Source organism: Capra hircus, chromosome 2 (genome assembly GCF_001704415.2).
Source record: "Capra hircus breed San Clemente chromosome 2, ASM170441v1, whole genome shotgun sequence".
Classification (NCBI taxonomy): domain Eukaryota; kingdom Metazoa; phylum Chordata; class Mammalia; order Artiodactyla; family Bovidae; genus Capra; species Capra hircus.
The window spans coordinates 47,375,134-47,447,222 of NC_030809.1; the positions used below are offsets into that span (position 1 = coordinate 47,375,134).

Consider the following 72,089-nt stretch of genomic DNA (forward strand, 5'->3'; position numbering starts at 1 on the left):
GTATCTGCAAAGACTGGGACAAGTGCAAACTGCAATCAACCGCCTCTGGGGAGGGGTTCCGGTGAAGGGCCACTGCTGGGCAACACCCGCAGGAACAGGAGGCAAACAGGAAGCAGCTAGCTCTTCCTCTTCCTTCCACCTTTCTGTCTCCCTCTGGCGCCCCCTCATGGAGACAAGTGGCTGAGATTGTTTCTCGGTCTCAGGGCATGTGCCTAGCTTTTTAATGAACCTATTTACAGTTTATCGATTAAGCTGTGCTGCAAACTCTGATCCTGGGGGATGAAATAAACAATTCAGCTCTATCATAATCATAGGAATCAGAAATGGCCTCAAAGAGGTTATAAATGGACCCTCTGCTTACACAAAACCAGTTTCCTTGGAGAGGAACATTAGTTTGGTAGAGCACACACAGCTAGGAGCCAACATTTTTTAAATTCTTTTTTTGGCTCTGCTACTGAGTGGGCAGTCTTATATAAACCACATAATCTCTTTAAAAATAACAATAATAAAAATTAATTCCTGAATGGTACTCACCATGTGTCAGGCACTAAGTGTTTTATGTATATTAATTAATTTAATCCTTGCAACAATTCTATGAGAAAAGGGACTTTAGTTACTTCACCCAAGGTCACAAAATAGTGAGGAAAAGACCAGAGACTGAACCCAGCAGCCTGATATACAAATTTTCTCTTTATTACCAAGCATTGCTGCCTCTCAAACATTCATATTACATGCCAGACACAACTCTACATTCTTAAAATAGAGAAAAACCTTCTGAAGTAAGGACTGTCACCCTCAATTTACATATGAGAATAATGAATCCAGGGGGCTCTCTGGCCTCCATTTCTCTGTCTGTCAAATGGGTAGGTTGACAAATGATTAGGGACATTGATCCCAGTTTCTGCAGACACTGGGATTCTATAATTAAAGAGCTCAAGGGTTCTGGCTAAAACCTAACTAGAAAAACTCATTTTTCACATTTGCAGACCCCCTGATCTCACAAGTTTAATAATAGCCCACTCATGTACACACAGAAGTACAAAAATTGCCAACTCAACACAGCTTATTATTCTCCATCATCTATTCTCTAGGAATTAGATGGGAAATAAAAGGGAGGGAATCAAAAATCATTTAGGGTAACACATTGCTTGGTTTCAGCAATTAGCTCCAAAATCACATCCACATTAACTGTGTTAAATTGGGAAAGGGATGACACACACTTTTTATTACTTTTCTTTTCCTCATTTTTAAAAATATTCTGTTTGACTTTTAGACTCTCAGTCCACCACAAGCCTTTGAGAAAGGTTAGTATTTTCACAGCAGAAAGGTTCAAAACCCAGGGAAGCTTGCCTGAGGACACCTACCTGGTTAGAACTGAACTGGGATTTGAACTTGTGATGAGTTTTACCTAAAGTGACAGTATCAGGACTGTTAAGACTGAAATTGACCTTGTCTTCAAAATCCTATTTTTTTTAAAAATAAAAACTTTCCTGTCAGTGTATATAACAAGCCAAGGGATGGACATTGATAAACTCCCAGCTGAGTCAGCTGAGTGACCTGACCTTAGTGAATCCCTGTCAGCATCACTGTAGCAAGTCACAGACCAGCCACGTACCATGCTGACACCATCCAGGGTCCACAGGTATCTAATGTCTCTAGGAACTTCACACCACACTACAGAGCCTGGTATGTAGAATATGGCAAGATCTTTAAGAACCTTGGGAATTCAGTGATTTTTTTAATAAGGGAAGATACCTATCTTCTTAGAAATGTTTCTATGAAAAAAGTTGTGCATGTGGGCAAAATCAAGCCCCCTCTGCTCACCAACAGATGACTTTAGCCAACCCTTGTATGGTGCCACTTTTATCATAAAAAAAAGAAAAAATTCCTAATAGTCTTTTGGACCCTAATCTGGGAAATGAGGGTTTCCTGTCATAAGAAGAGATCTGCCACAGAGAGAGATTTGATTCCTTATTTAAACATCTGTAGAACCCCCTAAAATAGTTTAGATAGAAATGAAAATGATTGGAGAGAAAACCTCCTTGAGGGATGGTCCTGGAATGCAGTTTCCATGTGGTTTACTCCAAGAATAGTTAAGCAAAAAGAGGATGGAGAGCCGCTCCTACTTATCACCTTCCCTCCCCAGGTGGGGCAGAAGTTCCCTGGGAATCCTCTACTCCTGGTTACAGCACACCTCCCACAGCTGGTGCCCCAGGGCTGCCTCCAAACTGACAATGAATGACTGCAGTCAACCATCAAGGTCAACAGCTGATCGAATCCAACGCTACTGGAGGGAGGTTGGGAGGCTTCAGCCCTTTGTTACCTGGGGTTCAAATCCCAAGTCCTCCACTGACTGCAAATCTATGCAAGTATTTTTGAGCTTAAGTTTCTTCATTTGACAAATCAGGGTAACAATACCCATTTCATTGGCTGGTGTGTCAGTTTTCAGCGGCTTTCATAACAAGTACCACAAACTAGGGGGCTCAGAATAACAGATACTTTTTCTCTCATAGTTCTAGAGGTCAGGAGACTGAAATCAAGATATCAAAGAGGTTAAGTTCTCTGTGAAGCATCTAGGGAAGAATCCTTCCTTGCCTCAGCCCCTGACATTTCTTGGTGATGGCAGGATCACTCCAACCCCTGCCATCTCCTCACATCTCTCCGTGTCTCTGTTCTCCCCTCTTCCTATAAGGACATGAGTCATTAGATTTAGGGTCAAGGCTAACCTGGGATGATCTCATCTTGATCCTTAACTAATTACATCTGCAAAAGACCCTATTACCAAGTAAGATCAAATTCTGAAGGCCAGATGGACTTAAATTCTTGTGGGGGCACTACCAACCCATGATAACTGTTTAGGGGATTGAATGAGAAGGGTGCAGTTAAAGCAACTCATTTAATACGTGCATGTTATAGGTCTTCAATAAATACAGGGATGATTTTTATTTTTTGTTATTACTGCTGCAGCTGGTCTTATCATTGCCTTCTAGGCAATAAAGAAAAAGGATTGATTTGGGAATGAAAGGACAGATCTGAGGAGCAGCAAGGAAAGGGGCAGCAGAGAAAAAGTAGGTTTGTAAAGTGGGAGGAGAAAGTGCTGAAGGGACACTCATTACCTGGTTTGTTCCAGTGCCCACAGAGCTTCCCTTGTGGCTCAGCTGGTAAAGAATCCACCTGCAGTGTGGGAGACCTGGGTTCGATCCCTGGGTTGGGAAGATTCCCTGGAGAAGGGAAAGGCTACCCACTCCCGTATTCTGGCCTGGAGAATTCTATGGACTGTATAGTCCACGGGATTGCAAAGAATCAGATACTACTGGGCAACTCTCACTCACTCACTCTAAGGCCAGGGCCTGGATACACTGGGCGTGAGGCAGGAAAATTGGACACCTGAGCCTGACCCAGCCTGGCCATCTCCCCATTGTGGTCTCACTGCTCGGAGGGAAAAGAAACTGGAGAATCTGGGGGAAAAAATTCTCTACATGCTCACTTCTTTTTCTCCTTCTGGTACAGATGCCTGCTTATTCAGATATGTCTGACTCTTGTGAACCCATGGACTATAGCCCACCAGGGTCCTCTGTCCATAGAATTTTCTAGGCAAGAATACTGGAGCAGGTTTGCCATTTCCTACTCCAGGGGATCTTCCTGACCCAAGGAATGAACCCTCATCTCCTGTGTCTCCTGAATTGGCAGGCAGATTATTCTTTGCCACTGAGCCACCTGGGAAGCCCCTCTGGCTCAGGTACTTCAGAATTTTTCCAATGGGAGTAGAATTGACTCTGGAAGCAAGATTCATGAAGCTAGAGGCCTCCTCCCTGAAACATAAGTGGATCTCAGTGCTGAGTGTGGAGAGAAACTCCTGTTATTTCAGAAGATTCCTGAGCCCTGGAAATGAACCAAGCATAACAAACACATGAAGTCAAAGGCAGTTAGAAAAGCTAGGCCCCTTCCTCCCCAAGGCCAGAATGATGGGCATCCTGGATGCTCTAAAATTTAGTCAATGCAATTCTGAAGACACCAAAGTCTCACCCTGATATAAATTATACACTGCCAAGTACTGCAGCTTGGGTCAGATTCCTGGGTCAGGAAGATCCCCTGGAGAAGGAAATGGCGACCCACTCCATATTCTTGCCTGGAGAATTCCATGAACAGAGGAGCCTGGCGGGCTACCATCCATGGGATTGCAAAAGTTGGACACGACTGAGTGACTAAACCACCACCAAGCACTGTAGCTAATGGTTTTGCTAGAACTGTGGTACATGTTTATGTCACTGGAAGAGATCGAAGGGCAAGAGGTGAGTCAGGACCAAAAAATTATTAAGTCTAAAGATTCTCTTGGAGATTAACTTCTTCCCGTCAGAGACAAGCCTTATAGACTTTCCGCCAGGTGTTTGCTTTTTTGTAGCATGAACACTTTGATGATCTGAGTCCATGGGCTACTTCTCAGAATAATGTTTTTAATAAAATAATAAAAAAGTACCAGGCAAACAATGATATCAAAAGATAGTTATTAAAATACCAACAAAGCAATCAATTTATGAAATGTGATTTTTTCTCAATGTGTTAATCACAAGTTCTAGAAACAGGTCTTATAGCTACTGTAATTTTTTGAAGTTAGGAGGAATTTAACCAATATTTCAAGATCTCTGCAGCAACTATAGAGAGTTTGACAAATTTCAGTGGTTTATTGTCTACGTTCATAATTGAAGAAATGCCAACTTTCAGTTGGGGTTAAGGGGAAATATACACATAGTTTTTTTTTTCCTTATCCAAGTTCACAGAATTCTCTTCCTAGGAGTTGGTGGACCCCATATTTCGAACCTCTATTCTGAGCAAACAGAATTCAAAGGTACCCAGATTGTGGTGGGGCTGTGCCAGCAAGCACCAGCACCAATTCTGTTACCTTAGCAAAGGAGGCCCCCTGCTGGCCAAAACGCAGCTGCCATCCATCCTAAAACTCAATTGGCCGTGTTAGAAAACAATACGTCAGTCAATTAATTCACTGACTCACATCAAGAAATGGAGCGCGCAAGGCTACTTGTCAGCCGGGCCCCGGGGTACCTAATCAGTACAGATTTAAAAGTCCCATCTGGCTTAATGGGAAAGTGCTGATGGTTTATGCTGTTGGTCATTAGCAGAAGCGGAGATGCCAGCCTGGACCGCTGTTTCTAAGGCGGCGTCTTTCTCCTCTCCCGGTCAACAACAAACACTGCAGATTGCTTAAAGGCTAGATTTCCCCAGGGGCTTGTCTGACCAGGGTATTTAAAGCCTGGTTTCAGTGCTTGGAGCTAAGGGCAAAGGAAGGAGAGGAGATATGAATGCAGGACTTAGGATGTGCCAGAAACCAGGATAAGAATTTTCACGTGTGCTATTACTGTCAATTCCTAAAGCAAACCTGCATGAACTTACTAGTATTATTTGAATGAATGAATGAATGGCTATGTGGTTTGGGGGGATGGGTAGCCCCTCTGACGCCCAGTTTCTGCAGCCGGAGGCAAGGAGAGTCCCGCCCCGGGGTACCCACTACAGTTAGCACAGAGTTCTGGAGCCTGGTGTTAGGTTTGAGTCCTGGACTTCACACTAGCAGCATGAACTTAGACCATTTTATCAATCATCTGTGCCTCATTTTCCCTATCTGGGAAAGGAGGATAGTAACAGTACCTATTACAAGAGTTGTTGTAAAGATCAAATGTAAAACCCATAGAACAGTGCCCGATATCTGTAGATATTCAATAAATGACAGCTATTATTCCTCCGAGAAAATGTTGCCTCCTGAATACTAAAGCAACAACACAGCCAGCAGCCTAAACCATCATTCCTCAATTAAAGGCAATTTTATTCCCCAAGGAAGTTTTGGCCAAGTCTGTAGACATTTTTAGTTCTCACAACTAGGGACCATCTAATGGATAGAGGCCGGCAATATTGTTAAACATCCTACAATGCACAGGACAGGTCCCTCAACAAAAAAATCAAGTGGCCTCAAATGTTAATATTGTCAAGGCTGAGAAACTCTGCCCTACTCTGAACACCAGGGAAGTGAAGAATAGTTTGCCAGGTATGATGAGGTGCTAGGTGGAAACTGGAAGCCCCCATGCTGCTGGAGGAGGGCCAGGCAATAACCAAGTACATAAACAGGAAACTATTAGATGACAATAAATGCTGTGATAGAAGTAAAACAGTGGCAGAGAGTGATGGGGTTGAGTTCCTTAAAGTGGATGAGAAGAATGTTTTCTTAGAGGCGGTGGCATTTAAACTGGACTTGAATGACAGGAAGTGACCAGACATCGAAGATCTAAGCAAAGAGCCTGGCTGGCAAAGGGACAGTTCTTGCAAAGTTATCAAGGCAGCGACAACCGTGATGTGACTGAGGACAGAAAGAATGGGAAGTCAGAGAGTAGTGGTGGGGAGGGAATTCCAATAAGAGACCACAGATTATTTCCTTTGGATAGTCCTACTTTCTGATATGCTTACTGCCTAGGAAAAAATATTGCCTCAGAGTACATGACAGTAACTAAAATATGTGATTTGCTATGAGATATAAATTTTAAGTAGGTTTTGAAACTGTTGTTCTTTCTTTTAGGAAGAAATAGGGGAGTCTCTTCCCTAGCAACAAAGTAGTTAACAAGGTCAGTTACTGGATTTGGTTACTTCCGGTTTGAGAGAAACCATGTTGTGTCTTCCTGTTCTCTGTCACTCGGGGCTTGTTCAGATGCAATGCCTCAAGAGGAAGTTTCAGAGGAGGGAGACCAGGACACAGTTCCATTCTGCTCCGTTGGAGCTTGTCAGGGGCTCCGAGTAGAATGCAATACTGCAAAGCATAGTTTGAGAATCAATTAGGCCAGGAGAGGAGGCAGGGAGAAGGGCTAGGCATCTTGCCAGCCTTGTCCATAGCTCTTCTGCCCGCACAATATCAGAGGCTAAGGAAAGGCCTGTAAAAGGAGTCAATTATCTAATTCTTCTTCTGGTTCTGGTGGATTTCTCATGTATTGCTGAGCCACAGTTGTGGTTTATTAAGCAAGTAAAGGAAGTAAATTTTGATAGAATGTCTAATAGACTGATTGGTTTATAAAAAGGAAGGGGGAGGAGTAGGCAGGAGAAGGTTTCTAGTTTTGAAGATGGGATAAACTATACCCGGGATCCTCAGGGCAGGAATGTGTGTGTTTGGTGTAAATAGCAGGGATTGAGCCCCCCGAGGTCTGGACTTATTGTTTGGAGCATCCTTAAACAGCTCTTGACTCAAAAGTCTTTTTCTGTGCTCTGTTACATTTAATTTCACAACTTGCTGGCCTTGTTAGGATTTTTTACCAGACCTCAGTTAGAAAGCACACGGGCTCTTAAAGTTGGTTCTCAGTGAAGCTGGCAAAGCAAGCCAGTCAGCTAATTAGCAGAGTCCGCACTGGTTTATGACTCAAGTAACCCAATTTGGACAAATTTCTGAGTGTCTTTTCCTCTTCCTTAATCTTAGGAACCCTAGTTTTATTCAGGGCAATAAATGATACCCATCTAAAAGACTGTATTTCCCAGAAGCCATATGATTTCTGTATGGCCATATGGTTAACTCCTAGCCAATGAAATGAAGTGGCAGTGTTTTGTGTAACCTCTTGGAAAGCATCTTAAAAGACAGGTGATGTATACACTTTGCTCATTCTTTCCCCCTATTCTGCCACCTGGAATGTGGATGTGATGGTTGGAGTTCTACCAGCCATTGTGTGCTATGAGGACAGAGTCATACTCTAAGGAAAGCATGGTGACTAGAAAGAGACTAAATCTCTAAGGACTTTGTGGGGTTGGCATACTAGCCCAAAATATTCTGTCTCTGGACTTCTGTTATGTGTAAGAGAAAGCTGCTTCTATATTACTTATTTTTTTATATGACTTTAAAGTTTTCATTTAATGCAGTCAGAATTAATCCTAAATGGCCCACCAATATTTGCATAATGTACCCACATTGTGAGACTGAATGAACAAGATTAATACTTTCATAAAGTTGTATTTTATCTAAGCATTAAAATTATCATTTTGAAACGATAAGCAATATATAATGAGATTGACATTATATTAACTCTTAGCTGACCAATTTTGATTTAATCTAAGGGGTATTTTAATTCACCTTGGCAGATCTCATCAAATGAAGAGAATTGAATTCAGGTGTTGGTGGCTTTTTCTCATTTAAAACTGGTCTAAGACATCTGAAATCATTGGTGCACAGTAACAGAGAGAGTACCTCGCCTTATGGGTCCTATAGCAGCATATCACTGATTCTCAGTTTATATCATCAAAACATCTGGGATGTCTCTCTATCTCTTGAGCCTCCTGATCTCTCTTATGTAACAGTGTGTGCTGATGGCTTTACAGTAGCCCTCCCTGGGGCTAAAACAAGAGTAGATCCTCAAAGACAATGGTAATTGTTATTGCTTCTCACCAAGTACTTCTCACACTCTTCCTTCCAGCCATGTGATAGAGTTGTACTTCCTGGCTCTCTGTGGTTGAGTATGTCTGAATTCTGGCCAGTGAATTGTATCACTTCCAAGTCTGGCATATACTGCTCATGTGAGACCCTTCGCAGTTGTATTTTTCACTCGCCATAGTATCAGGTAGTGGCTGCCCATCAGCTGTGTCAAGGAGGACAGGTAATGCCAACCGCTGAGCAGTGTCCCCAAGTGTCTCTTGTTGCACATGTAGTTTGAACAAGAAATATACCCTTGTTGTTTCAATCCACTGAGATCTGAAGATTGTTTCTGCAGCATAATCTATATTCTGATTAATGCATTACACCATCCAGAAAAAGATTCTGAGGATGGCAGTAATCACAGAGGAACTGAATGATATTATCTATGGTTCCAGCCATCAGAGAAGACATATGAGCAACAGTTCCTCTGAGTTGATTCATACATTTAACCCTTTTAACAAGTTCAAAAAACTTTTTTGTTGAGAAGTTGCCTTAACATATCTAGCTACAAAAATCCATCAAACCCAAGCAATCCCAAAGAAAGGCAGTGCCAAAGAATGCTCAAACTACTGCACAATTGCACTCATCTCACATGCAAGTAAAGTAATGCTCAAAATTCTCCAAGCTAGGCTTCAGCAGTACGTGAACCGTGAACTTCCAAAGGTTCAGGCTGGTTTTAGAAAAGGCAGAGGAACCAGAGATCAAATTGCTAACATCTGCTGGATTGCTGAAAAAGCAAGAAAGTTCCAGAAAAACATCTATTTCTGCTTTATTGACTATGCCAAAACCTTTGACTGTGTGGATCACAATAAACTGTGGAAAATTGTGAAAGAGGTGGGAATACCAGACCACCTGACCTGCCTCATGAGAAACCTGTATGCAGGTCAGGAAGCAACAGTTAGAACTGGACATGAAACAACAGACTGGTTCCAAATAGGAAAAGGAGTATGTCAAGGCTGTATCGGAGAAGGCAATGGCAACCCACTCCAGTACTCTTGCCTGGAAAATCCCATGGATGGAGATGCCTGGTAGGCTGCAGTCCATGGGGTCACAAAGAGTCTGACATGACTGAGTGACTTCACTTTCATTTATCAGTTTCATGCATTGGAGAAGGAAACGGCAACCCACTTCAGTGTTCTTGCCTGGATAATCCCAGGGATGGCGGAGCCTGGTGGGCTGCCGTCTATGGGGTTGCACAGAGTCAGACACGACTGAAGTGACTTAGCAGCAGCAGCAGCAGCAGCAAGGCTGTATATTGTCACCCTGCTTATTTAGCTTACATGCAGAGTACATCATGAGAAACGCTGGGCTGGATGAAGCACAGGCTGGAATTAAGATTGCCTGGAGAAATTTCAATAACCTCAGATATGTAGATAATAACATCCTTATGGCAGAAAGTGAAGAAAAACTAAAGAGTCTCTTGATAAAAGTGAAAGAGGAGAGTGAGAAATTTGGCTTAAAGCTCAACATTCATAAAACTTAAGATCATGGCATCTGGTCCCATCACTTCATGGCAAATAGATGGGGAAACAGTGGCTGACTTTATTTTTTGGGGTTCCAAAATCACAGCAGGTGGTGACTGCAGCCATGAAATTAAAAGAGGCTTACTCCTTGGAAGGAAAGTTATGACCAACCTAGACAGCATATTGAAAAGCAGAGACATTACTTTGCCAAGAAAGGTCCGTCTAGTCAAGGCTATGTTTTTTCCAGTATTCATGTATGGATGTGAGAGTTGGACTATAAAGAAAGCTGAGCACCGAAGAATTGATGCTTTTGAACTGTGCTGTTGGAGAAGACTTTTGAGAGTCCCCTGGACTGCAAGGAGATCCAACCAGTCCATCCTAAAAGAGATCAGTGCTGGGTGTTCACTGGAAGGACTGATGTTTAAGCTGAAACTCCAATACTTTGGCCACCTGCTGCGAAAAGCTGACTCATTTGAAAAGCCCCTGATGCTGGGAAAGGTTGAAGGTAGGAGGAGAAGGGGACGACAGAGGATGAGATGGTTGATGGCATCACCAACTCGATGGACATGAGTTTGGGTAGACTCTGGGAGTTGGTGATGGACAGGGAGGCCTGGCATGCTGCGGTCCATGGAGTCAAAAAGAGTCAGACACAACTGAGTGACTGAACTGAACTGAACTGAACCCGAGCAATGCTATTTTTCAGTGACTTCAGGCCCTATCAAACTTACTGCAAGTTCTGCATTTACATTCCCCACATAACTGGCTCCACCGTGTGGTGTTCAGAAGAAATAACATTATAGGACTGTAAAAGCAAAGTCACGTATCCAATAATACCATATATGCCTTGAGTGGGGACTGCACATGATAAAAAAAATTACATCTAGCTTACTAGGGCATTAAACCAAAAGTAAGAGGGAAAATGTTTCTGTCTCATGAACCCGGAAATGCAGTAGTAGGGAGTAAGGCTTAATCATTTGTTATTCAATTATGTAAATAATATTTGCTGAGCTCTACTATGTACCATAATTTATTTATGGGCACCGGGGATATAGCGGTGGACAAGATAGAAGTTACTGCCTTAGTTGGAAAGGCAGACAATGGAACAAGTCAACAAAGTAATATTTACCACAATGTTGGATGTGATAAGTGCTATAAACTAAAGTAAATCTGAGTTAGGGCATAGAAAGTGATGCTGAGGGGTTCTTTTAAATAAGGTTGACAGAAATAAAGACAAACAATTCACATTTAGCTCTCCCAAAGTTCATTTAGACCATTTCAGTCACTCAGTCGTGTCCGACTCTTTGTGACCCCATGGACTACAGCATGGCAGGCTTCCCTGTTCATCACCAACTCCCAGAGCTTACTTAAACTCATGTCCATCAAGTCGGTGATGCCATCCACCCATCTCATCCTCTGTCGTCCCCTTCTCCTCCTGCCCCCAATCCCTCCCAGCATCAGGGTCTTTTCCAATGAGTCAGTTCTTCTCATCAAGTGGCCAAAGTATTGGAGTTTCAGCTTTCAGCATCAGTCCTTCCAATGAATACTCAGGACTGATTTCCTTCAGGATTGACTGGTTGGATCTCTTTACAGTCCAAGGGATTCTCAAGAGTCTTCTCCAACATTACAGTTCAAAAGCATCAGTCCTTCAGCGCTCAGCTTTCTTTATAGCCCAACTCTCACATCCATACATGACCACTGGAAAAACCATAGCTTTGACTAGATGGACCTTTGTTGGCAACGTAATGTCTCTGCTTTTGAATATGCTATCTAGGTTGGTCATAGCTTTTCTTCCAAGGAGCAATCGTCTTTTAATTTCATGGCTGCTGTCACCATCTGCAGTGATTTTGGAGCCCCCCAAAATAAAGTCTGTCATCGTTTTCATTGTTTCCCCAACTATTTGCCACAAAAGGATCAGAGCAGATGCCATGATCTTAGTTTTCTGAATGTTGAATTTTAAGTCAACTTTTTCACTCTTTCACTTTCATCAAGAGGCTCTTTAGTTCTTCACTTTCTGCTATAAGGATGGTGTCATCTGCATATCTGAGGTTATTGATATTTCTCCTGGCAATCTTGATTCCAGCTTGTGCTTCTTCCAGCCCAGCGTTTCTCATGATGTACTCTGCATATAAGTTAAGCAGGGTGACAATATACAGCCTTGACATACTCCTTTTCCTACTTGGAACCAGTCTGTTGTTCCATGTCCAGTTCTAACTGTTGCTTCCTGACCTGCATACAGGTTTCTCAGGAGGCAGGTCAGGTGGTCTGGTATTCCCATCTCTTTCAGAATTTTCCAGTTTATTGTGATCCACACAGTCAATGGCTTTGGCACAGTCAATAAAGCAGATGTTTTTCTAGAACTGTCTTGCTTTTTTGATGATCCAACGGATGTTGGCAATTTAATCTCTGGTTCCTCTGCCTTTTCTAAAACCAGATTCAACATCTGGAAAGTTCACCGTTCATGTACTGTTGAAGCCTGGCTTGGAGAATTTTGAGCATTACTTTGCTAGCATATGAGATGAGTGCAATCGTGCAGTACTTTGAACATTCTTTGGCATTGCCTTTCTTTTGGATTGGAATGAAAGCTGACCTTTTCCAGTCCTGTGGCCACTGCTGTTTTCCAATATATATATTATATATGTGTTATATTATGAAGTACAATCACTTATAATATATATGATCACTTATAGACATAAGAATCTAAGTCTTTAGCCCTAATTCCAAGTTATAGAAATGACACTATAATAAATTAATCAAACACATTCGGGATATGGCATATGGTATATGTTTACAATCCTAGACTCCTCAAAATTGAAATGTCATAAAAAGGGTGATTTCCTAAAAATTTTAAATAGACTTAAAAGACATAATAACCAAATACAATGTGTGAATCTTGATTGACTCTCAGTTCAAAAAGATAATTTAAGACAATTGGTAGAATTTTGAATTTTGTTTTAAATATTAGATGATATGGAATTATTGCTAATGTTCCTATTTAGGGGGGAATGCATGCTGAAATATTTAAGAGTAAAGTGTTTGAAGTCTGAAATTTACTTTCAAATGGTTTAGATAAAAACTGTGTATGTGTGTGTGTAAAAGAGAGAAAAGGAAAAAGAGATGACAAAATGTTAACGTTTGATTAATCTAAGGCAAAAGTATATAGTTGTGTATCATAAACTCCTAGAGAAACCATAGGGGGTAATCTCCTTGACATTGGTCTTGGGAAAGATTTTTTTGGATTTGACACTAAAGCAAAGGCAACAAAAGCAAAAATTAAGTGGGACTACAACAAAAATTCTTCTGTGCAGTAAAGGAAACAATCACCAAAGTGCAACTTGTGGAATGGGAGAAAATATTTGTCAACCACACATCTGACAGGGGTTTAATATTCAAAATATACAGAATCCACACAGCTCAACACTGAAAACAAAACAAACCCAAATAACTCAATTTAAAACTGGGCAAAGGATCTGAATAGACATTTTTTTCAAGAAAAGATATATAAATGGCCAACATGTACTAGAAAAAGTGCTCAATGTCACTAATCAGGTAAACTCAAAAATAAAAGCCTGACACCTGTGAGGATGTTTATCACCAGAAAGTCAAAAGGTAAACAAACTGGTGAGAATGTGAAGAAAAGAGAACTCTTGTGTACTGCTGGTGGGAATATAAATTGGTACAGCCATTATGGAAAATAGAGGTTCCTCAAGAAATTAAAAATAGAACTAACATATGATGGAGCAATCCACCTCTGGATACATATATCCAAGGAAGATGAAAATGAAATCCTTATTCAAAATATCTGTACTTCCATGTTCATTGCAGCATTATTCACAGTAATAATCAAGATATGGAAATGAATTAAATGTCTGTTACTAGATGAATGAAGATATGGTGTATATATATGTGTGTAGTATATTTATATAATGGAATATTGTTCAGCCTTAAAAAGAGAAGGAAATCCTGTCATGTGCTACAACCTGAATAAATATTATGCTATGTGAAATAAGCCAAAGAAAGACAAATACTTCCTGATATCAGTGATATGTAGAATTCCATTACACCCACCCCGCTCCCCACCCCCAAACAAAAACACGTTGAACTCACTGGGAACAACTGGATTGTAGCATCTGAAAGGATAAAAGCTAGTAAGATCAAGACAAAAACCTTAGAATCCCTACCGTACAATCTTAAATGACCAAAATCTTTGATTAAACAACCCAACACAATAGGGATAGATCAGCTATATTCAATAACACCGACAGGAGAATTTACTGGGATAGCAGATCTGCCAATTTACTTCATCTGTATCTAACATAGTTTGTAACGAAAAATTTAAAGATTGCTCAGACCAAAAGTGACCCAGTGCATCCAGCCTTCCAAACATCTCCAAGAAGCCAGACACACAAGTAAAGCAATGTTGCATCAACTTGGCCTTCAGCTAAATATCCCCAACTAACTTCAGTCAACACTACATGGAGCAGACAAACCAAGCCAAACCCTGCCCAAGTGTATGAGTAAAGTAACTGCTGTTATTTTTAAGTGACTCAATTTTGGGTTTGTTAAATGGTAATAAATAACTTTTAGCATTACTTCAGTCAGCTTTGAGAGTGTCCTTGCATTCTGCCCCAAGAATGTTTCAGGCTACTCTTGTCTTCTGTATACAATTGGAAGTGCCCCCAACGCCTGGCTCCTTTTATTGAGAAAACATACACAAAGACCATAGTTTAAGTATCAAGATTTTTTTGAAGACATGAAACATTACAGTCACATTTTACTCCCTTCCTCCCCAGACAGTTGCCACTATCATGCATTTAGTGCCTTATTAATCTCTTGCATTTTAGAAAAGTTTTACAATTTATATTTTCATAAATAATAAGTAACACTGTACTTCATTGATTCTAAGTCAAACATTTTTAAAACCATTGGAGATGTATCTTACAACAGATAGTGCAACTGGCAAGTGATACTGTAACTGGTTGCATTTTTCTTTTTCAGTAATATGTGCCTTTAAAAATTATTTTATTTTGCATTGGGATATAGCTGATTAATAATTTTATGATTGTTTCAGGTGAATAGCAAAGGGACTCAGTCATACAAACACATGTATCCATTCTCCCACAAACTCCTCTCCCATCCAGGCTGCCAATTATGTGCCTTATTGATCTTATTTTCTATTTCACCTAACATTAAACATAGATAAGCTGCTTTATACTTTATAAAAATTTAATCATTTGAGTTTATTTTTCTGCAAATTACTCTTGCTAAATATTTTAGCAAGCTTTAAGTATAATTTGCATTAAAATAATTTACATATAAAATGTACCCATTTTAAGTCCACAGTTTGATGAGTCATGATAGCTGTATAAAGCTAATTTTCCATTATTGAGCTATAAGCATTATTTACATATTCCAAATACAGGCCCTCTGTCAAATAATATGTATTAAAAATAGTTTTCCCCAACCTGTGACTTGACTTTTCATTTCCTTGCTGCTGTCTTTCAAAGAGCAGTATTAATTTTAATTAATTTCAATTAATAATTTTCTTTCACAATTCACTGTCTAAAAAATATTTCTCTATCCCAAGACAGTAATTTATGTTTCTTTCCAGAATTTCTAGAGTATTAGCTTTTGTTAAATCTATGATCCATTTCACAATCCAAATTTTGTACTAAAATTATGTATCGTGTAAGGCAAAAGATGAGGTTACTTACTATTTGAATATATTTTTATTCTATGTTAAGACTCTTTTCTCATTAAACAACCATGGCGCCTTTGCTAAAATCAATTGTGCAATATGCATGGGTCCATTTTCAAACTCTATTCTGTCCACTAGCCCCTAACATTTCTTTTAAAACAGGTCTTCTGGCAACAAATTCTATCCTCTTTTCCTTGTCTGAAAGTCTTTTCTCACCTTTTCTGAAGGATATATTTCCTGAATATGGAATTCTAGGTCAACAGGTATATTTCTTTCTTTCAAAGATACCATGCCAAAGAAGTCAAATAAGCAAAGTGACAATAAAAAAAAACAAAAAAAACAAAGATACCATGCCAAGGCCTCTAACTAGCAGAGTTTAAGGAAAGAAATACAGTCACTCTCTGTATGGAATGTGGTTGTTTTTTCCTTCTCCAGCTGCTTTTCTAATTTTCTCTAGTTTTCAACACTTTGATTATGATGTACTTTAGTTTTCTTTATGTGTGTCCCTGATGGTTGAATTTCTTGGATCTCTGGGTTTATAATTTTCATAATTAGGAAAACTTTCAGACATTGTTGTTTACATTGTTTTTGTCTGCCTTATCCCATCTTCTAGGAGTCCAAATACAAGTATGTTAGACAGACTTGATGTTATTTCATAGGGGACTAGGGCACTGTTCTATTTCTCTTTTCTCTTTGTGCTTTAGTAAGGTTCACTGATTTTTAGTTCTGCAGTGACCCATCTGCTGTAATTCCATCTGTTCTTTCTCACCCAGCTAGTGAACAAAGAGGTAATCAAATAGCAGCAGTGATTTTTTAAAAATAAACCTTCCACATACTTGAATTATTGGTGTAAGTGTATTAACCACAAATAAAATATGTCAGGACTATGAATTTAGAAATGTGTAGTTTTTTCAATATTTTCTTTACTGCCTGTAAAATTAGTTTGTGTATATATACATATACATGTAACATGAGAAATGACACGGAATATGACACCAGTGATGGGCTGTTGTAATTTTTTTTACTTTGACTTTTACAGAAAGTGATGACAATCTATGGAAAATGCTTTATTGTATCATGCTTATTTACTACAAGGAACATTTTATAATAATACAAAAGTAATCCACAAACTTGATTAAGTGAAGATCAATTGATCTGAAAATTTTTTCTTCCTTAGTCTTTCACAGTAATTGCCAAAAGTTCAATAAGCTGATTTTTCCAAGAACAATTACTCTAATAACTTCGGGTGTTCAATCCGTGCAATGGTCCAGTCAGGCTTTACTCCTTGTGTAAACTCTCTCTGAAATCTAAGGAAACATTATAAACAATGTGTATCCTGTATCAGTTCAAACACTTCCTGGATCACTATGTAATTTGCAAGTACATAGTTGAGGCAGTTTTTAGCAAAAAGCTAACAGATAATGGTAAATAAAAATCAAAAGTTTAATCTACCAATTTGATCACAAATAATATCCCCCCAAAAATTAGAAGTGCATTCTCAACTGAGTATTTTTAATAGACAGATCTATATACACTCCAATACCTGCCAGTCCGTGAGAGAAACGTGTTATTCTGCTAAGTACTAGCTATAATATATGCCTAATATGAGGAGAAAAAAACTGGACTATGGTGATAAAACAGCACTTCCATGGAAGTTGGTTATGTGATTAGATTTACTCACAGCTGGCACTAAGTTCATTCTTGAAAATAGCAGTCTTTATGACCTGCCTGTGATCTTAGTAGGGACTATCAGAACAACCAAAGGTTAGTGTTGATTATAGTGTTCTAAATGATGTCTTTAAAAAGAGACAATTCAGTAGATTTAAATTAAATAAGTATTTAAATATATAGAATATTTTGGGCAATTAGAAATAAAGCAAAATTCCACATAGGAAAAAGAAATGAAAAAAAAAAAAGGCACATTTCCTTCAAGAAGTGAAAAAATGAAGATATAATTCTCTTTACCTTAGTGAAACAGGATACATTTTCTTTCTTAGGTCATTTGGGGGTTTTGTTCATTGTTTTAAAGCCAATTTGTATAACTTTGATGACATAAAAGTATTCTTTTAAACAGATATTAAAGTATATCTCCACTGACTCTCTTGAACTGTTCACTGTTCCGAATTTTATTCACACAATAATACACTATAGTGTCTCATTTAAATAGGTTGCTAACCTCCCATTAGACAGTACCTCCTTAAGGGCAGGAACCCTTCTGTGTCTAAACTCCCACCAGAGTACCTGGTAAAGAGGAGATGGTCAATAATTATCTAGTGAGTGGATGGTCCATGTGCCAATTACAGCATATTTTATTCTCCAAAGACGGTCATAACCACATTTCACATGCTCTTCTGCAATGTGACCTTGCTGCTGCCCCATGAAGAGGTGGAGTATCTCCATGTCTTTCACTGTGCAGATCCTGTGACTGTTTGGACCAGAAACGATGCAGAAGTGATGCTGTTCCAATCCTGGACATAGGCCTTTACTAGAGGGCTATGTCTAGCATCTTCTGTCTTTTGGAAGCCAACCACCATGTAAAACACGTGACTATCTTAACACCTCCACAAGCCCAAGCTACAAAGAGAGGCCTTGGAGAATGAGACATTATATGGAGAAGCCAAGGAGCATCCTGGTGCTGCCCTGTGAGTGAGGAAGCCCGTTGTGGAAATGAATCCCTGGCTCCTGCCATCCCAGTTGATAGCAGGTAAAGCAGAGAAAACCCCACAGCTGAGCCTTTCCAAAATTCCAGAGCAGTAGAAAAGCAGGCAAAATGAATGGCTGTTTGTTGTCACTGAGTTTTGGAATGGTTTGTAATGTAGCAATAGACAGCTGAAACACTGTTCAATTAAGTTCAGGAATATTACCACTTCCTAATTTCTGAACACTCCTGTTTCGTGGCCAGTGTGTCTTTGTAACTATCTCTCTTCACAGATACTTGTCAAATTTCAATTTTTTCTTCCTAAAGCTCCCTTTAGTTTTCATATCTGCATACTACCTTCCATTTCCTAAAGAGAGGAAACAATAAAATGTGATTAGACTTACTCATAGCTTGCACTAAGAAGTTGTTTAGTTTCCACGGTCTGATCCCCCAACTTAACCTGGAACACACGGGCTCCACTTATGGCTTCACTGGGGATGTTGGCACTGGTTAGATACCAAAAGCACATCAGGATGTTAACAAACTTCCTTCCTTAGAGAAAAAACATACACACATACAGATACAAATCACAATAATCTATCATCCTTATATCCAAAATGAAAGTAGCAATTGGCAGTAATTATAGTCATTACAGATCAAATTTTGTGCTCATTCTAACTTAAGGTACCTATATTGACACCTTTTATTTTTAGAAAATTCTCTTGGGGTTTACGATGTATTTGCTTCCCTCTCTGTAACACAGTCTAAGAGCTACTACTTTCTGAGCAGGCACTTATTTCCCAAGTGTACTATGTGGATTCTTTTCCATTTGTGGAATTTTCTAAAATTATGATAACAGGTATCTATTGTCAAGAAAAAAACCAGTAGAGGGAAAAACGCATTTTTTTGGTGCTAACTTAACCCCAACTGCCAGAAAGAAAAAACACTTCTACTCTAATTCACTTTATACGTCCAGTGATTATGAGAGCGTCCTGTGCAAAAACCAGGCAGTGACCATGATGCTAAGATGCAATTTGAAATACTAGGGAGAAGAAAATATTTATCATTAAAAGTACATTTCTGAATGTTTCAAATTAACATGTATGTGAAAATATTTTCACTATTCAAGAGTTCTCAAGCAGAATTGCATTGGCAACTGTGTGAGCAAAGGCTAGATTTCCTATATGCCTAGCACATAATACATATGTGTATATTTGTAGAAGGAATAAGTAAGTCACTGAGTTTTCAGGAATGCTACTGTGAAAACAGGACAAGGAAAAGAACAAGATAAACGCCACAGTTCCTTTCAATTATCTTCACTGTCTCCAAATAAATCCAATTGGGAGTTCTGAGTTAATGTTACTCTTAGAACAGTCTTTAGCTAACAGTATTTACTTTTTCTTTTACTTTTTACTTCTACTTAACATACAGCTGGACACTTAAAATACTGAATTGTTTCCTTTAAGTCAGGAAATCTGAAACACAAATATTTTCATTTTGACATAGGAGCACATTGTCTTGGGCAATTTTCATTAACAAGTGACAATGTTCTCTTCTATGAATTAAATAGCATTAGGGAAAAGTTCTTTATTATTAAAATTAATCTTTTTATTTTGTAATGGGGTATAGCTGATTAACAAACAATGTTATGACAGTTTCAGGTGAACAGCAAAGGGACTCACCTACACATATACATATATCCATTCTCCCCTAAACCCTCCTCCCATTCAGGCTGCCACATAACACTGAGTAGAGTTCCAGGTGCTATACAGTAGGACGTTGTTGGTTATCCCATTTTAAAAACAGCAATGTGTTCATGACCATCCCAAACTTCTAGATAGAAAGACATTCAAAACTATTACCACAAAAAAAACAAAAAACAAAAAACAAAACTATTACCATACCCCAAGCCTTCCAGAGCAAGGTCTTTAAAGAATGAATAAATTATTTTCTCTGTAGTTCTATAAATATCCACTTGTACCAACAAAATGCCACTATTCCATGATCTTTCACTAGTTTAGCTTACTGGACAACTGTGGGCCACTTAAAATTGACTATGCTCCAGGCTTACCTTTCTCATCATAGTAAATGGAGATGTCTCCTGTTGATGTGTACACAATTTCATCTATGTCAGCAGCAAGCGCATGTTTATGGTTGTCAGGTAGTGAAGTAACCTTTTCTTTCAATACACGTAGAGTCTAAGTATGGAAAAAGCAAACCAGAGTTCACTCGTATTGTCAAAAGCTTTTCAAGAAGCAGAGTGAATTCTTCATGGAATGTATTTTGTAAAACTATTTTTAAATTTACAGCCATACGTATTCACTTAAAGCAAGGCTGAGAGGCATCTGATTCTTCAGTTAGATAACTCCTAATTCTAAGAATTAGGAGAATTAAAAGACATCTATGCAAGAATTAAAAGATATCATATTCACTTATGCCTTAAGTAGCAAGTTATTCTATGCTTTTTAAGACCCCGAGTACTCCAAAGGCAAGATAGAGGGACTCTACTTTGGGTGACGGTACATGTTATTTTAAAGCATAAATAAGAACAATGCATATTACTCTAATGAAAGAAAATAATACACGTTAATATTTATTTTTTATAAGGAAAATTAAAGTATACTTTACCTCTTTCGCCACAAGTTCTTCCAATAGATCAAACTTACACTGTGACAGCAATCTGGACACATGAGCAAAAGCCTTAAAAAGAAAAGTGGGGGAAGGGAAGGGTGGTGATTATTATTTTAAGATACCATGCGAAATACCATACAATGTACAATCCTCATACTTCAATGGCTAAGTATAACAAAGACTATTTTATGATAAAGGCAATAAACATTGTCAACACTAAGATATTGATGGTTAGGCATGACTCCTTCAAAGTTGGTTGACTTTTCTTATATGGCCTTTCCACACGCACAGTAGTAAGTGGGCAGATTGCTAACGATGTATCCACCCCAAGGACCTGAGAAAAGATAGTGTGTGGTGTACATACTAGGTTCTCAATAAAAAAATCTTCTATATAGTTCCTTTTAAAATAACGATGAAGTAATCAGCCATCCTGACTGTCATTTGATCCTCCTCTGAATCCTGAATACATAGTAGCACAACCTAAGTCTGTACCTAAGTACTAAGCAGTACAATCTAAGTACTGGGACTCTGGAGATCTGGGCTGCAGTTGAACCTCAATGAAGTAGAATAGTGAAAGTGAAAGTGTTAGCCGCTCAGTCCTATCCAACTCTTTGTGATTTCATGGACTGTTGACCGCCAGGCTCCTCTGTCTGTAGAATTCTCCAGGCAAGAATACTGGAGTGGACTGCCATTCCTTTCTCCAGGGGATCATCCTGACTAAGGGATTGAATGTGGGTCTCCCGCATTGTGGGCAGATTCTTTACAGTTTGAGCTAACTCTTCAGACAGGTCTAAGACAGATATGGCATTGGTAAAGTGGGAGAAAAGATGATGACTTTGCACAATCTAATGGAGTAGACCTCAACTTTGAAGTACAAGATCCCACTTTAAAGTGGGAGACAGTCAACTGCAATCCTCCGCACTACCAGCAATGAGGAATGGAGCTGTGCATTAAGACTCTACCTGTTTTCAAGGAGCTTCCTGTCTACCTGAGGAGAGAGCCGAAAAAATGGACAAATCCAAGAATTATGATAGGAATAAGAACAAGATGATTTTGGGAGAATACAGGTGAGAACTTACACTATCCGGGCGGACAATAAGGGGGCTTCCTAAAGGAAGAACCATCTAAGAAGAAATCTGAAGAACTAGCGAGAGAAAGAGGATGCAAAGGTGTGTCAGACAGACAACTCTCATAATTGTTACGGGCTGGATTGGGTTTTCCAAATTCATACACTGAAGCCCTAACTCCCAGTACCTCAGAAGGTAACTATATTTGGAGACAGGGCTTTTAAAGAGGTGATAACATCAAATGAGGGTGGGCCCTAGTCCAATTTGACTGGTGCGCTTACAAGAGGAAATATGGACACACATGGAGATACCAGGGCCACACGAGCACAGAGGGGAAAAAAACACGCACGGACACAGAAAGAAAATGATCATCTACAAGCAAAGGACAGAAGCCAAACTCGCCAACACCTTGTTCTTGGACTTTCAGCTTCCAGAAATGCAAGAAAATAGTTTTATGGTTTAAGCAACCCAGAATGAGGTATTTTGTTATGGCAGCCCTAACAACAATGGTCAGGAAAGAACAGTTAGAACTGGACATGGAAAAACAGACTGTTTCCAAATAGGAAAAGGAACACGTCAAGGCTGTATACTGTCACCCTGCTTATTCAACTTACATGCAGAGTACATCATCTGAAATGCTGGGCCGGATGAAGCACAAGCTGGAGTTAAGACTGCCCAGAGAAATTTCAATAGCCTCAGATATGCAGATGACACTACCCTTATAGCAGAAAGTGAAGAAGAACTAAAGAGCCTCTCAATGAAAGTGAAGGAGGAGAGTGAAAAAGTTAAAATTCAACATTCAGAAAACTAAGATCATGGCAACTGGTCCCATCACTTCATGGCAAACAGATGGGGAAACAATGAAAACAGTGAGACTTTACTTTGGGGAGGCTCCAAAATCACTGCAGATGGTGACTGCAGCCATGAAATTAAAAGGCTTGCTCCTCAGAAATAAAGTTATGATCAACTTAGACAGCACATTAAAAAGCAGAGACATTCCTTTGTCAACAAAGGTCCATCTAGTCAAAGCTATGGTTTTTCCACTAGTCATGTATGGATGTGAGAGTTGGACTATAAAGAAAGCTGAGCACCAAAGAACTGATGCTTGTGAACTGCGGTGTTGGAGAAGTCTCTTGAGAGTCCCTTGGACTGCAAGGAGATCCAACCAGTCCATCCTAAAGGACATAAGTCCTAGGTGTTCATTGGAAGGACTGATGCTGAAGCTGAAACTCCAATACTTTGGTCACCTCATGCAAAGAGTTGATCATTGGAAAAGACCCTGATGCTAGGAGGGATTGAGGACAGGAGAAGGGGATGACAGAGTATGAGATGGCTGGATGGCATCACTGAATTGATGGACATGAGTTTGAGTGAACTCTGGGAGTTGGTGATGGACAGCGAGGCCTGGCGTGTTGTGATTCATGGGGTCACAAAGAGTCGGACACGAGTGAGTGACTGAACTGAACTGAACAGACATCACAATCATGTTGAAATCCAGCCACGATACTCTAGTTTCTGTGGCCAATGATCAAACCTGAGCAAATTATCCTGTAAGGTAATACTGTCCCATTAGGAGGCTGCCCTGATAAAGATATAAGATTAAGATATAAAGATAAAGATATAAGATGTAAGATTTCTTAACCTAACAAGGGGCTTTCCTGCTGGCTTAGTGGTAAAGAATCCACCTGTAATGCAGGAGCCACAAGAGGTACGGGTTTGATCCCTGGGTTGGGAAGATTCCTGGAGTAGGGCATGGCAACCCACTCCAGTAATCTTGCCTGTAGAATCCCCATGGACAGAGAAGCCTGGAGAGTTACAGTTCATAGGGTCACAAAGAGTCAAACACAACTGAAGTGACTTAGCACGCATACACGCAACAACAACAGGCTTGTGGGAAATAGTTTTTTCTTTCATAGAAAAGGCCAAAATATATAAAGATATTAGAAAACAAACAGTAAGCGGTTAATGTGGTTTGATGGCAGTAACAGGGATATCATATGTACTTATCAATGGAAGTAAAGTTTGTGGGGCTAATAAAGCTGTTTAAGGACTGTCTATCATTGGACCACCTATTCCTCTGGCTCTCATGATGAATAAAAGCTTGCCTCAGTACAGTTCAGTTCAGTCGCTCAGTCGCGTCTGACTCTCTGCGACCCCATGAATCGCAGCACGCCAGGCCTCCCTGTCCATCACCAACTCCCAGAGTTCACTCAGACTCACGTCCGTCGAGTCAGTGATGCCATCCAGTCATCTCATCCTCTGTCATCCCCTTCTCCTCCTGCCCCCAACCCCTCCCAGCATCAGGGTCTTTTCCAATGAGTCAAATCTTCGCATGAGGTGGCCAAAGTACTGGAGTTTCAGCTTTAGCATCATTCCTTCCAAAGAACACCCAGGACTGATCTTTAGAATGGACTGGTTGGATCTCCTTGCAGTCCAAGGGTCTCTCAAGAGTCTTCTCCAACACTACAGTTCAAAAGCATCAATTCTTCGGCACTTAGCCTTCTTCACAGTCCAACTCTCACATCCATACATGACCACTGGAAAAACCATAGCCTTGACTAGACGGACCTTAGTCGGCTAAGTAATGTCTCTGCTTTTCAATATGCTATCTAGGTTGGTCATAACTTTTCTTCCAAGGAGTAAGCATCCTTTAATTTCATGGCTGAATGAATCACCATCTGCAGTGATTTTGGAGCCCCAAAAAATAGAGTCTGACACTGTTTCTACTGTTTCCCCATCTATTTCCCATGAAGTGATGGGACCAGAGACCATGATCTTCATTTTCTGAATGTTGAGCTTTAAGCCAACTTTTTCGCTCTCCACTTTCACTTTCATCAAGAGGCTTTTTAGTTCCACTTCACTTTCTGCCATAAGGATGGTATCAACTGCATATCTGAGGTTATTGATATTTCTCCTGACAATCTTGATTCCAGCTTGTGTTTCTTCCAGTCCAGTATTCTTCATGATGTACTCTGCATATCAGTTAAATAAGCAGGGTGACAATATACAGCCTTGACGTACTCCTTTTCCTATTTGGAACCAGTCTGTTGTTCCATGTCCAGTTCTGTTGCTTCCTGACCTGCATATAGATTTCTCAAGAGGCAGGTCAGGTTGTCTGGTATTCCCATCTCTCTCAGAATTTTCCAGTTTATTGTGATCCACACAGTCAAAGGCTTTGGCATAGTCAACAAAGCAGAAATAGATGTTTTTCTGGAACTCTCTTGCTTTTTCAATGATCCAGCGGAGGTTGGCAATTTGATCTCTGGTTCCTCTGCCTTTTCTAAAACCAGCTTGAACATCAGGAAGTTCACGGTTCATGTACTGCTGAAGCCTGGCTTGGAGAATTTTGAGCATTACTTTACTAGTATGTGAGATGAGTGCAATTGTGCGGTAGTTAGATTGGTTTAAAATAAGCTACAGGCTCTACTGTATAACACAGGGAATATAGCCAATACTTTTAACTATAAATGGAGTGTAATCTTTAAAACTTGTGAATCACTACACAAGTAACAGTATTATAATCATACTTTGAGGAAAAAACTTTAAATTATAAAAGGTTTTTAAAAAGCTTGCCTCGGTTATACTCAACCATGTCAATTTCTAGTAACTCTGGAGAACCAAGAATGCTTGTAGAATGGGTCACAGAACAATGTACCTGAGCAGTTGCTAGCTATGCATTCTTGAGTTAATAATTTGACCTTTTTAGACTTGATTTTTATCATCTGTAAAAGGGAATTAGACTAGAATAATAAGCATGAATGTGTCTTTCATGTTCCATGACTGAAAAAGAAAAATGTTAATGAACATGATCTAACTGACAGCTTGATATTCACATCCAAGATAATATTCTATAGTTGGGAGGTTAAAGGGCAAGTTGAGCTCATGAGAGTAGAGAATCTAGCCAATGTTTATGCACCAGATTATTCCCAAGCCCTAGAATTACATCTATGCAAAAGAAGGAAGAGTTGCCTTATGAGATCTAGGTAGGAAGAGTTTTCAGCCATGTCCTTTTAAACTGTAGGTGTTAAAAACTGGTTTGTTTGTTCTGAAAGGTTATGTTAAGCAACCACTGGTTTAATGGAATCTCTAAATATTTGCCATGGATGACCTAACATTGTTTTTGGAAATCAGAATGGCTAAACGCACAAAAATTGACTTAGATGAGGCAAGACTGCATACAGACTGGCTGATGAATGGGTACAATACTACTTAATAGCAAGGATGGGGGCTAAAATAGCTCACAGCTGGAGGACCTTCAGGATCAAAGAGTGACTAAAAAGTGTTCCATGCTACTTTGTGGTCAAAGGAAGTAGGGAGTTGGGCTTGATTCCTGTCCTGTCCATGGGGGGATGACTTCCATTCCTTATTGACACATAAATGAGCAGGAGGTAGACAAGCTCACAAGTCATCTGCAGGAATCCTGAAGGACAGTAGCATCATGGTCATTTACCTCTGCACAAACAAAAGATTTTGAGAACTGACAGGAACTGAGGTTTATCCCTTATAATGCTATTAACTATGCTTGCTCTTTGCTTTTAAATTTTTTTGTAAAAACACAGATTAGTCAAGAATTGACTCAGGGAAGCAAAAAGCACGAATTATTATTGATACTGATTATATAAAGTTGAAACATTCAATTTATAACTGACAGATCACATAAATAAGTATAAATGGCTGTTTATATAAATAAACTGAAAAAAAAAAACTAGAAGTAAATATATCAATGCCAGCATATAATCAGTATCGTCTTTTTCATTCTGCAGAAAAATCACATTTCAGAAGAAATAAAGCCATGGAGCTTTTAACTGACAAAAATAGGCTTTGAATCCATTTCTATCTGATTCAAAACCTGCAGAGGGCAGAAAAAGTAATTAAGGGACTTCAAATTGGTGTCTCCATCAATCCCCTATCCCTCGGAGACCGTGCAAACAGAAGCAGCAGCTTAATTTACAGCAAGTGGCCGGAGGGCTCTGTATTTGAGTCACTACCCACATTTGATCATTTGAGACCCAGTTAAAACCTCATCGCTAAACACGTTTGCGTATCTCAACTGCTGAATTCATGAGAGGTGGATAGGTTACTCCTAGAGAAATAAACCAACCTGCTTCGCTCCTTCTGAGAACTCTGTGATGCTGAACTCTTGGTCGAAATAGGCCCAGATAAGGAAGGAGTAAATTCGAGTCCGAACCCAGTTGATGGGGTTGGAGAACCCCAGAATGATCATTTTGGTTTTCTGACGCTGCTGGGGTTGCTCCTCGGTGCTGTAGGTTCGCCGGGGGCAAGAAGGGAAAGTGGGGAGGGTTGCGGCGACTTCCAGGGGGCTGAGCAAGGGACGCTGAGGATCCCGAGCAGACAGGGCCAAGGCCGCGGAGGCCCAAGAGACTCGAGGAAATGGGGCTGCTCCTGAGCCGAAGCGGCGGCGGCAGAAGCAGCAAAGTCCAGACAATGGGCGCTTCATCTCGGCTGAACCGAGAGTCCGGAGCCGGGCAGCGCAGCCCGGTAGAGGCCGAGAAAGTAGCAAGCGGGGTAAAAGACGGACGGCCAGCGCCATCTTTGTGACCTTTCACCCCTGTGCTTGCCTGTGCATCTTGGAAAGTAAGTCGTGTGAAACCACCCCAGCGAGGTTCGGAGAAAGAGACTTTGAGAGTCGAGCTGGCCTGTTGCTGCCACCTCTGGTGAATTCGCCCCTTCTCTGCTCTCCATCATAAGCCTGTCGGCCCCGAGCCCCACTTTAGGAACCGGCAGTTCTCGCGACTCAGCCTGCCTCCCGGACCTTTTCTCTCCGGGTCTTGTTTCCGGGCGATTCGCGCGCTGAGGAACTTGTTAGTGCAGAGGGTCCCAGGACTTGGAAGAGGATTGGCGTGAGCAACCATGGCCGGACACCGCTTCTCAGTACCCCGATTCGAGGGCGTTTCGCAGGAGCAGTTCATAGAGCACCTGTATCCGCAGGTGAGGCCCTCTCCCGGGGCGGAACCACGGGATGTCGGTGGATACCTGTTCCTACCACTCGAGCGGCTCCGAACTGGTTTCTTGGGATCCAGGTTGTGGCGAGAAGGTTGTCAGTTTAAAGTGGCTAGTTGGCCCTGCGGCCAAGGGAGCACTTGGGGGATGTTGACGGTCTCATCTATTAAATTTTTCGGCCAGCACCGTTCCACGTTTCTGGGAAGCAGTTGGACGTCAGAGCGCTGACTACGAGAAATATTTTGCCTAATAAGCCCCGCTAGCTGCCTTGCGGGAGTTCGATCAAGGAGTCTAATACCACTACGATGGCACCCTAGGGAAATATTCACCCACCCCCAACTCCCCTCCCCCGCCTCTCCCAGGTCTTTAAGTTTTTCGTCGAATTTCTTTTTTTTTTTTTTTTCGTCGAATTTCTTAAAGTCTAGGGGCAGTTTCGCGCCCCACCTCCGACCCCTACCCCCCAATAGCTTGAATGGCGCCTGTTAGTCTACACTAATTACTGGATTTGAAGGAGCAGTTTTTCACTGCACTGATCCAAAAGGGGAAGCAATGGGAATCCCACGAGAAACTTCCACTGGATTCTAACTAACGTGGGTTGTAGATCAGACCTTCTTTTGTATCTGTAATTCTAACCTTAGTTCTTTAAAACAAAACTCAGAAAAATGTCAATGGGGGAGAAAGTGTTTTTACTTGCAGTGCTTTTGCAAGGGAATCTAGGCATCAGAAAAACTGAGAATAAAGAGACGAGCAGATACTTAAAAAAAAAAAACAAAACAAAAAACCATAAGATTACAATTAGCCTGCTCATGATAAAGAACCCCCTACCCCAGTAATTTTACTTGATATTTACATCTCTGAGGATGGTTCTAGAGCTACAATTCGGAGTGTTACAAAAGTCAGGGATGAAGTTTTCTTTTAGAAGTTAGAAACCTACGGGGAGGATTCAAGTCTTAATTTATTTGGGAGGCGAGGCTAGATGGGTGGTTGTCCTTCCCCACCACGGGACACATTAGTGTATAGATGCCTTCAGGACAGAATTGTGACCATCAGATGATATATGAATGTGTAAATGCTTTGTAAGATGGCTAGCAAAAAGTGTTTTGTAATTTAGCCTTCCTAGACAAGACATAATATGTTACAAAGAAAGCATCACTAAACACTGTAAAGTGGAAAATTGCAAATAACACTGATCACAGTGTAATAAAACTAGAAATCAGTAACTAATTTGCAAAACAAGACTTTTCTACTTAAGAAACTCTTAAGAAAAGCTGAGAAGGGATATAGTCCTTAAAATGTTTTAATAACCAACAATGTGGTACAGTTGCATGGATAGACCAGATGAATAGAGAAGAAAGCCTGAGTGACTTTATGTATGTATTTCCAGAGTCTGGATAAATTTCCATTCATATAGAAATTTAGCATGTGATGAATATGACATTAAATCACTAGGGCAAAGATGAACTTTAACATAAATGGTGCTTGGACAACTGGATAGTCACAGTCATTTATAAAATGATAAAATTAGATTTATATCTGACACCATACACAAAAGTAATCTCCAAAAGGATTAGAGATCTAAATAAAAAAAGAAATTACATAAGTACTAGAAGAAAACATGGATAAATTTCTTTGTAATCTAGGTCTATGGAAGGGTTTCCTTATTATGACTCAAGTGTAATAAAAGATTAAGATATGAGTACATCAAGTTCAAACTGAAAGGAAAATATTACAATATATATTTCATTAAAGGTCAGCAAAAGCACATGTATGTAAAGAACTTTTAAAAATTAATGAGGAAGCAGGCAAAAATCTGATTAAAAAGTGAACAGTTGACAAAAAGATAAAAATGGTCTCTAAACACATGAAAAGACATTCAGCTTTACTCATAAGAGAATTTAAAGAATAGATACCATTTATGTATCATGTTGGCAAAAATCAAAAGGCTTTAATAATACACTCTTTGTGAGTCTCTGAGGAAGCTGGCACTCACATTTTATGCCAAGTCCTTTCATGCATTGGAGAAAGAAATGGCAACCCACTCCAGTGTTCTTGCTTGGAGAATCCCAGGGGCAGCGGAGCCTGGTGGGCTGCTGTCTATGGGGTCCCACAAAGTCAGACACAACTGAAGGGACTTAGCAGCAGCAGAAGCAGTACAAGCCTAATGGAGGGGAATTTGGCATATCTAACAAAGCTGTTGATGTATTTATGACATAGTAGTTCTTCAGGAGTTTACTCTGGGAATGTACTTAAACAGTATGAAAATATCTAGTATTTATTATGTTTGAGAATGATTACAAATAACCTGAAAAACCTACTATAGGAGACTGATTAAATTGTCCATTTGCACTATAGTGTGCTAAGCTGTAAAAGAACAATGAGAGAAAATCTGAACTGATAACAGTGATTTTCAGGATATAATTTTAAAAAGAAAAAATTACAAAAGACAATGTATAATTTTGTATAAAAAATAAGGAAATTTATATGGTTTTTGATCACTTTGCAAAAAAGAAACATGGGGATGATAAGCCAGACATTAATGAGACTGGTTATCTGTAGGGGTTGAGTGATTACAACATGGGTGAGTATAGATGCGGTGACCTTTTTTGACCTAATTTTGACTTTGGAGATCACATTAATGTTTTATATTCTGAAATAATAGTAATAATAAAATTAACATGGATAAGGAATAATTAAAAAAAACAAACTCTAGTATAGAATATAAACAAGTGAACCTAATTAAGGGAGAGAGAAGTAACCTAAGTCACTTTTGAACACAGTACTTTGATTATGAATTTGGAATGTGTTAGTTGCTCAGTCATGTCCAATTCTGCAACCCCAGGGACTGGAGCCTGCCAGGCTCCTGTGTGGAATTTCCCAGGCAGGAATACTGGAGTGGATTGCCATTTCCTTCTCCAGGGGATCTTCCTAACCCAGGGATCAAACATGGGTCTCTTGCATTGCAGGTAGACACTTTATCATCTGAACCACCAGGGAAGCCCATACTTTGATTCTATGGCAGTCTAAAAACAAAAAGAACTATAAAAAATGCTGAATTCTAGTTTGTATACTTTTTTACAGTGGTATAACTTAGCAATTGTAGAAGTACTTACTGTGAATTCTGGGATTGTGCAACTGATGAAACATTGAGGATGATTGGAACCAGGTTTCTCAGGAAGAGAGCAGGTAGTTTACAAATATATGAACAAGAAATATTGAAATAAATGTTGTGGTATAAGTTTGGACTTAGGTAACCATATTGGAAGTATCATGATTCATGATACATCCATTAAGATTCTGTGTGTGTGTGTGTATAGTACATATTGAGAAAGAGAAAAACAACCATATGCATATGTAGTGTGTGTATGGGTGTATATTGTGGGTGGGGGGAGGGAGTGAGTATATACATACCTTGATGTGTTTCCTCGCTCCTTCCCCTGAGCAGGCCTATATGTAATGACACATCAGTAGTCATGAACACATTTAGCACCCAGATCATTGTTCCTAAACCGCATTCCCCACTAGAAGAAACCAGAGCTACTTGAAGAAATAACTATAGGGCTGGGACAGAGAGGTAAAAGAATACTGGATTATGTTATTTTGCCATAAAGTAAGATGTGCTCAGGCAGAAAGTCACAAGAGCCAGCTTGAAGGTATTCTTACTGGCCAAATCTGGGATAACTTGAGCTTCAAAATTATATTGGTAGATTATAACTCAATTAAAAAAAATGGAGAAGTTAGAGGTAATTCTTACATTAGAATACCAACTAGTACCTGTAGAAGGTGATTTTTTTTTTTAATCACAATTTTTGCACTCAGCAATACTGAGTGGTACATTCTTTGCAGAAACGCATCAGCTGAATCTCATCATGGAGAAGCATCATGTAAATGCCTATTGAAGGACATTCTATAAGATAAATAGCCTGTACTCTTCAGAAAATGTCCAGGGCATAGAAGAACGAGTCTGAGGAGCTGTTCCAGATTAAAAGAGGTGTCGGAGAAGGCAATGGCACCCCACTCCAGTACACTTGCCTGGAAAATCCCATGGGCAGAGGAGCCTGGTAGGCTGCAGTCCATGGGGTCGCGAAGAGTCGGACACGACTGAGCACCTTCACTTTCACTTTTCACTTCCATGCATTGGAGAAGGAAATGGCAACCCACTCCAGTGTTCTTGCCTGGAGAATCCCAGGGACGGGGGAGCCTGGTGGGCTGCCGTCTGTGGGATCACACGTGGGATCACACAGAGTCGGACACGACTGAAACGACTTAGCAGCAGGAATTAAATGCAGTGTGGTATCTCAGAAGTAGGGGAAAAATACAGAGACAATTAGCAAAATTTGGATACAAGCTGGATTAGATAAAAGTACTATAGCTGTTAAATATAATTTTGATAATTATTCTGTGGTTATACAAAAGAATGTCTTTGTTCTCAGAAAATATGCTCAAGTTTTAGAGATAAAGGAGCATGATAGAGACAGTTTGGAAAACTACCCTGAAATAGTTTAGAAAAAATTAAATTACTTTTAATATGTCTCTATACACACTTTGCAAGAGTGAGAGCAGATGGTAAAGTAAGTGGGGCAAAGTGTTAAATTAGCAACTCGTGACTCAGAGTAAATGGTATATGGGAGTTCTTTGTAATGTTCTTGTAACTTTTCCATAAGTTTAGAATGGTTATCAAAATAAAAAGTTTCAAACCATATTTGACTATAAAGTACAAATTTTAATCAGTTGTATTTTTTGTTATATATATAACACTCTTAAAAATGCTTTAAATAGTATTCGGACTTCTCTTGTTTCTGAGCTTATGATAGTATTGCTATTTGGTTTTGTTTTGTTTTCCTAATGTTAAAATTTTATTCTAAGTATATTACATAGTTTCCTCTTCCTGTTTTAGTTACAGCATGAATTGTCAGAAGATCTGATTTTGAGCATCTTGGGATCAATAGTCATTTTTTATTTGTTTTTATCCCTTTATTACCCTTGATATATTGTTGGTTTTCCCTAATTTTTGTTGATTTTTCCCACACAGAGAAAACCTCTAGTGTTGGAAGGAATTGATTTGGGAGCATGTACAAGCAAATGGACAGTGGATTACCTCAGCCAAATCGGAGGGAGGAAAGAGGTGAAAATTCATGTTGCTGCAGTTGCCCAGATGGACTTCATTAGTAAAAACTTTGTATATAGGTATTTTCTTCTGAGGTTTACTCTGGGGATATACGTAACTTTTTTTAAACCTGTAAAATATTTTTGCATTATTATACAAAGACCATATGGCATTTTCTCTCTTGGCTTGTTTGATATAATTATAGAATAGCTTACTAATTTTTAAAGAATGGCTTTTAAAAGACAAGAATTCTCAACTTACATAATTATACAAAGACATTTCCAAAGACTGTTTTAAAAATAGGGTGTATACCCAATACCCTCTGGAGTTATGGAAAGAGCAGAGAATTTCTGTAACTAGAGTTAGATTACATCTAAAGCTGGGTGTGCAGTATTCCTTTAGCGCTTCATTGATTAGTTGATCTTCCCACATCATTAATTGTTATCTAGAGTTGTAAATTCTAAACTTTTCCTCCATAACCTGTTTTAATTTTAAATGCCCTATTTTTGGAAGATTTTCTACTTCCAGATTGTTTTTAGTTAAGTATAAGCTCCTGTTTTTGTTTTTTTCTTTTTCTGCTCTCTCCAGAAATATAAGACAGGTGGTTGCTATGTTTAGTATATATAATCTTTTGTCAACTTGGATAAATATGACTTAATTTTCTTTTTTGACAAAATAATCTTAAATATGTTAAATTTCCCTCATGGTTGTCGTTTTATGTTTTGGGGTGTCTTAAAAGATAGTTGAAAGCTGTGGTATATCTGAACTTGAAAGCTTTAAATGCTGTAATCATATAGTTTTACTATGCTGTTTATTCCCATGAGTTTATTCCCTTGAGTTTCACTAAAAATGTTTAATTTAAAAACAGTTTTCAAATTCTGAGCACGTGTAGTTTCCAGCAAATCCAGTCTATTGAAAACCATGTTCACAAAAGACTGATTTTCTAGAGAAAGGTGGCTCTCACTGTTCCTTCCAGAGTTTAGAGATGAGCTAAACAGAGCTTCCAGTGTCCAGGGTCATACTTTTCTCATTAGAGTTTTCCAAGTTTGTATAGCAGCTTGCCAAACCATTTCTTGGTATTTGATTCTTTGAATATTTGCTGTTACAGTTTTGGTTTTTAATAGGCCATAAACTGAATTTAATTGCTATGAATTTTTCCAAGTGTAAGAACTTTTCATTTTTTATTAAACAAGAAAGTGGAAGAAAGTGCTGGAATGATGAGTGTTTCTCAGCCTGCAGCTAATGATGTTTATTTTCCAGGGAAGCCCAGTGCTGTAACAAATGGGTATTGAAACTTCGTCTTGAATTGCCTTAATGTTATGTCATGTCCTATAAACTTCAAAACATGTTTTTGAAGCACGTATATTATGTAATAGTTCCTATTCCAGCTCCTCTGAGCCTTTCACTAGAGCTGCTAAAGAGTTGCAAGATTATTTGCCTAGAGACAGAAGGAAAACAGATGTAGTCATTTTTGCAGTTATTGGGGAACAGGAAAGAAGGGAGGCATCTAGGCCACAGAGAGAGGCTGGAAAGTAAGAGAACCTACGCACGTATCTCATTATTAACGCTTTAGATTAAGGTTTCATTTCTGCTTTTTAAACACTTGAAGATAAATATGTTCCCAAGTCTTGGCTTTTACTTCTTTCCTCATGGTAGCTCTTACTGTTCTTCCAGAATCCGTATACATAAAAATGAAGAGCCTTGAAAGGATACTGTTGGTATTCTGTCCATAGGTTTTTTTTTTCAAGTCTGAGTCTTACATGAGCTTTGCTCTGCTGCTTCTGCCTATCACATCCATATTGTCTAACTCCTGTCATCCTGCTCTTATTGATCGTTACACTTTCATCATTCCTGATCTTGGAAAGAAACCTTTGCAAAATGGGGAACAGAACAGTAAGGATTTTTTTTTCTTTTTCTGAATGTTGTTAACTGCTTGCTGCTACGTTACCATTATTGTTAACCCCACCATCTATCATCGAACATTTCTTATATATCACGTACTGTGCATCCTAAATTATATTACTCATATAAATGTCTATGAGGTATATTTTTTTAACTGATAAGTATACAGATGAGAAAACGGAAGCTTAAAAATGTTAAATAATTTACTCAAGATTGTAAATATAGCTTGAAATGATGGAACCAAGACTTATTCCCAAATTTGCCTGACTCCGCAGAGTCCTAACAGTTCTAATCCTTCTGGGATACTACCTCACTTGCTGGTCTGTATGTCAGTCCAGACAAGTGGAGCATTGTATAGCAGGTGCTTTTCTTACTGAAACATGCATAGGGTAGATGAGACCTTAAGGCCGAAGAATTTCCCAATTGATATGCCTGTTTCCCCCTTCTCTCAGCTTGGATGGTACTACTAAAGGAGAAGGTTGCTGAGGCCACCCAAGTTCTGCTTTGGACTGAACTACTCTACCTGGCCTGTTCTTGTAAAGGTCTTAGGTTCTCTCGAAGACCTTAGCAACTGCACCAATTAGAGAGGTAGCTCTGGCCTGCAGAGGCTTCTGTATTATTTCCAAACTATTCAAAAGATGCTTTGGTAGAAATGAAGGGTGTACAGTGAGATCAGAGATGGAAAACATTGAACAAATAATTTGTTGTTATTATTAGCCAGAAACTATAGAAGTAGATTGGTCTGAGTAGATGACAGCCTTCTTTCTTCTCTCCTGCAATGTCCACTGTACATAATTATCAGTAGTGTCCTCAAATTCAAATTGACACCTGCTAGTCCAGAATCTGGCATCAGATTATCTTAGCTTTGCAAAGGGGTACAAGGCAGGAAACAGCATCCTAGCAGGATAGTATCAGTAGAGTCCTTATACCAGTTCAGAAGCCATTTTTGGCTCACTAAGTGATAACTTCCTTGTGAGGGAACAAGACTAGAGGTAGATACAGAGATACCCTAGTTTAGTTAAGCTACATAGTCCACAGCAACCTGTAGCATAGGATGACTATGACCTTGGTTTCTCAGTTCCTCCAAGGGATGTGCTCAGTTACTGAGTTATACTGTACACAGGGAAGCCACATCCTCTAAGAGTTCAGTCACCGTCCTTCCAGTCCAGACATAATAAATAATTGTTTTTTTTTTGGCTGAGATTTGCTTCCTTTGTGGCTCAGCTCGTAAAGAATCTGCCTGCAATGCGGGAGACATGGGTTCAGTCCCTGGGTTGGGGAGATCCCCTGGAGAAGGAAAAGGCTACCCACTCTAGTATTCTGGCCTGGAGAATTCCATGGGCTATATAGTCCATGGGGTCACAAAGAGTTGGACACAACGGAGCGACTTACTTTCACTTTCACTTTGCCGAGATGCGTGGCATGTGGAATCTTAGTTCCCTGACCAAGGATCAAACCTATGCCCCATGCATTGGGAGCATAGTCTTAACCACTAGACCTCCAGGGGATTCCCAGAGGGTCTTTTTCTTTTCAGTAAACAATGTTATCTGTTCTAATAGCTGACATTCCACATTTATGTTAACCCACTATGTTTCTTGGAAAGCATTGCATGGTCATCTTACAAGGAAATCTTACCTCCCTGTTACAGAGTTCAAGTGGAAAGATATTTGTTAGTAAGAGCGAAAGGTTACAACTCCTAATCAGTGGGGTGGAGGCTAGAGTGTAGTGACCCAGATGCCTTTGGTGATGTCATTGTCTGTGTTTAATGTTTCTGATAAGGTATCATCTTCAGGTAGTGGGCAGTGCTTTTGATTCTAGAAGATTGAACAGATAGGATATGACTCAGAGAAGGTAACCCTCACACTCAAAAGAGCGAGGTAAAGGAAACAAACTTTACTTCTACAGTGTTCAGTCCTGTTTACCAGGATGGAAGGAGATGGGCCTTTGGGCAGAAATATTTAAGAATAAAATTGGATCATTTCACTGGAATTGTTGAGCTATTACTCAGAAGCCTGAAATGATAGAATGTGGTATAGAAGGGTGAGAGCAGTTTTGTTTGGTCCTGCTGGAAGGCAGGCAGGTTGGTGAGAAGGGGAGGGGCTTTGTCTTCATGGGACCGTTTGCTTGTTATCTCTTCTACAGTAGCACTAGTAGTTTGCCTCGTTCATCTGGAGACTTGTTTTGCCATAAAACTTGAAAGTTAGTAGCAGTAAAAGCTTGCAAGTTTGTATATTTCCATATATACCATAAAACCAGAAACATTTTTCTAACAACAACTTGGAATAGGAGTATATTGACATATGAGAAGGATCCATCTATACTGTAGATCTAAAAATCTTTAATTTTTGAAAGCAAAATTTCAGACAACCTAAGTCAAATAAGCTCAACTCTAAATGAAGTTTGAAAACTTAGAATTCCACATAATAGGTTATAATAAAAATTATGGATACTGTGTTATAAAACAGAAGATTATATCAAACTCTAGCAAGCAGTATGTGTGTGTGTGTGTGTGTGTGTGTGTGTGTGTAGTGGTCAGAGTATTACTAGTTCATTTTTACCAAGTCTAAGGATTCTTTTGTGTTTATTTCAGAACTTTACCTTTTGACAAGTTGGTACAAAGGGCAGCTGAAGAAAAGCATACGGAATTCTTTATTTCAGAGGTAATTGTTTTTACACATTTTCTTAAGAAAACATTATAATCATGAAATTATTTTCTTATAAAAGAATGTTAGATATATGAGAACTATAGCTTTCCGTATATCCTAGCTGTGCTATTTATTAGATCTCAAACCTTGTCCTCATTACCTTTCTGTGCTTCGGTATTCTCATCTGTAAAATAGGAACAGTAATAGTACTTATTTCATAAGTTTTATGTGACAGTTAACTCAATAAAATCTGCACTCAGTACAGTGTCTGATAGGTAGGAATCACTTACTAAATGTTAGTTATTAATACTACCTCCTCTGAAAATGCTTTGGTCTGATATGCCAAGTTCAGATGCTAAAAAGGAGAACTTTGTTTTCATATCTATAAGACTATTTCTGTATTTTTTTATTGTTATTCATGTGATTTCTGTTGTGTATATTTGCTGTAACATTTGTTCAGGATTATATGCAGAAGAATTCTACTTATTTACATAATAATCCAGCTTAAAATAATGCAAAATAGAATTTAAATATCTTGAGACATTGAGGCTTTTATAAATACATTTTAAAAAAAGTTTACTGTGTTATCTCAAAAGCACATTTGAAAAATAAACTGCTTTTTAAGCTTTGAAGAAAGCTGTTGTCTGCATCTGAGCCAGCTGGGCTGATGGTCAGTTTGGTGGTAAAAGGTATTACATTTTCTCTGTTCTTTCATCACGTGATGTTTTATCCCTACAAATCCCAGATGTCTGATTCTAATTGTATGACTAGAATATATACAAAACTGATTCCATTAGCTATATCTGAAAAATGTGTTTTTGCTTTACAGTCATGCTTTAACATGTATGTTCAGCTGCACTTTGGTACTTTCCTGTCCAAGGGTAATGAGTGGCACAGATTTAAATAGCCATGATATGCCAAGTGAAATAAAGGAAATAGGGATAAGGTAATGGTATTAAAGTCTAAAAGTTAGGGTGATGTGTAAGATGAATTGGACTGTCAGTTCAGTTCTCTGGGAAACACATGCTGCGATGAAATTAGGACTATAAAAGACTTATTGGGGAAAATACCTGTGAAAGAAAAGAAGATTTGGATAGAGGGTGCCATCAGGCAGTGATCCAGAGCTGACCAACTCTGCCAGCTCCATGTGGAACTCCTGAGCAAAGACTACTTCCCAGAGGAATCCTGTCCAAGGTGTCAGTGTCTAGGCCTTTTACCATCTTGCTTAGTCATTGGTTGAGGCTACCCTAGAAAGAGCACGACCTTCAGTTCAAAGGGTGAGGTAGACCTGAAGGAGTTAACAGCTGGCAGCTGTAAGTTTTATCACACACTTTGCAATTAATGAATCTTTTCTTGAAGAGGGTTCTGTGGTGCATCTCTGTATCTGCCACATAAATTTATATTTTATATCCTGAAACATTAGAACTGGTGGATAACTCTTAGAATTTTGAAGAATAGACTTTGAAACGAGTTTGAAAGTGAAAGTGTTAGTCGCTTAGTCTTGTCCCACTCTTTGCAACCCCATGGACTTAGCCTCTGTCCATAGAATTCTCCAAGCAAGAATACTGGAGTGGGTTGCCATTCCCTTCTTCAGAGGATCTTCCCAACCCAGGGATCGAACCTGGATCTCTCAAATTGCAGGCAGATTCTTTGCTGTCTGAGCCACCAGGCAAGCCCTGAACCTGTTTAGCTAGTAATAAATTTATGAAACTTACCTGATATGGTACTAGTTAAAAATTTAAAATCAGTAAATCTTGTATTTAAGTAAAATCTATGAACATAGATGTATAATATATTGTTACGATAAATGAGATATATTTTGAAGTTTGTGCTATAATGGTCAATGTAAGTATAAAAGATGCAGAATTCTTGTGTTGGGTTGCCCCTGTGTTTGACCTGATGTGGCTCAGTTTACTAATTACAGAAAATACAGGCAATGTATACTTTGTAATTCAAATAGTTCCCTATTAGAGCTACTTAATGAAGTTGTAATTGACAGTTTTTTAAAGCATCAACTTAAGTTTATTACTATATGATGACATAGTTCTGATTCATACCTGAGCTGACTCTTAATGATTTGGGTTGAGAATTATGATTAGGGATAAGCTTAGCTTTATAAAATACAGTGTTTCAGATTTTTTAAAAAAAATTAGTTTTAAAAGTATAAAATATATTATCTTCTATATTTGCATTATATTCACGAAATTTGTTGTTGGCCCTCAGTGATACTCTTGAGATCATGTGTGTTATAAAAATGGGATTTCTTTAATGTCTTAAGATGCTAATTAAGATTGTAAATAATTTAAAGTCTAAATTAAGCTTTGTGGCTTTAGATGTGGTATGCATGTATTGCCTATATAAAGAATTTATTTTACCTGATGTTTTGTGGATCCTGTCATTATTACAAGTACATATAGAGACATTTCTTCATATGGCCACCAGAGAGCATTAGTAGAAAGGGAAGAAAGTGGAACTTTTTTTGAAAATGGCTTAATTGAGTTACATTTTCAAATTTATTTCCTTTTTTTTTTTTACTTTCTAATATTTTTAAGTGAATACTGATGTTATTTTTCTTTGGCATGTTTAAGGATGAGAAGTACTACCTCCGATCACTTGGAGAAGACCCTAGAAAGGTAAGAATTCTGAATGTAAAAAGTTGACTAATCTTTCCACAATTAAGGAATCTATTCTACTTATTTTGCAGATGGCCATTCAGCTAATAAAATGTAATCTAAGATGATATAAAAAACCTGGATAATTCATATATATGTATTCAGAGTCAAATTAATATGGACACAGTTAAGGAGCAGTCCCTAAAATGATCGTCAGATTCTATCTTTTCTCTTTATGGCATGTTATTTCTTTACCTTCTTTTAGTCTTCTCTCTTAGCAGAAGCCACAGGTTTTACATAGTTGATAACATTCAAGTTAATGACTCTTACATTTAAGTAGGTGGCAATTGTATGATTCTTGCTTAGAGTAAGATTAACTTTCCTATTAAGGAAGCATATAAAGGTTAACAATAGTGATATTGTTGAATGTATAATTACACAGCCATTCCTTCACTTGAAAGATCATGTGTTGGCTATGGTCACATCCTAGTATTTTAAAACAGTGAGCAGAATTTTGCACCATTCTTCTGTGATTTCATGGGCTCTGATGACAGGCTTAGATAAAATAAGCATTACTCCAATATTGTGGAATAAAATTCTCATTGTATTTCTCTCAATGCAGGATGTTGCAGATATCAGAAAGCAGTTTCCTTTATTGGAAGGAGATATTAAGTTTCCAAAATTCTTCAGAGAAGAGCAGTTCTTTTCCAGTGTTTTTCGAATCAGCTCACCAGGGTTACAACTTTGGACACACTATGATGTATGCTACATAAAATGAGAAATCTAAAACTACAGTAGCATTTAGAATTTATAGACTGAATATTCACAGTGTTAACTTTTGGTAGGCTACCCTGAAGATCTCTGACATGTAATTTGCTGAAACATGAGGTTTAAAAACAGGTGCTTTGCCAGGCAATGGTATGGGAGTAAATTATTTAGTTAATGCTAGAGCCTAGTTTCTTAAATTTGCATTTCTCTGTGGTCTTGTTCTTGATTCATCATTATAAATATATATACTGAGTTTTTTCAAGTGTTTTTTGTTTTTTTAACATGTGGAAAATGGACACCAGATGAGGGGGGAAACTGAAAGTGGAAAAAATGTTGAAGTTATACATGTGACTAGATGGAACCGTTGTTTGGGAGAAAGGCAGAAGTTTGTGGAGAGCCGTTTCCAACTATAAAAATTTGGAGATGCCTGGAGGTCTTAGGGTATATATCCCTTGAGAATGTCAAGTGTCTACTGTATTTATTGAGCAGTGAGATGTGCAGATATTGATCTTGACTATTTATTCTATGGTGATACAGTTTTATTTGCTTAAACATATGCATGAGCTTCCTAGGTGTCACAGCAGTAAATAATCCACCTGCTAATGCAGGAGACACAAATGATGTGGGCTCAACCCTTGGGAGGATCTCCTGGAGTAGGAAATGGCAACCCACTCCAGTATTCTTGCCTGGAAAATTCCATATACAGCGGAGCCTGGTGGGCTACAGTCCATGGGGTCACAGAGTGGGACACAACTGAGCATGCACACACACGTGCAAACACATGCAAATAAATAGCTAAAAACATTAAAAGTCTAGGTTTGTGTTTAGTTTGGTATTGGGTAGAGAAATTTAGAAAATTTAAAGCAATATCTTGTGTGTACATTAGTTGCACAGTTGTGTCTGACTCTGTGACCCCTTGATAGGTTTCCAAAGATAAAAGAATATTTTGAAAAGTTCTAAATATAAGACTTTATAATAAAGTTTTAGAGGTATATTTTATAGTGTTTTATAGCTGAGGACCTCTTGGGAGGATTTTGATATAGTATAATTAAATGAGATAGATATAAGATCTTAACATTTTTTAAGGTTTTCAGTTCAGTTCAGTTGCTCAGTTGTGTCTGACTCTCTGCGACCCCATGAATCATAGCATGCCAGGCCTCCCTGTCCATCACCATCTCCCGGAGTTCACTCAGACTCACGTCCATCGAGTCAGTGATGCCATCCAGCCATCTCATCCTTTATTGTCCCCTTCTCCTCCTGCCCCCAATCCCTCCCAGCATCAGAATCTTTTCCAATGAGTCAGCTCTTCTCATGAGGTGGCCAAAGTACTGGAGTTTCAGCTTTAGCATCATTCCTTCCAAAGAACACCCAGGACTGATCTTTAGAATGGACTGGTTGGATCTCCTTGCAGTCCAAGGGACTCTCAAGAGTCTTCTCCAACACGACAGTTTAAGGTTTTAGTTACATGAATAGTATGGTGAGAAAATGATAACTCATACTTTTAACTGTATTCATAAATTTTGTGTAGTATCCATTTTATCTTAAATATTATGAAGTTTTTCTTAAAAATAAGTCGAAGGAATGCTAGTTACATAGTTAAAGCTTACATAAGTCATTGTTAAGGGAGAAATGCTTAGGTTGAAGTAATATGTAAAGAATCATGAATATGTCTTGCTTAGTATATATTTTAATTCCTTAGCTGAGAATTAATGTAGCTCTGCCTTTTTTTTTCCTTTTTCTATTTTTGGCTGCACTGTGAGGCATTTGGGATCTTAGTTCCCCAACCAGGGATTGAACCTGCACCCCCTACATTGGAAACATGTAGTCTTGATAACTGGATTGCCAGGGAAGTCCTTGTAGCTCCGCTTTTAGGATTTTTCAAAATTTGTACTAATGCAGTATACCCTTACAAACATGATAAAAGTCAACATTGCTCCACTATTACTAAGTTCATCAAAATTATTTGCTAAGTTATGGTCCTCTCGAAATAATTTGGAGATTCAATATATTTTCCTGTAACCAAATTCTGGTTGGCTATCTAGTAAGAGTGTTAGTGGTTGCAGCACTACCTTGTGTTTCCTCAGCACCTGGTTTTTCTAAGTGCTTTCATCCTGTCCTCTAACGTTGGCCTTACAGTATTTCTTGATAGATAATTAAAACACTTAGCAACATGCATGTGTGCGTGCTAAGTCACTTCAGTTGGGTCCAACTTTTTGCGACCCTATGGACTGTAGCCCTCCAGGCTCCTCTGGCTATGGGATTCTCCAGGCAAGAATACTGAAGTGGGCTTCATGCCCTCCTCCAGAGGATCTTCCAGACCCGTGGATAGAACCAGCATTTCTTACATGTCCTGTTCTGGCAGGCAGGTTCTTTGCCACTGGTACCATCTGGGAAACCCATACTTACCAAAGTGAAAGTAAAGTCACTCAGCTGTGTCCGACTGTTTGTGACCCCATGGACTGTAGCCTACCAGGCTCCTCTGTCCATGGGATTTTCCAGGCAAGAATACTGGAGTGGGTTGCCATTTCCTTCTCCAGGGGATCTTCCTGACCCAGGGATTGAACCCAGGTCTCCCACATTGTAGGCAGACGCTTTACCATCTGAGCCACCAGGGGAGTTGGTCATACTTACCAAAGGGAGCCTCAAATAGATGATACTGCACTTGCTGTCATAATGATGAAGCAAAGGCAAATAGTGTTCTGAGCAGATTGTCTAATGGCCTGCCAATCCTTCCCATTTTAAGGTAGTGTTGGAGAAATAATGATGCAGTTGTGTAACATCTGTTTTCACTGTTAAATTAGAATATTACTATAAGAGTTTTAGGTAATCTGAGTCAGGTTTTATTAAAAGATAGGATTTATGGTTAACTGTTTGGAATACCATTGATTCTATATATTAGAATTTTATGCTTTTTCAGAAGTTCTTATTTGCCTTCAGGTAATGGATAACTTCTTAATACAAGTGACAGGAAAAAAGCGTGTTGTTCTGTTCAGTCCTCGAGATGCCCAATATTTATATTTATCAGGTACTATTTTTTTTTTAAAGAATAAATTTCTCAAGTTTTTTTTTTAATGTCTTCATTCTCATAGAAAAACTTTGTAGGGCTTCTTCCCAATTATGATTCTGGTGTTGCATGTGTGTTCTGTATTGTGTTCTTCATTGTGTATGTCTATACATGAGATGATAGGTTATATGAAGAACGAAATTTTTAGATTTTCTTGATTATATTACATGAATGTCAATGTTTATAAATAAAGGGTAGGTCACTGAAAATTGTCTTCAGGAGAAGAGTAATTGTTCTCACGGTGTGATACGGTAAAGTAGTTGTTAAGGAAAAAAAAAAATTTCAAATTTATATTTGTGGTCATTAAAAAAATGCTAACTATTCAATCTATATCATCCTGTTTTGGAACTTTTCAGGTTCTAAATCAGAAGTACTGAACATAGATAACCCAGACTTAGCTAAATATCCACTGTTTTCCAAGGCTAGAAGGTATGAATGTTCCCTTAAAGCTGGAGATGTGTTATTCATTCCTGGTAAGATTTCTAGACTTCAGTAATTTGCTTTTTATAATATTAATACTCACCTGACCATTATGCGATTTTTTAATACAAAAGTTTGTTAGCTGTATCCTATCCTATACAAGATGATTTTTTATATACAGATGTATGTGTGTTTAAAGTATGCTAAGACAGATTTTTACAGTATTAAGTCTTGTTTTTCAAAGACAACCTATAAATATATTATTATACTTTTAAGTTCTCTTACTAAAGGATACTAAGCAAGATACTTTACATCTGCAAAAAATTATACCTCATGGTACTTTTAAAATCATTTTGTTTCTAAAATATTTATGTGTTTTAGAACTGTCACTTAAGTAATTATGAAGAAATTGTAAATATATTTCAAAGCCAAAAATAATATTATAAATATCAAATGTTATGATGCAATACCTATGATATACACTATTGTGCATTATTTTTCTACAGTCTGAATTAGTGTCACTTAATTTCTTTGAACAGTATATAGGCATTAGTTATTAGTAACTAGTGTTACAGTTAACATCTGTAATTATACAAAACTGAATACCTGAAAATTATAAAAATCATAATATTAAGGGGTACATTAACAAATTGGCTTATAGTTTTACCTTTCATATATGTTAATATGTTTATAATAATACCTCTTGAGTGATAAAATTAAGTTAAAAGTATTAATAATAATATCTTATTTGAGACTAGGTTATAAATTCCTTGAGGACAGGGAACCATAGTTTGTTAATCTTTGTGTTGTCCTGTTTAGTTAACTTTACATAATTGTGTATAAAAGTTTAATACCTTGACTTCTCAATCTTCATTGAAAACAGTCACAGCACACTGTGTTTTAAATCCATTGCTATTACTTAAATTTGGGGGTTTTATATTGAGAGCATGATTAAGGGTGATGCAGTTCTGCCTTATTCTGTATACAACTTTAAAGGAGAAAAAAATACTAACATTTGCAGATATTTTGAAATAGGAGCAGAAGTCCCATCTTTGGATTTAAATTTAACAGAATGGTTAGCTTTTTTCCCTGTTAACACTGAATAAGGAAAACAAGGTTCTGAAAGAAAGAGTAGTTAAGATTAAAACCATGGTTGGAACCTAGTTTTGTAAATCAAAATATTTTAAGCTTTTGTTTTTTCTAGAGCACTCTTAGAATGAGTTTATTTCTAAAATTTAGCATCTTATAAATCTTCCTTTCTGTCACAAGATTAAACACTTTTTGGATGTGACTAGGATTTCATCTTTGTGTAGTGTTGGTTTAATATTTCTTTAGCACCTATGCTTTGAAAATATTTATTCTCAATTGAAAACAAAGAAGTAAACTTTCTAGTGGAAGTAAAATATTAATTAGCTATACGAAGTTTAGTTGTCTTTTCCACAACCAAAATATTTGCTTTACTTCTATATATATATTTAAAGGAATGTTAACATAGGATGCTTGTAACTGCCTTAGAAATATAAAACTGGGGAGGCTACAATGAATGCAGATTTTAAGCAAGTTAGAAAACCAAATGCAGCTTTAACAGGAAGTCTTTGAGAGCAAAAGTACTGTACTGAGTCAGAAAAGGTCAAAGATACTCCTCAAATAATTGAAATGTTCTGTGTATAAAAAATAAACACTTGATGTGGTGTGTGACTCAGGAAGTGTAAACAAGTAACAAAAAACACAGCCCCAAATTACAGATCTAAAAAACAAATAGAACTTTATAAAAAACAAATAGAACTTTATAAAAAAACAAATAGAACTTTATTGTGTCTTTCAAGTTAAAAGGAAAAATTGCTACTTTCAGAAGTTTTAAACATAGGGTTGTGCTATTGACACTTTAAATTGGTTGGCAATTCATAAAAGTTAAAATGATTCTGTTAAAAGCTAGGAGTGTGCTAACGAAGGGATCTAGTTATAAGATTTATTTCTTGAATTGGCTATATGCAATTTGTGATATTTCACTGACATTTTGTTTTTTTTTAACTGTAGCTTTTATTTTTAACTTTTTTTTTTTTAAATACTTCTTCAGCTTTATGGTTCCATAATGTAATTTCTGAAGAGTTTGGAGTGGGAGTGAATGTCTTTTGGAAGCACCTTCCATCTGAATGCTATGATAAAACGGATACCTATGGAAACAAAGATCTGACGGCAGCATCAAGAGCTGTACAAATTTTGGACAGAGCCTTAAAAACACTGGCTGAATTACCAGAGGAATACAGGGACTTCTATGCACGGCGAATGGTCTTGCACATTCAAGACAAAGCCTATAGCAAAAACTTTGAATGAATAATGAAATGAATGCAGTGAGCATAAACTTTTAAATACAGTTCAGCCCAAATATTGGAAAAGTGTAACAAGATGTAAATTAGTTTTTTAAAGATTTAATCTTTGTTCAGTAGGAAAGATAAATCAATCTGGGATTTACAGATTTAGTATGAAGGCATGTTTGTGTGGTTTCTACTTAATACAGATTGTTAGGGCTTCCCTGCTGGCTCACATGGTAAAGAATCTGCCTGCAATCCAAAAGACCTGGGTTTGATTCTTGGGTTGGAAAGATCCCCTGGAGGAGGGCATGGCAACCCACTCCAGTATTCTTGCCTGGAGAACCTCCATTGATAGAGGAGCCTGGTGGGCTACAGTCCATGGGGTCACAAAGAGTTAGACACGACTGAGTGTCTAAGCACAGCACACATGGTTGAAAAGGTGCTGCAGTGGGATAACCCTTTAGCTTTCAGATGCAAATAACTAAAAAAGCCAACTTAAAATGACCTAAACAATTAGAAAATCTATTGAATCATTATACATGAAGTTAGCTGATAAAAAGGGCTTCAGTATTTCTATTCCATTGATTCCGTAGGAAGGTCACCAAGAACCTCTGGGCTTTTTTCTCCCTGCTGTTTTCAACTGCAGCCTTGGCATCATCTAGTGCTGGCTACCCTCGTGGTCACGGGATGTTTGCCAGTAGCAGTTGGGACTATGTGCATCTTCATTTACATGCAGTGCAGGAATTGGGGAGGATTTCAGGGGCCCTCTCTTAACATGCAAAATGCTTTCCCAGGATTTGCCACCAGATGCTTGGGTCTCATTGATCTAAAGTGGCTTAGACCTGTCCACCCACAGGTCAGTCACTGGTAAAGGATATGGAGTAACTCTTAGGTCAGTTGGGTCTACTGTAGCTGGAAGTGGAATTCATCTCCTCTGACACAGAGGTATTTATGAGGGCAGAATGGGTCATTTTTAGAATACATTTAGATAAGGAAAAAAAACGTGGGCAACCAACAATATGTGTACTACATTAATCTTTTGAGCTTTTTATAACATACAGATACATAGGCCTCATCTTTGTAGAGCAGTGTTTTGGGAGTTTGGCATAGGTATCTAAAAGATTTGTGGGTTTTGTTTTTTTTTAATGTGTAATTAGGATTGAGAACACCTGGATTACATAATAGTAATTTGGACTTAGTTTTGTGATTTGTCCAAAGCAACTGTTTAATCTGATTGTGGGCCTGATCATGGTTTTCTTGGTACCCAGTAAAAGTCATGCCTGCCCTTTTTTTCAGTTTTTGAATACTCAAATCTGTTTTAATTTATACTTATGGCTAAACTTTTACCTAATTCAGGTTTTCCCCGTGAGATGTCTTCTGCCTATTCCCTTTTCAAAGAAAAAGTTTCTTTTAAAAAAAAATGAAAAAGAACGAATACATGAGAGATCTCAATAATGTTGTCATCACTGAAGACAATGAGCGTTTGTAAGTGGATCTATGGCATTCTTTGTTTTGCACCTAGTAATTATATTGCAGTGTCATTGAAGAGAGACCAGATGTATTTACTGAACACAAATGTGCTCATATAAAGCAATCTTATTACATTGATTTAGTGCATTTCAAGTATGGAGAAAATTTTCTGTAATAAAAATTATACATTCACTCATACCCTGTATTTGGAATGAATGAATTTCAGGTTTAAAAAGTGAAAGTGTTAGTCACTCAGTTGTGTCTGACTCTATGACCCCATGGGCTATCTAGTCTGTCAGGTTCCTCTGTCCGAGGAGTTCTCCAGGCAAGAATACTAGAGTGGGTAGCCATTCCCTTTTTAGGGAATCTTCCAGACCCAGGGAATGAACCCAGGTCTCCTGCATTGGAAGCCGATTCTTCCAATTGGAAGTCTGAGCCACCAGGGAAGCCTATAAACAGTAAATTTTGACAAATAAGAAAGGAAAAGGATAAAGAAAATTATTCTAAACTTCCTAGGCATCTTTGGGAAGAAAGATGGAAGTTACTCAGGTCAATAGCGCTAGTCTGTCAGAAAAGAAATTGTATTATAGCTAATTACTAGATTTTGATCTTTGGTTATTTTTTAGGATAAGCAAAGAACTCTTTTCCCTGGGGAAGAAGAAAAACCAATTTAGTTTGAACAGTATTTATGTCCACTCTTTAATAACCATCCCCTCCTTTTTTGTTAGCCAATAAGAGAATCAGAACAAAATACCTATGTCCAGAATCATGTGGAAAACTAGGAAATGTGAGATTACAATTTGCCTAATGAATATTCATTTTAATTCACTTTACTTGGAAAGTAAACTGGATGACCTTAGGCAAATTATATAATCCTTCAAGAAGCTTTCCTCATGTTTAAAGTAAAACTGGAACTTTATAGGGTTGCTACAAAAATAAAGGGGATAGATAGTTCAAGGGCAGGCACATAGTTGATGGCTGGTGCTGGCTCCCATTTAATTATATTCCTTTGCTGAGAGATTTGAGGTGGTTCCTATTGTAACATTAAATTGTAATATCTAGAGATGAATCCTTTAGGATGCTTTAAAATTATTTTCCTGGTCATAATTTTTAATGTCTTTTATTTTAAATGCAAAGTATTTTAATCTTTTTTGCTTACCCGGTTGAGACCAAATGAGATGTTTTTAATATGTAAACTATTACACAGTATGTTACAATTTCTCAGGAATTCCAAATCTCAGAATTTTGTTGCTGAAAGGGATCTTAGAAATCATCCGGCTGATGCAGACTGCATGAATCATTTTCTGGCTCACACAGCTGGGTAATAGAGACTGAAATTACAGTTGTGGCAACCAGATTAGTAATTCTCCATTCTTTCTCCCTTAGGTGCAGCTCATCTCAAATATTTAGGAATACATTATATAGTTAGTTCTTTGGTTACAGTTCAAGGGTCACATAGGAATGTTTTCCTCTGCTAGCGAAACTTCTCACTGCATTGCTTGCTACATAGGCAAGGAAGACAAAAGACAAAGTGAAATATTATGCAAAGAATGACAGGTATATGTATGTACTGGCAAGGTATTTTCCCAAGGTAATTACATGAGAAAGAAGGCTTGAAACGATGGGTACAGTATGATACCATTTGTATAAAAGAAATGTATGCTGTAAGTAAACATTGTGTGTGTGTTTAGTTGCTAAATTAAGTCCAACTCGTTTTCAACCCCATGGACTATAACAGCCAGCCTCCTCTGTTCATGGGATTTCCCAGGCAAGAATACTGGAGTTGGGTTGCTATTTCCTCCTCCGGGGGGATGGAACCTGTGTTTCCTGCATTAGCAGACAGGTTCTTTACCGCTGAGCCACCTGGGAAGCCCCAAGTCTGCAAGGATACACAGGAAACCAGTGATCACCTCTGAGGTTATACAAGTAGATGGGCAGACTGGAATTTACAGTTATTTATTATCAGAATTTTTTTTTTTTTTGCCCTGGTGTATATTACTATTTCAAAATAAAACTTAAAAATACCCCAGGTGAAGATTGTAATTATTATCTTCTCACAAACAATAGTATTTGTCTTGGCACATAATTACATTTGAATTCTAATTATTCAGTAACTTCAAACATATCACTGATGAAATATCAGAACAAGGGAAACTATAGGTCAACACGGCTTTTTCCCTATCTTTCCTTCCTTATGAACCGCAGCTATGTGAACATTTAAAAAGAACCTTAGTAATGAGGCTTTCCTCACCCATCTAAATTTATCAACAGACATCAAGGTTGAATCTGTCTACAAGCTGACCACCCCCCAAAATGCAGGAAGCAGGGATGCACGTCTAGATGGAGTTGAAACTGTGCTGTTCTGACTCCTGCCCCCTGTACTGAAAAAGATAGGAGGAACTAACACAGATTGGCACTCATACATGTCTCTGCCAGGGTTACCTAAATCTTTTTTGACACAGGCCATGGTTATTTTGGTGTCTTAAATACACTGAAGTTACATTCTATTTTTTCAAGTTCCATTAAATGGAATACTAAAATGGCCATCCTAAGTGACTCTGGCTGTCTCTACCACTAAGCGATCCTTGGCCTCCATGCTTTTATAAAGAGTAACCTGGATTCAGAGGTCTTATCCTCTAAAGCAGTTTTCTCTTAAAAGCCTTTAAATGAAGTGTAACAGAATAATAGCTCTTTTAAGAATAGTATCTTTTGTTTGTATAATAATCTTAATATATATTTCCATACTCACATGCTGGGGCTGTTTTGTCTACACTGTATCCTGTGCCTAAACCTTCTTTACCCTTGATGGGGCTTAGATATTGCACGAATGAAATGAAAAATGGATCACACCATATTTTAACCAGGTCCTTCAATGACAGCGAAAGAAATACAGATACCTGGGGTGATTAGCTCAGGAAAGGAAGTACTTATTTTTGAGAGATTTTGTTCTCTGGGAAATCCAACAGAAGGAAATAATGCTAATTTTTGAAGAGTAATTTAAAGGAAAGATATATAGGAAAGGTTTCAAAGTTGCTTGTATGAAAAGTTAGGGACATTAATGAAAACATTAACAAATCCAAACTGGCAAAGTGGAGAGAAACAGCTTCTTTCTAAATAACAATCTAAAGTTTTAAACAAATCTAGTTAACATACAGCACACATCCAAATAGACTTCTGTGGATTAAATTTAATACAATTGTACATTCATGCTGTGGCGGTAACAACTTTAACATTATTTGACTACTTTTCTCAATTGACTCATGACACAAACAAAAGCACAATCCAAAAGGAAACACTAACATTTGTAACAGTTTTAAACAAATGTGGAAAAAGAACAAATTTTTAAGTGTTAAAATATTTGAGTATGGATCAACTTAAATATATTTTCATTCAAGAAAATAATTCTACTTTTCACTTCTCATTTTGATGCAATGGCAATTCCAGGTGTCCCAGAGAATAATTCTTAATATCCACTCAACATATAACAATTATAGTTAAGATGGGATAGCTACAAGGACCAGATCTTTAAATACCTCAGATTTTTAAATGAATCCTCCTGCTAAAAGTCATACTTTTCCATTTTAGTTATTTCTGTAAAAAGACATGCCTTTCCTTCCTCCTGCATTAAAATACTTAGTAACTTAGCTATTTACATTAGATACACATAAATTTAACCAAGGATTATTAAAACATATTGAAAGGAGCTATCCAATCAATAATGGTGTTTTAAGACAAGGTAATAAATAAAATGCTAGAATCAGACTGACCTGTTTCCTTGCTGGGAATTTTTGGTCTCAAACAGCAGGTATTTAAAAGAAACCAAAGCAACATAAAACTATTGTACTTTATCTGTTTAGAAAACCATTGAAAGATACTATTCTGCAATTCATAGAATTAGGAGATATTACTTTTAAGTATGTTAAGTAAGTAAAAGTCCTTTCTTATAAGTCTCTAAATATTTGGAATGTACTTACAAAAGTCATTATAACTCTGGGAAGAAACCAAGAAATTAACATTTTAATTACTGTTTTACATATTGAGACCCTCTGGGTTATTAAGATATTAAGCTTCAGTCTGTTTTTTAAATCTAAAAGCAGCATGTTACTTCCCTGCTTAATTATTTCACGACCCATAAAAGCTAATTATTAACAATTTTTAAAAGACCATTAACCTTTTATTGTAATCACACAGCTATGTTTCAGTGTTGGTTGACATTTATTAGATCTTGGTTTCTCAAAATGTATTTATCTAGGTCAAGAAAAATGGGCAGAAGGAAACCTCACCCAATTTATGTAGCAGTGTTAAGCAAATTCAGTTTTTGAGCCAAAACAAAATCATTTGTATCTTCAAACTTTCCCTTTTAACTTTTCTTATAGCAATATAATTTTGCATTTTGGCCAAGGAGAACTGCTTTCTTTTGGCAGACAAAATCATGCTGCAGGAGAAACAGTGACTTCAATCTATAGAATATGTCTCCTTTTTAATAGAGCTGTACCCAGTAGAGGATTATATTTCACCTAAGTTGATCTCTTTCAAAAGACTGATAGGATGAAATGATTTAAAATCTGTACTGTATTTTTACCCAATATACACAATTATGTTCAATCTGAAACAGTTTTCTAAAAGAACTGTTTTCTTGCCAAAATATAAGAAACTCCAAAATGTCTTATCCAAAAGTTGTCAATTAAAAATTAAGCCACAGTGCTTAAGTGTAATATTTTTAAGACCAACTCTGTACTATTGCACATTCTTGGATATGCGGAAACAAATACATTTTGACTCTTAAGAAAAAAAACACTTGATGGCACACTGAAGAATAACTTCTTGAGATTATAAACATAGGAGGCAGGGTATAGTTATTGCAAAATGATGGAAAACATCAGTGTGCCTTCACTTTGTTTGAAGAGATAGTATTTCCACTCAAAAGTTTTGAGTCCAAAATAGCTATTTACTGTTAAAGTATCACCAAAATTAGTTTCAAACATTACTCAGAAAATAGAACTACTTCCAACAATAACAATCTTAACTGCCTTTTATAAGTACTATATTGAAACTTTTCATTTTTAAGGGTCTTAACATCTTGTAGGATTCCCCCAAACCACCTTTTAAATTTGAAATGAAATAATTCCAACCCAGTCCCAATTAAAAACTATTCACATTCACAAACAAGGAACATTATTGCACATTACACCCATATTTTAGGAATGTGTGCTTCCTTCCCCCATGCCCAGGAAAAAAAAACTGACACTGCCTCTCTGAATTTATATCCTCATTATCTGAATTCATAACATTTTCTGAAAGTGCTTCTGCTCTTCTACATTAATAATGTTATAGTCTAAAATACTTCATGAACCCTGAAGTGATTCTCTATGGAAGGAGCATCGTTTGCAAAATGAATTTGGCTAGTCACCTGCATGCCAAAATCTCCAAGTATCTGAACAAATTTCTTGTGCTCCTTTCCAATCCAAGATCTCATTGGATCATGTACTTGGTAAGGTGTAACATGGGTGTGAACAATTATCCCTGTTTGTGCAAATTCTTTCAAGACTTCTGGATAAGTAATCCAAGTGTTGCTTCCTCCAGAATGACCACCATCCAACCAGTACATTGTTTTTATGTTTTTGATAAAAGCATCGATGTTCTTGTCTTTCTTGGCTTCTTTCAACTCAAAAAGCAACTGATTCAAAACAACACAACCTTTACTGAATCCAATCAAAGTAAAAGAAGCACCATTTAATGATGGTGGATAAAAACTCATAGCAGACTCATCAAATTTTTCACAGGTCCTCTCTTTTTCTCCCTGGCAACCATTGGTAGTATGAGAAGTGGATCGACAGTTAGATGCTTTGGAGTCCTTATTCAAATCTTTCACATTCTTCGATAGCAAACTCTTCTGACTTAAGTTAAAAGCATTAACTAATAACATGTAAAGGTGCTTAAAAGCTCCAAAGTCAGTACTGTGTTCTGGAGCACCAAACATATTGCTTTTCACAAAATTGTCATAGCAGCTGAATTTGTGCAAATGCATTCGGGAACACTTTATCACCCAAATATAACTACTGGGGAACCGGTGGGCTAAGATGGTGGCAACATTTTCTAGACTCCAGTTTTCCCACTGATAATTCTCAGGATGACGAGTCATAATTTCATGGTAATTCTGAAAGGTAAAAAAGATAAAACAAGCATTAAATACACATTTATATAAAATTATTTCCACAAAATTAGTTTCCCATTTTTATTGTGGAGAAAGTTGGTATGTTATAATGACCTATGGTTAATGTACTCGAAAACTATAAATCTATTTATTACTTTCTGGTTGTAAGATTTTAGTATTACAGAGCTACAGTGAACATTACTGTGATTACATCCTTAAAAATAAATTCCTAGATGTGGAAAAACTAGGTTCAAGAATATTCATAGCTTAAGATTGATTATATAGACTACAATACTGTCTTCCAGAGAAATATGTGTTTTTTTTTCATATTTGTTAAATTTCATTGGCACAGGATAACTTACTCTAATTTGAATTTATTAAAAATTTAAATAAAGTTGAAATTTGGTTCATATATTTATTAGTTATCTGGATTTCTACTGTGCCTGTTCATATCTTTTGCCTTTTTAAATTTGCATCCTATTTACGGAAACCGTGAACTTCCAGATGTTCAAGGTGGTTTTAGAAAAGGTAGAGGAACCAGAGATCAAATTGCCAACATCCGCTAGATCATGGAAAAAGCAAGAGAGTTCCAGAAAAACATCTATTTCTGCTTTGTTGACTAGGCCAAAGCCTTTGACTCTGTGGATCACAATAAACTGTGGAAAATTCTGAAAGAGATGGGAATACCAGACTACCTGACCTGCCTCTTGAGAAACCTGTATGCAGGTCAGGAAGCAACAGTTAGAACTGGACATGGAACAACAGACTGGTTCCAAATAGGAAAAGGAGTACGTCAGGGCTGTATACTGTCTCCCTGCTTATTTAATTTCTATGCAGAGTACATCATGAGAAACGCTGGACTGGAAGAAGCACAAGCTGGAATCCAGATTGCTGGGAGAAATATCAATAATCTCAGATATGCAGATGACACCACCCTTATGGCAGAAAGTGAAGAGGAGCTAAAAAGCCTCTTGATGAAAGTGAAAAGGTTAGCTTAAAGCTCAACATTCAGAAAACGAAGATCATGGCATCTGGTTCCATCACTTCATGGGAAATAAATGGGGAACAGTGGCAACAGTGTCAGACTTTATTTTTTTGGGCTCCAAAATCACTGCAGATGGTGACTGCAGCCATGAAATTAAAAAACGCTAACTCCTTGGAAGAGAAGTTATGACCAACCTAGATAGCCTATTCAAAAGCAGAGACGTTACTTTGCCAACAAATGTCTGTCTAGTCAAGATGATGGTTTTCCAGTGGTCATATATGGATGTGACAGTTGGACTGTGAAGAAAGCTGAGCGCCAAAGAATTGATGCTTTTGAACTGTGTTGTTGGAGAAGACTCTTGAGAGTCCCTTGGACTGCAAGAAGATCCAACCAGTCCATCCTAAAGGAGATCAGTCCTGGGTGTTCTTTGGAAGCAATGATGCTAAAGCTGAAACTCCAGTACTTTGGCCACCTCATGTGAAGAGTTGACTCACTGGAAAAGACTCTGATGCTGGGAGGGATTGGGGGCAAGAGAAGGGGACGGCAGACGATGAGATGGCTATATGGCATCACTGACTCGATGGACGTGAGTTTGAGTGAACTCCGGGAGTTGCTGATGGACAGGGAGGCCTGGCGTGCTGCGATTCATGGGGTCGCAGAGAGTCGGACACGACTGAGCGACTGAACTAAACTGAACTCTTGATATATTAATAACTTTTTGTTTACATTCTAGGACATGCATGTAAATTTGGTTTTCCTTTTTATTCATAATATCCTTAAAAACAGGGAAATTCATTCAAATTCATTTATTCTGTAAAATGTACTGGAAATCTCCTGGACAGTCATGGATCAGAACAGATAAAACCCCTGCCCACAGATAGTACACATTCTAATAGAGATACTTAATAAACAACTCTGTAAATCAGCAGAGCAGCACCCTCCAACGGAAATACAGTGAGACACAAGTAAAATTTTCTAGTAGCTACATTAAAAAGTAAAAAGTTGACAGATGAATATTTTTCTTTTTGGGGGGCGCTGTGTCCTCCGGCACGCGGGATCTTAGTTTCCAGCCAGGGATTAAATCCATACTCCCTGCAGTGGAAGTGTGCAGTCTTAACCTCTGGACCACTAGGAAAATCCCAAATTATTTTTAAATAATATATTTTATCGAGCCCCATACATCCACATGTAACATATTATTTCTACATGTAACCAACATAGAAAATACTGAAATTATTACATTTCTTTTTCTAAGTTTCTGAAATCTAGTGTATATTTTACACTTATAACACATCTCAATTTGGGTGCTAAATTTTCATCAGAAATACTTGATCTGAATTTAGATTTCATAAGATTTACAGCTGCAAATGTAGATTCACATACCCAAGTTGCTCAAATACACTTAAAAAAGTTTTCTGGGAACTGAACTAATAGTTTCTAGATTTAAATTTAAAGTTAAATGCAATTTAAAATATATTTCTTTGATTAGACTAAATTTTAAATGGACAACAGCTACAAGTAGCTACTAGCTAGACAGCACAAGGTATTTTACAGAGGTAAGTGCAATGGAATGTAACGAAAGTACAGGAAAAGGACTGCATAGTTGGAGAGGGTAAAAGATTATTATTTAAAATACAGGGTAGTCTCCACTAAGGGCAACAGTTGAGAAGGACCTGTAGGAGCTGAGGGAGTGAGTCATGATTATTTCAGGCAAAAGGAACTGCAAAAGGACCTAATGACCTGAAGTGGAACCATGGTTGACATAACCAAGATAGAGCAGTGAAACCAGTGTTCCGCCAGTGAAGTGAAGGCGCAGAAGTGATCACGAGGGTCACAGAGATTGCTGGGGAAGAAGAGAAAGTCGCTCAGTCGTGTCTGACTCTTTGTGACCCAATGGACTATATGGACCATGGGATTCTCCAGGCCAGAATACTGGAGTGGGTAGCCTTGCCCTTCTCCAGGGGATCTTCCCAACCCAACAGATCGAACCCAGGTTTCCTGCATTACAGGCAGATTCTTTACCAGATGAGCCACAAGGGAAGCCCCAGAATACGGGGTTGGGTAGCCTATCCCTTCTCCAGCAGATCTTCCCAACCCAGGAATCGAACTGTAGTCTCCTGCATTGCAGGTGGATTCTTTACCAACTAAGCTATCAGGACAGCCCCTGTTGGGGAAGAGGGGAGATGCTAATCATGCCTTGTAAGATACCCTGAGGTCTTTGGTCTGAGAGGGTGTGAGGTAAATGGCTGATATAATCTGCCTTGCAAGGAATACTCTGACTCCTATGTGCGAAGGGGCAACAGTTTGAGGCAGGGAGAGCAGTGGGTGGCTACTGAAGTATAACCCCAATCAGAGAATGTGGCTTGAACCAGAGTGTTATTAGAAGTAAAAGGTGGCAAGAACCAGTCAGATTCTGAATATATATCGAAGGCAGAATGAACAGTGTCAACTACAAATTGGCACTTGCCATCTGCCTCTATAAGGACTGACTCAGGTGCCACTGCAGCTGCTGACTTTAACACTCCCTGGAAAGAGTTCAGGATGGAAAGCAGAAATGAGACACTCTGTGCTTTGGGAAAAACTGGCAGAATGGGTCTTCAGATAGGTATTTTTAGGAGCTGATTTTATGGGCCTAATTCTTGCATCTCCCCACATCTACAAAAGCACTAAAATCCTTCATGGTGATGACTGATCCTAGTGACTAGCAGAAACCTGCAGAAAATATGTGATTGATTGCATGTACTTCCCTTTCACCAAAACCACATATATACTGACCTTCCCTCTACCTCTTTGGAGCTATCTGAAATGCTGTTTCCTGGGCTGTAGTCCTCATTTTGCCCCTAATAAAACTTAACTCACAACTCATACTGTGCATTTTTTTAAGTCAGCAACAGCATTTGCTAATGGACTGGATATGGGGTGTAAGAAAGAGAAAGAGAACTCTAACTTTTCCTTATTTATAACAATCAATCATACACCAAACATTTTTAATTGCACTTTTCTTTTGACCTAGTTATTCTACTTCTAGATATTTATCTCAGGGCTATACTTGCATATATGCATAAATAAATCTGTATAAGTACATTTATTCCTGCTCCAGAAGAATGAGGCAGCTCTATGAGTACTCATATGTGTTGTAACATAAAGGCTAAAAACCCCCTGTATTGATAAGCTATCATTTGAGTTTAAAGAAAAAAAGTTTGCATCAGCCCAGACATTTATATGTCTCTGGAAGGACATATAAATCAGTAACAATGGTCAGCCCTCCACTTCAGTCACGTACGGCTCTTTGTGACCCCATGGACCGTAGTCTGCAAGGCTCCTCTGTCCATGGGATTCTCCAGCCAAGAATTACTGGAGTAGACTGCCATTTCCTTCTCCAGGGGATCTTTCCAACCGAGGGATCAAACCCATGTCTCTTATATCTCCTGCACTGGCAGGCAGGTTCTTTACCACTAGCGCCACCTGGGAAGTCTTGTGGGATCTTAGTTCCATGACCAGATATAGAACAAAGGCCCCTGGCTGTGAAGGCATACAGTCCTAACCACTGGACCACCAGGGAATTCCCCAACAATGGTTAGCCATAGGAATGGAAAATCAGAAACTGCCTTCACTCATTCAAAGGGATGAAAAGGAGACTTACTTTTCAATGTATAATCTTGAATAAACTGAATTTTTAGCAATATGCACATTTTTCCGTTAAAAAATTAAGACTAGTAAAAGTAATACTACAAAAATTTAGTCTATATATAAAAGTATAAGGAAGATAGAAAAACCACTGATCCATAAAACCATCATTAGAAACAATCACTATTACAATTTTGGTGTCTAGAATTCCAGTGTTCTTTAGTATACATATACATATACAAGAATGTATATGAGTTTTATTTTTTCCCCTCAACAAGATTATACATATAGTTTTCACTTTAAAATGTTATAGGCACAATTCCTCATCAATAAGTATAGATTTGTGTAATTTTTAGACTTCCTATCAAGAAGATTAATACCAATTTCTACTCCCCTAGAAGTATACAAGAGCTTATTTTCTCATAGCCTTACCTACGCTGGCTATTAGCATTAATTAAAAAAAAAAATCTCTGCTACTAAGATAAAATGGTGTCTTACTTTTGATTTAATTTGCATATTTTCATTCCTAATTAGGTTGAATATTTTTCTATGCTTGCTGGCAATTTTCATTTTTTGTTAATTCTCTGTTCATATTCTTTAATAACTTTCCCAACAGGATGCTCAAATTCTTCTTAACAGTTTGTATCTCATTAATATTAAGCTTGTTATATATGTTAAAAAAAAATCTATTCCCAGAAGGCTATCATTTTTTGTGGATTCTGCTACTGCCTTCTGCACATCCAGATTTGTGAGATATAAAATTATCATAGGAGCTTAGATCTGAAAGGGCTCATCTAAATCCTGATTTTTGGATAAATACTTCTTATTTTATTTCAGTGAGAAAGCAAGTTTGGGCCCTTTCCCTTGTCCCTACCTATAAGAAATCTACACTCTTTTTCTATACAGAACCCTATCTTCCAAAGAATTAAACAATTTGCAATTCAGGCACCAATGTAAAGAAAAGAGGGATGGACATGAAATATCCCTAGGGGAGGAGCATAGGTGGGCATGCATGCACACACAAGGGAAGGAACATGTTTCCAACACAAACTAAAAACTTTGCCTATTAAACTTTGATCTCCATTTCTTCATATATTCATCAACGACATTTGGGGGGCACTAAGCACAGTTCTGGGAATGCAAAGATGAGTAAAACATAGTCCCTCAAGAACAAAATCCAGTGGGAGAGACACATAGACAATTACAAGGTAATATAGTTATTGCTGTAAAACAGGGATATCTGTGAGAGGACATAGAGGAAGGGAGATTAACCATGCTCTGGGAAATTAGGGAAAGCTCCATAAATATCTGAGTTCAGTTTTGCAGCATTAGTTAGAAATTCCAGAATTATGAAGTGGAATTCCTATTATGTCTGAAGTAGGAGGAATATTAGTTGTTAGTCAAGTCTTCATAAAGATACCCAAATATTAGTTGGGAAGAACAGAGCCAAAACTGGATTCTGTGGATTCCTAATTAGATATAAATGTCAAATACAAAAGAAAGCACAAACACCTAAATTCTTTTTACAGTTAAGGAAAATGAGGCCCTACAACCACACAGCTGTTTTGATTACATACAGTTATTTAGTAAATGAGCTAAAATGAACAAGATTCTATGACTCTGTTTAGTCTCTACCACATAGGAGATGGTAAACCTAAAACTCCGTGTTTTCTTTGATTAGCCCCACATTACATGATCAGAGGAGGAAAATGCTCATACTTAGTAACTCTGTGTACTAAAATGTAAAAATAAAATTGTTACTCTTGTATCTAAGAAGCCCAGAAGAACAATGGATAAGCATCTCTAAAAAGACAGACCAGACAGCCCCTCAGGACTTGCTAACAGGTTGTCAAAACCAGTTCTGCAACCCAGGCTACTACCCAAGGTCAATCTACAGAAGAGGTGGAAGAATGCAGGAAGATTCTTCTGAGAGAGCTTTCATCCCAGTTGGGAATAGAATGCACTTACTCTCCTTGTAGGGGTTAAATGTTAGGCAGCTTGATTCTCTTCATCCCCAGTGAGGCAGGTGGCCAGAGAATCTCCTGGAGAGACTACAGGGTGCTTACTCCAAAGAATGATGCTGGCTGACCTGCAAAAATGTAAAGGCCCACTCCATACTGCTACTGAAGTACTGGTACCAAGGATTTTCAGGAAAACTTGACATGTATCGCCATGATAAACACTTAATCTAGGTGGACTACTCTTATACCAGGGTGAGGAAAGCTATATAAGCTACAAGCTGTATTTGCATAAAATAATGGGTCAAGGGGTAATCTTTGCTGAGCATGAAGTGGACATCCCGTGTTCAAGCAAGCTAGAAGGACCATTAACAGGAACCAGCCTGAGAAGGCTGCTTGACAAGCACATGAAACCCCAGGGTTTCTCATCAATCACATGAGAAATAGCATGAGAAATAGCAGAATGCACGTGTATGTGTGTCTGCCCATGGTTCCTGGCACAGAGCTCCTAAAACCCTTGAAACTTCATGGGTGACAGAAGATGGTCACCAGAAAGACCAAGACATGATTAGAAGTTTGAAACTTTCAACTCCACTTCCCATTCTCCCAAGAGGGGCTGGAAATAAAGTTAATGACTGGTCATACATGTGCAGTGAAGCCTCCATAAAACTCTCCAAAGTACAGGTTCGGGAAGCTTCCAGGCTGGTGACACATGAAGGTGCTAGGAGAGCGGTGCACTCAGGGAGAGCGTGGAAGCTCTGCACCTCTTCTCACACACCTTTCCCTATGCATCTCTTCCACCTGAATGTTCACCTGTATCTTTTATCATATCCTTCCAGAAAACAGTGTGTAAACTGTTTTCCAAAGTTCTATGAGCCATTCTAGCAACTAACTGAACCCAAGGAGGGGACTGTTTAAACCCCAATCTGTAGCTGGTCAGTCATGAGTTCAGGTGACAACCTGGGACTTGTGACTGGCATATGAAGTGGGGAGGGGAACAGACCTGTGGGACTGAGGCCTTAAGATGTGGAATCTGACATTAATTGCAGGTAGATAGTGGAGACTGGATAACTCCAGAATTGAACTGAATTCTAGGATACCTAACTGGTGTTGTAGAGAATTGTTTGGCGTGGGGGGTCTGTTGTTAGAAATGTTCTGAGTGTGGTAACACTGTAAGAAGTAAACGAGAGTCACACAGGAGAAGTGAGTCTTTTCCTACCCACCAGGACACACACTTAGGACATGCTCATCTATATATCCTACTGTTTAGGAAAGCAAAAGTTTTGAAAAGCTAAAATTGGAAATGACCCAAATGTTTATGAACTACTTAATAGGTAGCTATATCATATGCCCATACACAGAAAACTACTTGGCATTAAAAAGAAATAATCTCCTGATAGAGACAACAGAGAATGAATTTCAGAAGCATTAGACTAAGTGAAAGAACCCAGAAAGACAAGACTACATACTACATGATTCCTAATAATGAAAATCTAGAAAGGCTTAACTATAGTGAAAGAAACCAGATCAGTGATTGCCTGTGGCTGAGAAAACTGATTGAAGTAGGGCACAGGGGTCTCTTTAGGAGTAATGGAGATGTTGGGTTACATGTTTGTTTCGATGGTTACATAATTGTACTTGTCAAAATTCATCAAATTGTAAACTTAAAAAAAAAGAGGTAAGTACAATTCTATATCCTGAGGATTTAAAAAAGCAAGAAACCCAAGAAAATTGGAAAATACCTACTTAGAAAAATTCTGATCCCCCTCCAAAATCATTACTGATAAGAAACACATCAAGAGGTACCTTGATTAATTACTATGGCCTCAACTTTCCTGTAATTCAAATGATAAAAGGACAAGTATGGCATAAAAAAGGATATACAATAAAAGATGACTGCAAGAAGAACATCAAAAAGGTAACAGTAATTAGGATTTAAAATTACACTGTCAACCAGATCCAATTAACACCAAATTATCAATCTTGTGTTAAGATAAAGCAAACCTTCTAAAGGTATCCTACAAAGTTCTATTTGGCTCTCTTCTGTTCAATATTTATCCAAATTAAAAATAAAGACATAGAAAGGATGCTTACTTAATCTATATATGATATAAATGGAAATAAGAGTTCTGAAAGGATCCATACACTAAAAAGATGAGCTGTATGAACTGGGTAAATTTCATAAGGATAAACATTAGACTTAAAAGAATCAAGTGCACAGATAAGGAAATCTGAGACTACTTGGTTGGAGCACTTAAGGCATTGCTCAAAGGAACTTATATACATTTTTTCATTCAGGAAGCTATCTACTGAACACCTACTTCATGACACTCTCTAAGCATCACAGATATAACAGTGAAGAAAACATACATGAAGCTTTCATCATACTAAGGAAGACAGACGAAAAACAAGATGAATAATATAGTAAATGAAATGGATAAAAACAGAAGAGAAAGTTGACAGAGATCCTGTGCACATGTATGATTATTAAATAGGATGGTCAGTAAAGGCCTCATTGGGAAGCAGCTTTTGAGCAACTGAAAGGGGAAGTAATGAATCCTTACAGACATCAGCAGAAAGAGTGTTCCAGGCAGTATGGACAAAGCATTTGGGGTCGAGTGTGCCTAACATGAGCAATAAGGTCAGTGTGGCTGAGCCTTCTGGGGAGACAGTCAAAAAAGCAACGGAATGGGAATCCCCTGGCAGTTCAGTGGTTAGGACTTAGCGTTTTCACTGCAGGGGTCCCACAGGTTGGAGCTCTGGTCAAGGTACTTAGATCTAAGTGAGGTGCCTAAAAAAACAGAAGCTACAGGGTGGGAAAGGTAAATATAGTGAAGTACCTTGCAGGCCATTAAGAGGACTCTGGCTTTTACTCTAAGTGCCATGGGAAGCTGTGGAGAGTTTTCAGCAGAGGTGTGGTATGATTTGACTTAAGATATACATTTAGAAGGTAAAGATACTTTATATGCTGATGTACTGAGTGGACAAAAGGATAACTATATGTGGCTATTTAATTAAAATTAGAATTAAAAAGTCCAGTTTTTGAATTGCACTAGCTGCATTTCAAGTCCTCAGTAGCCCCTAAAGTTTTTGTATGCTGTCATGGTGCAAATACAGAGTATTTCCATGGAACATTCCCACCATCACAGAAAGTTCTCTTGGGCAGTGCTAGTATACACAGGTAAAGCTAAAATAAGGCTAGATGTGTTTCTTAAACCGTGAAACAATTAGTTTATTGTTTTTGAAATTAATGCTTTAAAACAATATGCTAACAAACTATTCCCAGAGTCAGATGATGATGAAGGTATATATAGTTTTTCCTCTTGCCCTCCAAATAATTGACTGGTCTAGTTGGCTGCTAATCAAAACTATGAAAAAAAAAACAAAAAACCGAAAAACGAGTATTTCAGTTTAAGAGAAGGAACTTAATTTACTCAGTTGATGCCCTTTTGTTCAGTTTGGGAAATCAGCATGGCATTGCTGACAGTGACTTCCAGAGTTTTGTGGGCCAGCTGCAGCGTGCATCTATAATAATAATGATGATGAGAACAATTGTAACTAACCTTCACTGCATGCCCACTAAATGTTTTTAAAGAGTGCCAATCAGAATACAGCACATATCTTCAGATGAAGTCTATAAAGTGCTAAATATAGTTAGACTAATACCTCCTTTCATTTTGACCTCATCCATTTCTTTACATAGCCTGAGATTCCATTAGCTTTTTGGACAGTGATATACTGTTGTTATGCAGAGTATGAAGTCCTCCAAAATCACAGCTCTCTTAGAGAAGAAATAAAGAATAATGCATCAAAAGTTCTGAGGCCAGGTGGCCTAGGTTTAATCCCTGATTCTGCACATTTTAGCTATGAAATATCTGGCCAGTTGTTAAATCTGTGTTGCAGCCAGCTCAACTACAAAATGGGAATAATGATGTATAATATCAATGAAGATTAAATATGTGAATACCCAATGAGTTACACTCCTTTCTTATCTTTCTGATAAACTTAATGACTGGGGAGTACGTAGCACTCAGTTCTTAGACTTTTCCTGACTACTTTTACTCCCTTTGTGATCTCTCTCTTGGTCTCTTGGCTTTACATACTACCGATATTCTGACAACCTTCAACACTTATTCCTGCAACTTTAGACTTGCTAGTTACCCATATGCATTTCCTTTTCAACATTTAATAGATACCACAAACCTAAAATCTCTGGATCTTTGCCACTAAACTTGCTCTTCCTGTAGTCTTCATCATCTTGTCTCTCAACTAATGGAAGCTCTTCCTACTTAGTTGTTCAAATTAGAAATCTTGAAGTGCATATAGTCAGTCACATATAATGGCTACCCACTCAAGACAAAGCAGTTCTAGATAAAGATCTAGATTAAGACACAACATATCCATGAATATTTACCTGCAGCCGCAAAATTAATAATAAAAACAGAATCACACACAAAAACAAAAGCACATAATTTAGGTGAGCATCAAAGTATTGACATGCTTAGCAATCACTGTCCCTTTTCTGCCACCCACTCTCCCTTAGTGTTACTAAGAGTGTCACACCATAGTACTAGTTTTTCTGTTTGCTTTTTAATAACTGCCAGCGTTTTTTGAACACTACATACTAATTTAAAAGCCATTTTTCTGTCTCCTGCTCCCCCAACACCCTCTGAGAAACCAAGTAATAGAATAAATATACACTGTCTCATATCTATGTCTTGAATACCACTCCCTCGAAACCTGGACTGACAGCTAGCTGGCTCTTCCGAGGTCGCGGCCCTCCAAGGACACCTACCCTCTAGGGCTCTTTGAGGAGGGGGTCGGGGCGTGGAGGAGGCGGTTTTGGATTGCGTGGAGCCAGACCGGGAAGCATATGTGTGGGTGTGTTCAGGAGAGGCAAGGAACCGGGCACCAGCTACGAGGGAATAATCTAGAGAATTCGCATATGCACAAAAGGAAGGAACAGGTGCCCAGGCAAGCCGCGGGTTACCTGCACATCCCCGGGGAAATAGAGAACGTGATGCTGGGGCGGCGGTTGCACCTCCTCCTTCGCCGGGTCCCCAGAGAGGTCCCGCCGTCCTGGTCCCTCCCCGGCCGTCGCCGCCGCCAGCAGGAGCAACTCGTTGCAGCGCTGAGGGTCGGCTCCCGGCACCGTGGACAGCTGCACGCACTGCTGCCGGCGCCGCTCGGCCGAGGGGGAGCAGGGCGCGCCGCCGCCGCCGCTGCTGCCCAGGTTCATGGTTCCGGCGTGAGAGCTGGACGCGGCGATTCCGATTCCGAGCTGCGGCAGCAGAAGAAGCAGCGGCGGCGACCGCAAGAGCCTGAACCCCCACATGGGTCGCCGCCGCCGTAGCGGTTCGGAGGGTGGGGGGTGGGCCTGAGGGAGGAACTTCTGCCTGGCGCCAACGGTCGGCGAGCGCGGCCTGGGCGGGAGCCGGCCCAGGGGCAACGACTGCGTCAGAGGCCGACGTCCGCGCGCTGCGTGCGTAAGGGAAGGAGGGGTGTGAGCGAAATACGACTCGGGTTCCTGGAGGGGGCCATGAGGGGGCGTGGTCCGAGGAAGGACGTTTGTGATTGGTGGGTTCTGCCATGGCCGGGAAGTTTGAACGGAAGTCTGGGGAAAGGCCTGAGAAGAGCAAAGGAGAGGAAATGAGCCCAGAACCCCCGGCAAAAATGGTAACAGCTGTGATACCAGAGCTGCAGCAGGGGGTCGCTTCCAGTAATGGGGTAGAGAGATTGGAGTAAACCGTGTTCCCATTTCGCTAGGCTCAACTTTCAGGTGAGGTTTTTCCAGTCCTTTAAACCTTAAAAGAGACACAACCCCAAAGATACTAGAGTAATTCTGTCCTCTTAGAGAAATCTGTGGGGAGTCTTGTTGTTGTTCAGTCGGTCAGTCGTGTCCACTCTTTGTGACCCCATGGACTGCAGCACTCCAGGTTTTCCCATCCTTCAACATTGCCTGGGGTTTACTCAAACTCATGTTGATTGAGTTGATAATGCCATGCAATCAGCTCATCTTCTGTCATCCCCTTCTACATGCCCTTTTCTCACACCCTCGAGTTTCTTTGTAGGTACACAAAGATTTCTAGGTTCTTGGGAATTTAGATATGAAGTCTAATGCATCTCTGATTGACATCAAGGAGCAGGACACAGGAAAGGCGTTAGTTGTTACATATTTCCTGTCATTGGTGTTTGCCACCAACAAGATTTGCTATTTAGGATTTTCAAAAACTAGCTTGAACAATAGGAATGTGGTAGATGTTCACAACAATCTGTGGCCAGTTGTGTATAAATACATTGCTATTGTTGTTTAGTCACTAAGTTGTGTCCAACTCTTTGGGACACCATGGACTGTAACCCACCAGCCTCCTCTGCTCATGGGATTTTCCAGACAAGAATCCTGGGGTGGTTTGCCATTTTCTTCTCCAGGTGATCTTCCTGACTTAGGGATCAAACCAGTGTATCTTGCATTGGCAGGTGGATTCTTTACCACTGAGCCACCAGGAAAGCTCTATGTATGAATAAGATTTGGCCAAATGTATGCTAAAGACAGAGAAGAGAAGGGAGAGTCCAGTATTTTAAACTCAAGTGCTTGTGAGGCAAGGAACTCTAAAGAATCTTCTGGGAGAGAATATTAGCGAGAATTTAAAATATTATAGCAAACACTTATTGAGGCATACTATAGGCCAGAGATTGAACTAGTCACTTCATATATTAACTGTTCTGAGTCTATATATGTGTGTGCTTCAGCACACATACTGTTTTCTTTGCTCCATATATCAAGTATTAATAGCCTGGAAATAGCACAAATGAGCAAATGATAAAATGTAATTTCCTTATATATACTTCCATGTGTAAGTGACTTCATAGCAGTGTAATATGCTAGCCTACTCTAAATTACTGAGTTCCACAAGACATCATAGTGTGACCAATCAAAATTATTTATTATTACTAAATAAATCTATCTACTGCTTGTTAAACAGAAGCAGAGGCTAATTATATAATAATGAGTATATAACCATATTTCAGGCTAGTTTTAGAAAAGGCAGAGGAACCAGAGATCAAATTGCCAACATCTGCTGGATCATGGAAAAAGCAAGAGAGTTCCAGAAAAACATCTATTTCTGCTTTATTGACTATGCCAAAGCCTTTGACTGTGTGGATCACAATAAACTGTGGAAAATTCTGAAAGAGATGGGAATACCAGACTACCTGACCTGCCTCTTGAGAAACCTATATGCAGGTCAGGAAGCAACAGTTAGAACTGGATATGGAACAATAGACTGTTTCCAAATAGGAAAAGGAGTACGTCAAAGCTGTATATTGTCACCCTGCTTATTTAACTTACATGCAGAGTACATCATGCAAAATGCCAGGCTGGAAGAAGCACAAGCTAGAATCAAGATTGCCGGGAGAAATACCAATAATCTCAGATATGCAGATGACACTACCCTTATGGCAGAAAGTGAAGAGGAACTCAGAAGCCTCTGTGAAAGTGGAGAGTGAAAAAGTTGGCTTAAAGCTCAACATTCAGAAAACGAAGATCATGGCATCCGGTCCCATCACTTCATGGGAATTAAATGGGGAAACAGTGGAAACAGTGTCAGACTTTATTTTGGGGGCCTCCAAAATCACTGCAGATGGTGATTGCAGCCATGAAATTAAAAGATGCTTACTCCTTGGAAAGAAAGTTATGACCAACCTAGACAGCATATTCAAAAGCAGAGATATTACTTTTCTAACAAAGGTCCGTCTAGTCAAGGCTATGGTGTTTCCTGTGGTCATGTATGGATGTGAGAGTTGGACTGTGAAGAAAGCTGAGCACTGAAGAATTGATGCTTTTGAACTGTGGTGTAGGAGAAGACTCTTGAGAGTCCCTTGAACTGCAAGGAGATCCAACCAGTCCATCCTAAAGGAATTCAGCCCTGGGATTTCTTTGGAAGGACTGATGCTGAAGCTGAAACTCCAATACTTTGGCCACCTCATGCAAAGAGTTGACTCATTGGAAAAGACTCTGATGCTGGGAGGGATTGAGGGCAGGAGGAGAAGGGGACGACTGAGGATGAGATGGCTGGATGACATCACCGACTTGTTAGACATGAGTTTGAGTGAACTCCAGGAGTTGGTGATGGACAGGGAGGCCTGGCATGCTGCAATTCATGGGGTCACAAAGAGTCAGACAGGACTGAGCAACTGAAATGAACCATCAGCATCCATCTTATTCTGTGAATCACGTTACTGTCTCTTGTTGGGTAGAAGGTTACTGAAATGTAATCCAAAAGCCCAAACATGTTCATGTACTCTAAATGCAGATTTTGACTTTTGTGCTCTTATTTTTAGATTGACCTTTTAATTATCTGTCACTCTTGATAGGGATGGGGAGTTCTTATGTTTTAGAAAGAATATGAGTTGTAGTAACCATTAAATATACAGTTGTTTCAGTAACTCAAAGGTAATTAAAGTCTATGAGAAATATAAATAAACTTTTAAAGGGCAGAGTAAACAAACAGACTGAAGTAAGCACAAGGTTTTCCCCCCACAGTCAAAAATTTACACAACCCTATAGGAGCCACTTCTGGAAAAAGTAGTATCTCTCAATTCATATGTCTGTATGAATTGTGTCATTTATGGTAAGTCATTAACATTGTAATTCCTTCACATAGGTCCCATTAATATTACTGTAATACCTATTTTCTTTCTCCATCCCCTCTTCTTTTTTCCTATTTTGTAAATCACTACTTTTCTAACCAGGTGGAATTAGTGATAAAGAACCTGTCTGCCGTTGCAGGAGACATTAGAGTCTTGAGTTGATCCCTGGGATCCCTGGGTCTAGGAAATGGGAACCCACTCCAGGACTCTTGCCTTGAAAATCCCATGGACAGAGGAGCCTGGCAGGCTACAGTCCATGGGGTCGCAAAGAGTTGGACACAGTTGAAGTGACTTAGCACACATGTACTTTTCTAACAGGGGCTTCCCAGGTGGCTTGGTAGTCAAGAATCTACCTACCAATGCAGGAGATGTGATTCAATCCCTGGGTTGGGAAGATCCCCTGGAGAAGGAAATGGCAACCCATTCCAGTATTCTTGCCTAGGAAATCCTATGGCACAGAGGACCCTGGCAGGCAGCAGTCCATGGGATCTCAAAAGAGTTGGCCACAACTTAGCGACTAAACAGCAACAACTTTTCTAACAATCATGGGCACAGACAGCCCTACTTTCTCTTTATTGTTTCTGAGAGCTGCGCTTTGCTTTTTCACTAGATGTCTTACATATACAAAGCTACTGTAACCAGCTGTTTCAGTTTACCCTTCCTTTCTAACAGATAGAGATCTCTACAAGGATTTTATTATGCTTATAGTGCCCAGAAGGCGATGGCTCATCTCTGGACTCTTGACAGTTCTCAAGCGGTCCTTGGGGCTCTCAGAACTTTTGTTTTACAATTTAATATAATAAATAGAAAAAGTTGCAAAATTGAAAGGAATCCTAGAAAGACTAATTTACATTGAAAATGACAGCATTAAAAGGTCACAAACTCCAGTGTCTACAGAGGATAAGCCTACATCATAAATAATAAAATTGATCCTCTGTAATATAATAGGGAGTGGTAAAGACAGTAGCAGATTGAAAGGACATGTCATATTTGAAGGAGGCAGTCACTGTTTACCACTAGCCAGTTATAAAATGAAGGCAACATTTAGCCAAACTTTCAGATTTTTCAAGGGACATCAGATACATCAGATTTTTATGTATCATTTCTCAATTTACCAATGCTGACAACAAATTAAATTTATTTTAAAAACATGTATCAAATTAAATGTATGCATAGGCCAAATTTGGCCTGTGAGCCACATATGTGCTATTTCTCTACTAAAAGGTAAAATGAATGGATACTGGAAATCTTAAAATTGGTTCCTGTGAGGAATTTAATGGAAAGGAATGGGAAAGGGGTGATGATTTTAAGAACTTTTTTTATTGTTGGGATTTGAATTGGATCCCATCTGATATTTTTTGAGAGATTCCAATAAATGTTTTAATTCTTTTCAATTTTTCTTGATTTTGGACAGGTGTTTTTTGGTGTGTTTTAATAAGCTTCTACCAAAACTGGACATTGAGAGGAATGAACTTCACATGAGGTATGGAATTCTAGCATATAATTTTGCCCCCCAAATGCCCAATAAAACAAGATTAGAGGATAAAGCTATTTGGGAATTTGAAAGCTTATTTTTTGACTAATCTCGCTAGTTAAGTGACACTTGTAGCCTATGATTTAAACATGTGCATGGCAAAATAAGCTTTAGCAAAATACAAATTGCTACATAGGACCTTAAGAATTATCTTTAACACTCAGTGAACTCTCAAATGCAATGATTTGGCTGACCATATTTGCATGCATTGTACTTTACCCACTATGAAAAGGATAGGAAATATCAGTTAGAAACATAATAAATCCTCCACAAAATACTTGGAAGCCAAATCCAGCAACATACAGTAAAGAATTAAACACCTTGACCAAGTAGAATTTGTCCCAGGAATGCAAGATTGGTTTCACATTTGACGTTCAATTAACATTATAATCCATATCAATAGAATAAAAAGCAAAAATTACTTGATCATATTAATAGACCCAGAGACAGCATTTGAAAGAACTCAACAAAATAGAACCTCAATAGGTTCTTCCACCTGATAAAGGACGTCTGTGAAAAACCCATAACTAACATCATTTTTAATGGAGAGACTGAATATTTGCCCCTAAGAACACAAGCATGGTGAAGATGTCTTTTACCATTTCTAATTGACATTGTGCTTTCCTGGTGGGTCAGATGGCAAAGAATCTGCCTGCAGTGTAAGAGACCTGGGTTTCATCCCTGGGTCAGGGAGATCCCCTGGAGAAGGAAATGCCTACTCATTCCAGTATTCTTACCTGGAGAATTCCATGGACAGAGAAGCCTGGTGGGCTACAGACCATGAGATTGCAAAGAGCTGGACATGACTGAGGTACTAACACACAAGAATCAACATTGCACTAGGGGCTTAAGCTGAGACAGATAAGAAAAAGAAGTAAAAGACATCCAGATTGGAAGGGAAGAAGTAATACCATGCAGATGACGTGATCTTGTATATCAAAAGTCCTAAGGAATACACTAAAAAATAATAGAAATAATAAAGTT

At 38.5% G+C, this 72,089-nt stretch overlaps 3 protein-coding genes across 3 annotated transcripts; 1 reads left to right on the forward strand and 2 right to left on the reverse strand.

Annotated features, from left to right (window-relative positions):
- On the reverse strand, positions 14,633–27,638 carry C2H2orf47 (chromosome 2 C2orf47 homolog). The gene is made up of 5 exons (XM_005676331.3): positions 27,042–27,638; positions 20,871–20,942; positions 20,314–20,440; positions 18,647–18,794; positions 14,633–16,911 (listed from the first exon to the last, which is right to left on the reverse strand). The coding sequence occupies exons 1-5, from the start codon at positions 27,489–27,491 to the stop codon at positions 16,833–16,835; spliced, it is 876 nt and encodes a 291-aa protein (XP_005676388.1). The 5' UTR covers positions 27,492–27,638; the 3' UTR covers positions 14,633–16,832.
- On the forward strand, positions 27,768–48,396 carry TYW5 (tRNA-yW synthesizing protein 5). Its single transcript, XM_005676330.3, has 8 exons — positions 27,768–27,889; positions 32,931–33,085; positions 37,498–37,567; positions 40,141–40,185; positions 40,787–40,924; positions 43,870–43,957; positions 44,353–44,469; positions 46,494–48,396. Exons 1-8 carry the CDS (start codon positions 27,812–27,814, stop codon positions 46,748–46,750), a joined length of 948 nt encoding a protein of 315 aa, XP_005676387.1. The 5' UTR covers positions 27,768–27,811; the 3' UTR covers positions 46,751–48,396.
- On the reverse strand, positions 51,371–66,372 carry C2H2orf69 (chromosome 2 C2orf69 homolog). Its single transcript, XM_005676465.3, has 2 exons — positions 65,913–66,372; positions 51,371–54,355 (listed from the first exon to the last, which is right to left on the reverse strand). The coding sequence occupies exons 1-2, from the start codon at positions 66,255–66,257 to the stop codon at positions 53,534–53,536; spliced, it is 1,167 nt and encodes a 388-aa protein (XP_005676522.3). The 5' UTR covers positions 66,258–66,372; the 3' UTR covers positions 51,371–53,533.

Excerpts from the sequence above, each read along its gene's own strand:
- C2H2orf47 (XM_005676331.3), bottom strand. The coding sequence starts at position 27,491 with ATGGCGCTGGCCGTCCGTCTTTTACCCCGCTTGCTACTTTCTCGGCCT. Across the intron at positions 20,943-27,041 it reads TCTCAGAAGGAGCGAAGCAG|GCTTTTGCTCATGTGTCCAG; the intron begins GTTGGTTTATTT and ends TTTCTTTTTAAG. Across the intron at positions 16,912-18,646 it reads CTTCTTAGTGCAAGCTATGA|ATTTCAGAGAGAGTTTACAC; the intron begins GTAAGTCTAATC and ends ATGTTTCCTTAG.
- TYW5 (XM_005676330.3), top strand. The coding sequence starts at position 27,812 with ATGGCCGGACACCGCTTCTCAGTACCCCGATTCGAGGGCGTTTCGCAG. Across the intron at positions 27,890-32,930 it reads TAGAGCACCTGTATCCGCAG|AGAAAACCTCTAGTGTTGGA; the intron begins GTGAGGCCCTCT and ends TTTCCCACACAG. Across the intron at positions 44,470-46,493 it reads AGATGTGTTATTCATTCCTG|CTTTATGGTTCCATAATGTA; the intron begins GTAAGATTTCTA and ends ATACTTCTTCAG.
- C2H2orf69 (XM_005676465.3), bottom strand. The coding sequence starts at position 66,257 with ATGTGGGGGTTCAGGCTCTTGCGGTCGCCGCCGCTGCTTCTTCTGCTG. Across the intron at positions 54,356-65,912 it reads ATTTCCCCGGGGATGTGCAG|AATTACCATGAAATTATGAC; the intron begins GTAACCCGCGGC and ends TTTACCTTTCAG.